The sequence below is a fragment of the Nansenia antarctica genome (assembly GCF_963989245.1).
Source record: "Nansenia antarctica genome assembly, chromosome: 6".
Taxonomy (NCBI): Eukaryota; Metazoa; Chordata; class Actinopteri; order Argentiniformes; family Microstomatidae; genus Nansenia; species Nansenia antarctica.
The window spans coordinates 43,774,388-43,846,476 of record NC_137676.1 but is presented as its reverse complement, the minus strand read 5'-3'; the positions used below and the strand labels follow the sequence as shown (position 1 = coordinate 43,846,476).

Here is a 72,089-nt window from a genome sequence, read left to right as displayed (position 1 = left end):
AGCATTGAGATGATACGTTCAAAGGCCTCTGCCCCCTTGTCTGGGCGAGTATCCTGCTTTTCAGGTGAACACATATCAGTGCCTGACATCTCAACTCTGTTCACTAGCACACCCTCACTGGGCCTTTTACTCACGGCTGCGGCAACACCGTTCGAGCACACCTGAGTGTGGAACTCGTCAAGTACATCTTGGACCTCTACAGCAGTCCACTTATCGATCGTCTTTGATCTGAAAGTCATGGCAAGCTCTTTGGATGGACAGTTCCTGATGAACATACGTGTCACCTCCAGGAGAGGGCACTCAAGTGTTTTACCTTGTTCTTTGAGGCGATCAGTGGCAACATCTGCAGCTTGATTGAGGCGTAGCCAGTAGTTATACGCTTCCTCACCACTCTTCGGCAGCGTGGTGTAGAAATCGGCTAGGGGGATAGGTGAACAGGGAACAGCAGCAAAATGCTTACGTAGAAGACCATAGATGGCCTCTGGGTTTTCAGCGACATTAATGCCACTGCTCCTCGTCCCATACTTCACTACATCCTTAGCCCTGCCCCTGAGATGGGTGAATATTTCTTCCGCCTGCTGATCTGCTCTGATGTTCGCCTTTTTCACATAACTCCTCATTATGTCTTCCCACTCACGCACATTCACTGCGTCCTTATCATCCCCTCTGAACGTTGGAGGCTCCTTCACCCTCCTGTGAGGTACCAACTGGACTTGGGACAGGTCTAGACTCTGGGTGGATGTATCAGTGGGCGTGGTCTGTACATGCGCAGTGCTAAGAGGAGGTAGCGTTGAGTCAAGGCGTGCAAGTATGCTATCTGCCAGCTGTAGACCAACATCTCTAATTATGTCACTCATCTGGCTCACTACATTAGGTAACTGGAAAGCAGAGATTGGGGATGGGGCATCACTGACCCGTGTGCTCGGTGCATGATCAATGTCGTGGCTCTGAGAAGGAACTGTGTCCCCACTAACTGAAAGGGCCCCAGCAGCATCCTGACTACCCACAACATGAACATCACCCCCCTGAACAGGACTATCATAACTCAACACTGGAATCCCCCTACCTCCACTGAGGAGGATCGCTCTACCCCTCCCAATGCTACTGCTTAGTGGCGTACTGAAACACCCTGGTCTGTGGCTCATGTTGAATTACAATTCAAGAAAACAGTACTATACAGACTAATCAGATAAAAGACCAGTAAAGAAAAATGTCACCAAAACAGCAATAAAACTAAAATAAATCACAGATCACATTCATTAATTCAACAATCCATTTGTGCATAACATCACCGAATGAACTGAGTGAAACCATACGCCGCCCACCAGACAGCACGCAGGAGCGGTCCAGCAGAGTGATCCAGCAGAGTGGTCCCGGGTCAAGGTGAAGAGTTGACTTCAGGTCCACAGGTCACGGCACCAATGTGACGGGGTGTATCTTTTCATGAATCACTCTCAGCTGGATGGCTCACGTTCATTTATTCTGTGGAAAACAGTGCATCAATTTCTGGACACGGGACTTGCAGGGTCATCGAGCTACATTCGCATCAGTGGTTAAGAATGAACTGAGGGAGATCACGTTACGTCCCGTGCAATTGCACTGTCCAGCTATATTTACACAGCATCCGGGTCACGGACACAGCATCCGGGTCACGGACACAGCATCCGGGTCACGGACACAGCATCCGGGTCACGGACACACCCCGGATATACCACATCATTAAACCCCTAGAGGGCGCAGTTTATACCTATTTTAGCTATAATTGAACTTGACCTTTCTACTCCGTTACATACAGGTAATATTATTATTGTTGTGCTATTGTATGTCTGTTGTTCTGCCAAAGTTAGTAGACCGTATTGTATGAGGTTGGGTTTTCCACCTCAAGTTTGCACCACGCTCGCAGCTAACCTAGCAGTCAGGTTGCAGCCATGTGTTGCACGTGGTGTGCATGCGTGTATTCCAGTTGCGCTGTTTTTCTATGCATTGTATTGTTATTGTTAATATATATATATATAATTGATTGTTTGACTGTTCAAATACCACTATACGATCACACAAGTGAGGATTTATGTAGTCTACACATTTTGTATTTTTGTGTAGTATGAGTGACTACTGTATGTATGGTCAGTTCATCTGAAAACACTGACTGGAATCTAGCCTGATGACCCTGCAACCGTGTCCACAAATTGATGCACTGTATGTTTTCTACAGAATAAATGAACGTGTGCCATCCAGCTGAGTGATTCATGAAAAGATACACCCCGTCACACAGGCACGGGCAGGATGATTAAATAGGCGGCTGAGGTAAGACCTCAGCTTGGACCGGTGTCAGACCTGTGTCCGTGGGTGGTGGCTGGTTATTTTCATCATCCAAATTAGTATGTCTTACTTCTTTTTCTGGGCTTAGGTTCATTTTGCGCTGAGAAATATGATGAAATGCTTTGTTGCCGCCGTTTCACCTTAATGTTCCAGCCTGACGTTAACGCTATAGGAAATGCATTCAGTCGTATGCCACCGACGTTACAAATGAATGATCCGGGGGGAGGAGGGGGGGAGTCGCACAGTATGACAAGAAAAAAGTCACATTACGCAGGGTACTGTATATGCCTACATTATATTCCTACAGCTCTGGAAAAAGTTAAGAGACCACTGCAAAATTCAGTTTTACTATTTATAGATTAGGACTCATCAGAGAAGATGACCTTACTCCAGTCCTCTATGGTCCAATCCTTATGGTGTTTTGCAAACTATGTGGACGATGGTGCTTTTCTTTTTTTAAACACAGGCTCTTATTTTGAAAACAGCCCTCCTAGTGGTCACTGGAATATATCATTGTGTCAAATGCACTTGCACAGCTGTGTGATGCTAGCCGGCTAACTAGATACATTTGATTTCGAAGTAACGACACGACGAATGAATGACATGAATGAATGACATGAATGAATGACACGACACGATGAAGTAACGACACGACGCTTTCACTCAGGTACATTTGTTTAGCATGTTGGCTCTTTAAGAATATACAAAGCAAGGTAGCGTAGCCCTTTCTCATACAACCTCAACTGTGTATCGTTGACGATAGTGCTAAACATGTGAAGCGTCGATCTTAACCCAGGTGTTGTGCCGTTTTCCGACGACTCCCCTTTGTATATTACTTGTAACATATTATATATGTATGTGCTCTCGTAGTTCACTGTCGTGGATGTTATAGATGACATGAGGGGACCCCTATCAACAGTGACATGTGCGTGAACGCGCATTCGGTTCCTGTCTTATTTTCATTGAGTTTGATGCCATCGTATATTTGAGGTTTTTAAGACGAACACATCGCAATGCGAGCCTCAGAATGGCACTAGTGACAGGCGACCCATAATGTACACTGTCTGTAACCATATCCACGATAATGAACTACGATTGTACTTTAGGAATAGTTAACAAGTCATACGAATGGGAGTCGGATTCTGCTGGGAGGTTGAAACCGGCACTACAGAGATCTACCACTAGCCCAGTAACTACTGTACACTACAGAGATCTACCACTAGCCCAGTAACTACTGTACACAACAGAGATCTACCACTAGCCCAGTAACTACTGTACACAACAGAGATCTACCACTAGCCCAGTAACTACTGTACACAACAGAGATCTACCACTAGCCCAGTAACTACTGGACACAACAGAGATCTACCACTAGCCCAGTAACTACTGGACACAACAGAGATCTACCACTAGCCCAGTAACTACTGCACACTACAGAGATCTACCACTAGCCCAGTAACTACTGTACACAACAGAGATCTACCACTAGCCCAGTAACTACTGTACACAACAGAGCGGACGTCTCCTTACGAGGCTACGAGCAGCAGTCTATATTTACAGGCCGTTTCTAACCAAGTTGACAGAATTATGCAGCAGCGGGTTTGTGGAGTGTGTAACGCATCATAACCCAACAGCAACATCAAGAAATAATACGGCAATGTGTGTGTGGTGGCATATGGAACACTGATATATGCCATCACACAACTTGCTGTATTATTTCTTATAGGTCCCCCTGTCTGGATCCGTTTTGCCCTGCCTAAAACGTTTTTGGCTTGTATAGAACTCAATAGAACATTTTGGTAATGGCAACCCTGGATGCTAAATCAATGGGCCTCTGTACCCCACCTAGGAATAGTGCAGGGTTGGCTAATTTCTGTTCTAAGGCCTAGGTCCAATTGTTTGATCAGATATGTTTGTGCTGGGCTAGAGGACTGAGCTTTGAGAATTCAATCCAGTCATTTTCAGGAATTATAATTGTCCTATTTAACCTAGGCTATGTATGACATGTGAATGTTACAAGTAAACAACATTTTTTTTTGCTACAGCACACAGATACTTTTGGATGCACGTGAGGAAATATGCAGGGCATACTAACCATGGACATCTTTGAAATCTACATCCCCAAAGAGGCAGAGGTGAAAATCATCCCCCTTCGGACACTGCCAATCTCCATCTTGAGACGGATAGATGTGCCCCACTCTAAGTGCAACAGTACCAAGAGTGGGTCCTCCCCATTGGTTACATGGATTTCTCCGGTGGTCATCCGACTGAGAGGCTGTTCCCCAGCCTACCACACAACAGACACAATCAAGATGAACCTGACCTCAATGGTAACTAAAGAGCAAAAGGATTCCCAGGGTCCGTTTCTCATGTCCTTTGTAACATCTAGTCCTAAAGCCTTTGGGGTCCTAGAAGAGTTCCTGCCCTCCACAAGGAACATCCAACTGTGCCCTACCCAGATTTCCCCACTCCTCCAGGGCACTACCCTTTGCCTTCAACAGGATGCCATCATAATCAACAATGGGAGGATCTACCTGACAATCAAGAAAGTCAAGCCAGTCAGAGAGGGAGAAAGGCACAGTCCTCATCAGAACACGTCTGCCCAAGTCTCTCCTCAGACCACACAGGGAAAATGTATGATTCTGTCACCTGCTAAAAAGAACCTGGGGAAGGTAAGGACTGCCTATTCATACTTTCCCCACTGATGACCCCCCTGGAAGATGAATACAAATTTCTCTGCTAATTGCATATGTCTAAATGTTAAGCGTCGATAACGTGTTGCTTTTCAATATTGACCTACTTTTCTTGAATAATTCTTAACCAAAGTCTTCCTTGTGAGGAACTATTATTCCAGAGGTAATAGCAGAGTTTCTGTATTCTGCACCTCTTCCTTGTCTTCATGTTTGCATGTTTTCATTCATGTCCTGCATCTTAAGCCTACTACTGATGAGCCCGAGGAGACAGTATTGCTGCGGGGATTTGGCCTGACCCACCAAGTCCAGGTGACATTGCCTAGAGTCTCCCCAGCTGACTTGGAACATCAGTCTGCCACCAAGCATGGTCAGTCAGGGCCAGTGGCCCAGAACACAGAACAAGTGGGTAAACATTTATCATACGAGCACAATATTTCGATGATAAACATGAAGGCTACAGCTTTAAATGAAAACCCAAACTATCCTAAGTATGTTAGTATAGTAGTGACGAAAGGCCCTGAAATTCCCTATTCAAAAATAACTTGCAAATTGTTAGTTAGGAATCAAAATCCTGTCTGTAATTTGTGTTTCATGCCTTAACTCCCTAGGACCAAGACAAACAGGAGCTATTGAGTGGTATTTGGTCAAAGGAGACACCAGAAAGATGTTTTGAACAAGACGTGAAGAAAGTGACTCGGGAGGAAGACGAGGCTATGAACGTGGAGTCTGAAGATTCTACATCAAAGTCCGCCCATCTTGGCCCTCTTCAAAGTGGCCAGAGTTGGATGGTGGAGCTTCCAATGGTGCCGATTCTCATCCCCACCCCTGGACAGTACTTTGACTTTGATCAGTCGGCCCGCAAGGAGAGGATTGACCGTATCCGAGCTAAGCTGAGAGAGAGAGAGGCTGCCCTCAACAACCTGCGCACCACCTAGCCGACTGTAAATACGAGAGTCAGTGCCCTTAGCACAGCCTTGGAACCAGAATAGTGGCTGGCATCCCGAAAGTCAAATATCAAAGTTGAATCCTCACACTTGGTCTATAGGATAAACAACTGTGCAATGTTGTAGTTAATTAAGGACCTGTTCCATAAAGTCCTGTTCCATAAACTTTCCTTTGTCAGTTCTATATGTTCTATTCCCAAGTACTGTGTGAAGCACCATCTTTTGGATTGGTAAGACGTACGTTTAGGTCGATCGCATTTGTGCATCTTTCTAAATCTTTGGATCAAATTTGCCTGTGTGTCAAAGGAGAACATATTGTTTGAAGGTGCATCAAGATTTATTTACAGAAACAGCAGTTATTTTGAAAATCTTGTTTTTTTCCTAATTCATAGTCAGTAGGCATAATACGCAGGTCTGCTGGTCAATGAGATTGAAGACAGCGCAATAGTTTTGTTTAATCTCATAATAGTCGACCTTGTGCAATAAAGCAACCAATGTTTGTACGAAGACATCAATTTGTTCCTGTTTTTGTTTTTCATATCACTTACAAGCCGTCCGTTTCCTCACTAGTGACATATCTCCCAAAAACTCATGCTATCTGCTCACTCTTCCTGCCAATGCTTTTGTGACGGAGGTATGGTGTCATCAGTGTCGGGCATGGATAAACAGAAGCAGTCAACTGTATTCAGCAGCTTAAAAAGCTGTTGTTGCAGTGATTATTTGTAGAATGTATTTATTTGCAGTAATAAAATGTACTCCTTGATTTTTATTTACATGACTCCTAAATACCAATATCAGAGTAGAACAACCCAAAAGTATATGGACCTATTACTGTATTGTTTTTTTATTTTATTTTACTATAGCTTGAAATCATGCAGTAATGCTGTCTTACAACAGATTCCTTGAGAACAGTGCATCTTTTCTATAAACCTAAATGTAGCCCTTGAGGCCAATAGCTTCGGATGTGGTTTTAATCATTGACGGCTACAGATCTATCACTTGGGTAACACTTTATTTGTATAATAGTATCCTAACATGGTTTACACAATGCCTGGAAAAAGTATTTACTACCATGCACAATTTTCGAAGTGAAAGAAAAATCATTAAAATCTCAATTGAGCACACACTTCTGAAAACAAGTCATGACATCAGACAGGCATTGTAAACAATGAGTAGAACAAGTTATTTCCTAGAGGTTAGTTCTTAGTCCTTATATCAGATATGGACATGAGATGAAGAAGGTTGTGGCCTAATTTTCTCTTTGGCCTGAGTGGATGGCTAGAATGGAGGGAGGGAGCTGTCATGCCCCCCCTCCCTGTGGGTGCGTATAAGACCGCAGCTCCAAGGCCTTACAGCTGCTACTCCTGTGGAGGAAGGGACTCAGCCACGGACAGAAAGACAGACGGGATGCACTCCTCAAAACCCTCACAACGCTGGCTGTCTGGGAGAAGATGTGCATGGAAGGTATGATCACCAAGACGGACTGTCTGTTAACTGATTCAGGACCAGTTTGTATTTATGTTTGCCATACTGTGTTCTGACAGTTATGATCAGGTAGTTGCTTTCTACATCTGGTGTCATGCGAGACTTAATTTTTTAGGGGGTGTACAATGAATTGCATTGCTGGTCCTTGCAGGAGTCATTTTGAGATTAACTGAAAGGTACATCAAACAACTGGTCTCAAGATGTTTTTTTATTTATTTTTACAGATATTGAGAGCTGAGTTTATTAATTGGATTACAAATATCAACACTGCCGTATATTGCATGTAGTACTGCAGTATGTAGCTGCAGAAATGGCAATGTGGTATTCTTGCTGCATACCACTTAAATGTCCACCTACATTGTGGCCAGTTTAGTGATGCCATTCAGGAGGTTCATGAGTCTGACTGTGTGGGAGGAGGAAGAGGCAAAAAGTCACCCAGTACTTTTGAGGAAAAACCTGCATTTGTCAAATATTATGAGATACTAGGGACATCTTGTTGATGTGCATTGGTCTCCCTCAACTCTGTTTCCTTTCATCATGTGCCATTTAAAGGTAACCTAAAGTAATGCACTTCCTAGTTATGCCATTAATCCACCTGATGATGTAGGTCTACTCTTTATGAGCTGTGCGTACATGATGACGCTATGCACACTTGTTACTTTTTCTACAACAGTAATGTTATCAAAGTTACATTAGTTAGTTATACAGTTATCAACAACTTATCAAAGAATTAGGTTGTTCTACCCCCAGGTCCGTTACACTGATGACATAGACTCAAGTTTTACCATCAGTGTCATCAATGAATTCATTAGGTTATGCATCCATATTTCTGTGCACACTTGCTGCTTTCTTATGCAAAGAAATTATTATGCAATGTATATGGTATGCTAAAGTATAGAAGACTCAATAAATAATGTTTTTGTGTCACTTAGATGTGCATATGAGTGTTCCCCCCCCCCAAAACCACTTTGAATTAGGGTTTGACAGCTTACTGTAGAGGTGTCCTTTTGATCACAGTCGTCCCCATTCTTTCAACATGTCTAGAGTGCAGAATAGTCGGGCCTGGGTGAGAGTGACAGACAGTGTGCGTGTGGGAGGTTATTGTATCCCAAGGCTGCTATCATACATAATTTTGACCTAGCTAAATTATGAATCTTTATTTTGTAACTTGCTGTACTAAAACAAGCATCAAGGTTGATGGGCCCTGTGTAACCTCTTATGCTCTTGGCTTGATAAGGAATTCTGCTGTTAGTTTGTAATTTCCCCAGAAGAAGTCGCTGTTTTAATGGCTGATTCTGAATAATTCATAATGGAAATAATTCCACTTTTGTTCAATTATGACTTGAATATTTATAAACACTATCCACATAAAACAATTGTCCTCTGGCTTATCAACTCAATAGTTAGCTATATCAGCCCACAAAGTGATAATATCTTTCTCACAGTAGTATTAACAACAAAAAAGATAGGTTATAAACAATTCAACATAGATAGACAACTGTTCGAATATACTTGGTCATGATGTGTTCTCAGAGACTTGGCTTATATGTCTATTTTCCTTTTTAGGTTTTATGTTGGAGGAGCATATGTGTGCTGTACTCTATGCTGTGCTTGGCAGCTCTACCCAGACCTGCAGAGTCAGTCAGAGCTCGTTGCGGACGGGAACTTGTGGCAGACCTAGTCTTTGTCTGTGGAGACCGTGGACTTTACTTTGGTAAGTTTACTTTCTTGTCATCGTATCAGCTCCATCATTATGTGATATATGTCCCATAGTGGTACCACTTTGCTTTGTCTATAGCATTACACTTGACAGCGATTGAGCAGGTAAACATGCCATTATTTTCACAATTTTAATTGTAGGTGTTTGTTTTAACCCTATCTGATGATAAGATTACATACTACCAGTGAGCCCTCTCACCTAATCACCTTTTCCCTTGTTCCACCAAGGACACTTTCACAGCCTGGTATCATGTTTTTTTTTCTCATCCAACAAGCTTCCAGAGTGCTTACAAGAACATTTAGCTACTATAAGAGTGATAGCCATTGTTATAACAATCCTTATCACTGATACCGTTTTCAGAATTTGAAATAATAAAATAGATTATGTAAAGGGCAAGGTGAGAGTTTATTTCACTGGATAATATGCAGGCATAATATAATATGCATAGACAATAAAGTTGAATCTAATCTAAATAGAGTAGTATTACATAAAATGGGTTCCAGGTTTGGTGCTTATTAAGAGTTGATGATGCAATGCAACTTTCTCATCTGAGGCCTTCATTACTACAGCTCTGACCGAGCATGCTCCATTTACTGATATAGATTTAGAGTTATAATGGGTCAATCAATAATCATATATACTGTAATCTTTCCCCCCTAGGGAAGGCACGGAATGGGCCCCCAGCCGGAAAGGGGATCGTGGACCTATGCTGCCGTAAGGGCTGTGACCTGCAGCATCTGGAGGTCTACTGTGCCAAGCCAAAAAGGAGCCGACGATATGCTCCATCCACACCACAGCAAGTTATGGTGAGAGACCACACTTTCAGTCGCAGTATGGGCATCAATCACATCGGTCAATTATGGTGCCAGTGCATCCACAAGATTGTATGTGGCCACTATTTATGCTCTTTGATCTTCAGATAAACCACTTTCTTAATAATGTCTTGGCATGAACCACATGCAAGCACCCTGTAACCACTTGTTATGTCTTTGGTTATTTGTAGGAGGAGCAATTCCAAGCTGTTTTTCAGAGGCAGATAATGAAACACTTTGACCAGGAGGCAAGTCAAGGTGAAGAAAGGCAAACCTACAGAGACAAAGTGCATCATCAACACAAAAGAGAACTAGAAGGGTCTTTGCTGAGGGAGCTATACACAGAACACCACACAAGCAGGGCTTCTTCGGACCCAAGGAATCCCCTCAAAGCAACACAGCCATCATGAACTTTGACCTTTTTGGAGGTGACTATTTAAAGTATCTAGCTGCATTTGAACTGGGCATGCAAGACACTCCAATCCTTTTACTTCTGACATGAGATGAGACTGTGGACAAGGTGGATCAATATCGTGTGCACTTTAAGATGCTTGAAAAAGAAGCAAAATAGATGTTCTTGATGTATTGTATAACTGAAGTTTTCTAACAGTATGTATGTACGTTATACATAAAAGGTACAGGGCTTGCCAGACATTGTTCTGTAACCGTACCTGATGTGCTCAAGCAGCCTGTAAATAATGTACATTCGGTTTGTAGTTTTTCAGTTTTTTAGTATTTGTCTTGCTCTTTGACAATAGCACAATTAAAGGTTTTAGAAAAGTGCTAAGTCCAATCTATTGTTATTATTATGTTCAAATACACACAAAAAAGTGTGTAACTTGTAGATGGTTTTCATACATTTACATTCCAGCAGTGGAAGAAAATAATGAGTAATTATTGTTGTTGTTTATTTTACAGATATATGATGTAGCCTAATTAATTATGTTAACTTCAGCTCTTTACTGTAAATAAAAATGCTAATACAGTAGCAACACTCTAGGCCACATTATGAACAGAATCTAAACACTGATTGATGCCCCTAAAGGTGTTCTGTAAAAAGTATGAGTATGAAATAAGAATACTAAATTCACCTGCATTTTGTATCACTGTGCCTTTTAAAATGTATGTGCTCCATAACTACTGTTGACAGGCCTATGGCCAAGGTAAATGTTTACGAGTGGAAAAGTGTAAGTAAGTGTCAGCAGTTTTCTAAATGATTTATTGCAAGATATCTACTCCAAAGTGTTCACTGGGTGAATATACATGTTGAGGGATTTAAGTGAGCTGCTATGTATGTTTAGCTGATTTTTACTGTATGTTCAAAGTATGAAAAGTGTAATTTCCCATTTGTTCAGCACTTAAGTAGCTTCTCATAAAGTGTTCCATTGAATATTTTGGAAATGTTCATAATATTTTTATGTAATATAATATACAGTATACACCTGACTTCATGAAAGTCTTGTCTCTTTTCAATTCTCTTGACAAAGCACAATCAAACATACGTTATTAATTTAACTCCATGATCATACTACTTTTCTATAACAAAAAGTTCTAAAGAATGCCCAACCTCCCACCTACAGCAATTCACATCTCTACAGAAAAAACTCCAACCTTAACAACTGATCAACTGTGGATATCCCTTGTACCGTACTCAAAAACATCCACTCCAGTGTTGTTTGTATAATAACGTTTTTAGCAAGGAACACCAGTTGTTGTGTGGGATGTTAGGTATGCACAGTTTAGAGACAAGGAGTGTTCGTTTCTCTTCCAAACATGCCATTGAAAAGCCCATGTGGCCTATAAGCTTGATATGTGAAACAGTGGGGGTTTGTTCTGATAATTCCTTAGTAGAAAAAAACATTATTCTATCTGAAGTTCTGCAGGTGATGAGACAAAGCACTGGTTCCTTTTCTTTTCCCTCTCCCTCTTTCTCCAGACAAGTGAGACATTGCTAGCTCCCTGAAGAAGAGGGACAGAGCCAGAGGAAGAGGATGCAGAGCGGAACAACACAAATGTGTTTTTCAGTGCCCATTCTGTGTCACAAATCATTATTCTCTAGGCCTATTGTTACAAATCATTATCCTCTAGGCCTATTGTTACAAATCATTATTCTCTAAGCCTATTGTTACAAATCATTATTCTCTAGTCTAGGCCTATTGTAACAAATCATTATTTTCTAGGCCTATTGTTACAAATCATTATTCTCTAGGTCTGTGGTTCTATGTTTATTGCACTTCACTGTGTCAAAGCTGACCTGGCAATTTCCACTTCTGATACGATACCCTATGCAGCTATGTTTGTTCATTTGAATATAATCACACGCCAGCAAGTGGGACCTGTAATATTGATGAAGTTCAAGTTAAGATGGTGTCCCTGATATCACAAGAATAAATTGGTAATTGGTCAAACTTGAAGCATACAGTTATAATGCATTCATAGCACATCATAAGACTTGTTATAAGCATGTATTACAGGATTGACATAAATGTCTTAGAATCTTACTGCAAGTTTGCATAGTAAAGCATATAGTCTCCATGAAATGACATCAATGTGAATTAAGAGCAATTTGCTTCATGGCAGTGTAGACAACCTGAAGCCCTAAAAGACCTAAACTTAAGGATGTTGTCAATTGGCATCTTTTGTGAGTTGATGTGTGTGGTGAAATTACACTTAAAATATATTTTTGTAATAAATAAATAAACGTTTGCTTTGAAGATAGCATTTGGTATGAAGATTGCGTCAGTCTGATGGGAACAGTTGATTTTGATTCTAAAGAACTGAAGGTTGTTACAGATGTTACTGTTGTTGTTTCGTTGTTGGCTCTGAGTTAGAAGTGAAAATCTTACATTGGACTTCATTGTCTAAAGGGCACAATAAAGCTAATCTACCATGAGCTCACAGTCCTTCCAAGAGATGCGCCCAGTGAGTTGAATGGATTTTCTTCAGGATATTGGTAGGATTTTATGGAATATTGTCTAGGCTGGAGGGCAACATGACATAGCTGATCATACTCTGCATACCTTAAAAAGCTGAAAGTAATGGCTGTAATAGAGTCTTCAAAATACTTGACTTAGATCTGAACTGCAGGTGCAGAGTATGTGTAGAGCATTGGTAAATACATTCCATTGTTCATATTGTTGAGAAATATATTAAGTGTGTCTCAAAAAGTGTTTTACTCCTTGATTGTTAGATAGATAGATGGATAGAGAGATAGATAGATAGATACATAGATAGATAGATAGATAGATAGGTACTTTATTGATCAATAAACCAATAGACATTTGCGACCTTATATACAGTAAGGTAAGATTTAACATCCTCCAGCCTGACTCCGCCAGTCGGAGGAGGAGTTGTACAGTGTTATTGCGGCAGGCAGAAAAGTGTGACAGTTTACACAAAAAGTGCAGAATGTTACAGTTCACATCCCTACATAGGCATACACAATCTGAAATCTCAGATACTATTCACTAAATCCTCCTCTAGCCACACCTACACACCAACAGAAGTGAGCCAGTTGAAACCAGACATCTGAGCTCTCAGAAGGCCTTTGAAAAGTGGATTTTCCAATCTAAAAAAATAGGGAACTGGCCCCTTTAATTTAGCAACACTGCAACAGCTGCTAGGGCCACTTGATAACCACCTAAGTAGAGAGCCTGTTTTCCTGTGCCTGCCTGCGTCACAACTCTAGATAGGGCCGTTCCTTCCCCTGGATCCCTGATAACACCCGCAGTTATATTTGATCCTCATGGCCGGGGATGAACTCCATTCCCAGGGCAGGATTAAGATGAAACAGTGGCGGACTGCTACATTGTAGATCCGCTCCGTAACCTTTTGGAAGAAGAAAACACAGCAAGGTCGACTAAAACATGTGAATATGTGCAGTACAACAGAAAACCAGTAGAACAGTAGAACAGTAGAACAGTAAAACAGTAGAATCACAATCAGAATTATTTTTATTGCCTAGTACATTCACACATACAGGAAATTGACTCGGTGTGGTTGGTGAATAAAAGATAAGATAAAAACAACAATATCATAAAACAACAATGTAATAAAACAACAATATATTAGCAAAAAATTGTTTAAACAGACAATGACAAAAGGGGCAGTAGAACAATAATTATGTAGGCTGTAAATTAGAATAATATACAAATAATATAGATTACATTGTCAGTTGGCAGGGGTGGCAGTGGAAGTCCCAGAGGCAATGAGTGGCAGGGGGCTTGTTTGTGAAGGTCACTACCATCTCTACAGTTTTTAGAGCATTGAGCTCCAAGTTCTTCTGGCTGTACCAGAAGGCCAGGCTACCAACTTCCCTTCTGTAGGCAGACTCATTCCTGTTGGAGATTAATCCAATGAGGGTTGTGTCATCCGCAAACTTCAGGGGTTAGGTAAATAAAGGTAAAACTATTACACCATTAATATTATACCCTTCAATTACTTTGCTGACAGAGCACAGCTATGCATTGTTTACTAGTACTAAATCCATGTCATGCCAGCCTTAAAAGTGATACAGTTGAAGATGCAGTATTTGCAGTGCGATCACATACTGTAACTGCCCTTTACTTCTAATCAACTCCAAATCAATATTGAATCAATATTTCTCTAAATTGTCTCATATCTTGTACAGATATCAGAAATGGATTTGGACACAGTCATTGGTACCGCCAGCTATGTAGTGATCTGCTCTATAGTAGCCTGAAGTCCCATCTATCTATCCATCCATCCATTCATGTATCCATCCACCATCCATCAATCCATCCAATATCTCTCAAGGCTGTTGGAGGCTCTCACCACTCTCTCAAGGCTGTTGGAGGCTCTCACCACTCTCTCTTTCCTGCTATAATCTCAGCCTTACCTCTGTTATCAACCTGCTTACACCAGCTGCACCCCACACATGCCCAGTGGCCATGGGCCCTGCCAGCACGCCTTCAACACATGTTCCACCAGTTATTGTCAAAAATGTGCACTGTTTACCATGCTTCTGATTTTTGTGATCTAGGCACAATGCATGATTTCTCTCATTTGCCCCAAGTTATATTTGCTGTCAGCCAATAGTAGTGCATGCTTATAACAAGTTGCTATTAGTAAAGTCTTACATTGAAAAAAGCTATGTGTTTCGAAAAACACATAAATAACAATTTCACAAACATATATTAAAGATATTCTTCCCATCTATACTGGCATCCGGCATATCCCACTCATGAGTTATACAGTGAAATAACAAACAAGAATTCAGCTGGTGAACCTCTGAAGATGAACAACGTGAGTGTGAACACAGCCAGCTAAAACCCACCTGTTTCTGATACACGTTGTGTGCTTCACACTGGGACTGGAGTGTGCCCTACCTAGCTCTCTCATGTCTTGTCTGGTCTGTCACGCAGCTGTGCCTGTTGTTGTAAAGGAGTTCTTGTCAACAACATTCTAATTGAGCCAGGCAGTGGGAAACGATGGCCATCCCAAAACACAGACACTAGGGTGAGTCCCAAAGCTCCCTACCTTTGTCCAATGATAAATTAATCCACCCTGACCAGCAAAAACTGTTCAAAGGATGGCCACTACTCTGCTCTTAGCTCTTTGACATCAGAGAGACTTAAAGACCAAGATTTGTAGAATGTTTGAATTTGAAATAGAAAAAGGTGAAACCACAAAATGATCATTCAAAGTGTCGAGGAGTGACAGGGCCAAACCTCAATGTCCTTCGTGGAACATACAGCAGGAATCCCTTTGGGGACATCAGTAAATAATGTACCAGTAAATACAAACCCAATCATCCTTCCTTAAACATTAGATTTTTAGTTGTTTGTTTTTCTGTCTGTCAGTCTGATTGTCTATTTGTTTGTTTTGCGAGAGCTCAAAATGTCTTGGTTTGTATTTCAGAAGAGACATGACGAAATGCAGCACATACTGGTTAAGGACCATTTGATTAGATGGCGGTTAAGTTTCAAGTCATAAACATTTCTTTTTCAAAGTGACCAGACTTAGTGGCACTTGGGGAACATACAGTGACTGACATGGTAAGCTCTTTTCAGTGGGTAATATCTCTATTATCTCAAAGTCTGAAGGAAGGACAGTGTGAGTGACAGTGAGGTGTTGCATTAATGAGTGTGAGATATGTGAATCACATGAAGATCAAGGACAGGGATAGTTGATCCTAGAACTGTGTTTTACCAGACACCTTTTGCAATAGCAGCTTGACTTTGGGCTTTTTGTGCTACAGATTTTGGAGGGACATTGTATTGTTTGAGGAGAAATCTCTCCTTGAGCAAGGAGACAGAATAAATATGTCTGAGGAACTGTGTGTGTGTGTGTGTGTGTGTGTGTGTGTGTGTGTGTGTGTGTGTGTGTGTGTGTGTGTGTGTGCATGCGTGCGTCCTTGTGTGCATGTGTGTGTTTACACTATTATATCAGTGGGTGATGCTGTATCAGAGTGAGTTGTTGATGTCACTATATATTCAATCCTATCCTGTGATTGTTTTTGATGGATTCCTATAGTACACACATTATGTTTCAGTTAAAAACAAAACAAATTCTATTTTTTTATTGAAGGTCAACCACATGTGAATGCTAAGAATGTAAAGACAGGTTGACTACAGTAAGATTTAGTCAAAGCAATGTCACAGAAAGATGAACTGGTATGAATGGAATGGGCACATTTTTTCAATATCAAACTATCTGTACCATGTGACCTTTCCCTTAGAAGAAAGTGCCATAAGTGTCCACCAGATGGGAGTCCTTAGCCACTAACTCCTGTTGATACCATGGTCTCTCAGACTTGTACTGACTATCATCCTTATTCTTTTATTACTGTATCAATGCTGCCATCTATCACCTGTGCTCTATACAAATAATATGTTTGCGTGTGTGTGTGTATGTGTGTGTATGTGTGTGTGTGTGTGTGTGTGTGTGTGTGTCTGTGTGTGTCTGTGTGTGTGTGTGTGTGTGTGTGTGTGCGTGTGTGTGTGTGTGTGTGTGTGTGTGTGCGCGCGCGTGCATGCATGTGTGTTTACACTATGATATCAGTGGGTGATGCTGTATCAGAGTGAGTTGTTGATGTCACTATATATTCAATCCTAGCCTGTGATTGTTTTTGATGGATTCCTATAGTACACAGTACAGTATGTTTCAGTTAAAACTTTTTTTTAAAAATGTTTTTATTGAAGTTCAACCACATGTGAATGTTAAGAATGTAAAGACAGGTTGACTACAGTAAGATTTAGTCAAAGCAATGTCACAGAAAGATGAACTGGTATGAATGGAATGGGCAGTTATTTTCAATATCAAACTATCTGTACCATGTGACCTTGGCCTCGGCGGACCTAACTCTCTCACACAAACGTAGGCCTAAACTCTGATCACAAACCTACCACAACAAATTGAGGCCACAGCGGACCAAACCCAACCGGAGCAGCTACAGTACAAAAAAGCAACAACAACAAAAAAATAGCACAATTTAAATTGCCATAGCCTGTCGTGGTCCAGACTGTGTGTTCAATAGAAAAAAGGAGACATGGCCAACCTTTGGGCAGCCAGCTAGCCATGTATGTTTTTCGTAAGTGCTAGCTTGAAAGTGACGAAACTCTTCGTTGTTTTTGTGATGGCAAGTTCAGGAGTTGGATGTTCTCTTGAAATAATGTTATTTTTTCCCCTCAAATGTCCTCCGAGAAAACGGCATCGAACGCAATGATTCTATTTAATTAATATCGCTCATATTGACAGTGTGGCGATGGCGATGAGGTCAAGTGTCAAGTGCTGCTAAAAAATCAAATGCTTGTTGTGTTGCGCATGCGTGTCTATGGATAAGCTGGTTCACAGCCAGCTTTTTTGCCTATCAAAATTATGGAAGCGTACCTATGTTCCCCGGGTCCTATGTTCCCCGGGTCCTATGTTCCCCGGTTCCCCGCTTCCGAAAAAGGGTCCTATGTTCCCCGCTTCCGAAAAAGGGTCCTATGTTCCCCGGGTCCTATGTTCCCCGCTTCCGAAAAAGGGTCCTATGTTCCCCGGGTCCTATGTTCCCCGCTCCAGAAAAAGGGTCCTATGTTCCCCGGGTCCTATGTTCCCCGCTCCAGAAAAAGGTTCCTATGTTCCCCGGGTCCTATGTTCCCCGCTCCCTCCGTGGAGCCTAACCCTAACCCTAACCCTAACCCTAACCCTAACCCTAACCTTAACCCTAACCTTACCTAACCTTAACCCTAACCTTAACCCTAACCCTAACCCTAACCCTAACCCTAACCCTAACCCTAACCCTAACCCTAACCCTAACCCTAACCCTAACCCTAAGGAAACATAACGTCAACCATGTGTTTCCTTGTTGGAAATTATGTATCGTGAATCGTGATTGCTTCTGCACTCTGCAGCAATCGGATTTTGATTGACAGGCAGCTGCATCTCTTCCCCCAACGGCGTTCCGGCACAGAAAGTCTTGCCGGAACGCAGCACCGGACCGTTCCGGCCCACTTTCACCTATGGAGGTAGACAATCCCAACATCCAAGTTCGGGAGGTCTACAAACATGCCCCCGATACACAAAGGGTGAACAATGCACAATTTCGCCAAGTGGTTACTGGAGAGGTGGTGAGGAAACCCACCGTACCCATCAAACGCATTTACAACGCTGAGCGCGTAGGTCTACAGCGGGGCCGTCCGATCCAGGGTGGAGGTCGGGGGCGACCTCAAAGATTTCTGTCAGTTAGGTTTGTTATGGCCAGAGCCAGAGCTGCTGTAATCCCTCCCATCCCAGCTACCGTTGATGTAAGGATCGACGGTCCATGGGCTGAGAGATGGGGCAGAGACCACTTCCTCCTGCACCAAGACAGTGAGTGGGGCATAGCAGTGTTTTCCACAGAGGACAACCTGAGACAGCTGCAACACTGCAGGACATTGTACATGGATGCTACATTCAAGTCGTGCCCACGCCCATACAACCAAGTCTTTACTATACTCGGGGACATTCATGGCTTCGTTGTCCCCCTTGTACATGTCCTCGTGGAGCAACGTACAATTGGACACTACCACAAGTGTTCCAGTGTGTCAAAACGTCAGTCAGAAGAATCACCCACCACCGTTGGCGTCCGCGTAAAGTCATCTGTGACTTTGAGCTAGCGCTGAAAACTGCTCTTGAAACGGAGTTGCCACAAGCCAGAATCGGAGGATGCTACTTCCATTTCAACCAAGCCTTGTGGAAGAGGGTACAGGGACTTGGATTGGCTGGTCCATTCCGAAATGACCATCGATGGCAGCAGTCATCCGCAAGGTGATGGCCTTAGGACACCTGCCTCTGCCTCTGGTCCAGATCAATTTTGATCTTCTCCTCAACCACAGAGACACCAGGCGTGCCCTGAGGAACCACCCTGAGTTACAAGACTTCCTCACATATGTTCATAACACATATGTCCAGCCTGGAGCGGCCTTCCCACCAGCAATGTGGAATGTGTTCGAAAGAAACATGGAGCAAAGGACCAATAACCATGTTGAATGTAAGTGTAACAATGACAGATCTGAACAAAACAATTATAATTTCATCTAATAACTAAATCTGAAGTATTATGTTAATTATTTTATATTGTTAATATAATATTGTCTGCTAATTATGGGTTAATTCATTCTTATCCTATCACCTCTGGGCCTGTGCGTATATCGAGTATAGGTTTAACTATGAGCCGAAACAAAAATTAACGAAACATCAAACACAGCAGAGGACAGGAGGGCTCTTTAAACAGGAGGGCTCTTTAAACAGGTGGACGAGTTGCCAATTGGTCCGGTACAGGCGCGCTAATGATGATGGACGTAACATCAGTCCAATCATGGGCGGGCACCGTGATTGAGAAAGGATTAAGAAAGGATTTAAAATTGTGAAAGGAGGAGACACAGAGGGGAAAATGTTCAATGTCAAAATGTTCATGCCAAACTAATAACATTTAGGGCCTGATTTACTAAGATCCCAAATAACGAATACTAATTGAAGTTCACACACAGGGGAAGTTGTGAGATATACTTGTTATAGGCTATACTTCAAATAAGGCCCGCTATCTTCTACATTGGAAAGATCAACAATCCTCACTGCACACCGTTAGTAGATCAGCTTGCAGATGTAGAACCAGTTTGCACATTAATAGGCCATTAATAGGCTAATAAGTTATAATTCTGTATTTTTGTTCTAGCTTATCATCGTACTCTAAATTATGCTGTCCAAGTGCGCCATCCTTCACTTTGGTTATTCCTTCGTCACCTGAAGGATCAGCAAACGCTTGCAGAGGATAAACTGGGGATGGCAGACAGAGGCCACGCTCCCCCAACAAGGAGACGGAAGTGGAGGCAGTTGGAGGCCCGTCTACTGAGGCTGAAAGAACAATATATTCAGGGCCTCAGACATCTGGCTTCGTACTGGAGGGCTGTCAGCCGTAGCGTCCTTATGGGCTAGATCTTTTTGATTTTTGCATTTTTGCACCTTTATTTGGATAGCCCTTTGGCCTATGTTGTTGTTATTATTATTATTATTATTGGCCTAATTTAATTATTATTGTTATTGTTATTATTGTTATTATTTATGCACAAACATAGTTTAATTAGTTGGTTGCAATAAAAGCCTATATTTTGGATTGATATCTCTACTGTATTTATTTGATTTCGTTTGACAAAAATATAGAAAAAATATTTAATAATGTGTATATATATACACTGTTACTGGTGTTCTTTTAGGAATATAAGATTTTCAATTCCATCTCGAAAATGATCTATCTAGGGAGTTACACTCACCAACACGGAGCATTATGACGTCACGTTAACTCGCTGGAGCGGGGAACATAGGACCCTTTTGCGGGAGCGGGGAACATAGGACCCGGGGAACATATATAGGACCCTTTTTCGGAAGCGGGGAACATAGGACCCGGGAAACATAGGACCCTTTTTCGGAAGCGGGGAACATAGGACCCGGGGAACATAGGACCCTTTTTCGGAAGCGGGGAACATAGGACCCTTTTTCGGAAGCGGGGAACATAGAACCCTTTTTCGGAAGCGGAGCTAAGAAATCGGGGAACATAAATTATCACGTTCAGTAAGGCCCAGGGACGCGGGAAGGGGGGTGCTGAGGGTGCTGCAGCACCCCCTAGCGGCAGGCAGAAGGAGCTCCTCCTGCCTGAATTTAAAAAATAAAAATATTATTCAAACAATAATTTAAAACAATATAATAACTATTGTTGCTTTTGGGAATACAAATAAATGTGTTTTTTGTAATAAATGTAAAAATGTGTTTGTTCGTTTTAATGTTAGTGATCACATGGTCATATCTTGCTAGGGAATCTCTGAGTTCTTTAGCAAAAATGCTAAATCAGCCAGAACAATTGAAGTGGAGTTGGAAGAAGATGCTGAGCTTAACAACACTCCCATTAATGCTCTACTGTCGGACGTTGTTGAGAAAGAGCAACAGACGGCCAGAAACGTATTAGAACTGATATTCAGATCCATCCGATTCTTCGGCAGCGAAGGGCTTCCGTTAAGAGGCAATAACAATCGACATGGAGTGCTGTCTGTAATAATGGTCAACAGCATGTTTGTGGACATTGTGGGACACTGTGAGCTGAGTGGAAATTACTGTAAATTCCAACACATTGTTGGTAAAATATTTAACGTTACGTCTTTGTAGTGTGCGGGTGCGTGCGTGCTTAACTATTATTGCCCGTGCATTGGGGCCCGTCGTTATGCCACTGTGTGCGTGTGAGCGAACGAGCAATCAGCGAGAGGGAGGGAGGGAGGGAGAGAAATCGTTATACTTTTTCCCCTGGCAATTTTTTTCCCTGTAGCGTATATAGACAGCACCTCAGCACCCCCAGTCAAAATACCTTCCCGCGTGCCTGGTAAGGCCTACTGCACGTACTGTGTACTCGGAATCATAGAGCTCATGCGGGAGGTAAGCTGTCTGCTTGACAGCTTTGCCATGAGCAGAATGGGATAGAGATGTACAGCAGGGCAGAGGTTTGTTTTTGATGGATTCCTATAGTACACAATACACTACACATTATGTTTCAGTAAAAAAAATAAAGTAATGTTTTTACTAGTTCAACCACATCTGAATGTTAAGAATGTAAAGACAGGTTGACTACAGTAAGATTTAGTCAAAGCAATGTCACAGAAAGATGAACTGGAATGGAATGGGCAGTTATTTTAAATATCAAACTATCTGTACCATGTGACCTTTCCCTTGGAAGATATATGCCATAAGTGTCCACCAGATGGGAGTCCTTAGCCACTAACTCCTGTTGTATCTGTAGCCACTAACTCCATAGTATCTCAGACCGTGTGTGCGTGTGTGTGTGTGTGTGTGTGTGTGTGTGTGTGTGTGTGTGTGTGTGTGTGTGTGTGTGTGTGTGCACGCGTGTGTGCACGCGTGTGTGTGTATGTCTGTGTCCTATTTCCTGAACCATTACCACTCGTGAAGACAGTCATGTGGCAGTGCCCATTTCACAGTGCACACAGGAAATCCTGATGAAAGCAATGTTGTCATGTTGATTTTCTAGTGTTTTTACTAAAGTTTATTTTGCATAAACCTGAAAGTCCTAAACATGCAATATGATAAGACTTTTTTTATTGCTGGTCCAACAAACACCTGTCACAGAAACCTGTCTAATGAGAGATAGTCCACTGAGCATGGGTTAAAGAGCGAAGTCCGCTTCTGCTCTCATTGATGTGCGCAATGCACACTATAATGTACACACTTCCTCATACCAGTGTCTTCCTCATTGGTGCATAGAAGTATAGAGAGAGAAAGAGAAAGGGAATTAAGATAGCTTTAAGATAGAGGGTAAGGGATTGAGAGGCTAGGAAAGACTGAATAGAGAGAGTGAGCTAGAGGTGAGATGGAGGCTTCAACTTGACAGAGTGGTCCAAGGAGTGCTACCTAGGCATTTACTCTAGCAGTGGTGTACGCTTGGACAGAAGTGAACTCTATGACTGAACCTACAGAGATTGGATTATCTCAAACAGGTTTTTGTTGTCAAGAGCAGATATACAGTACCTACTGTACAGCTTTAGCAGGCTCTGGTTGGTCAAGAGATCGAACATAGGTGAGTCTGTTAGCTGGTCTGACCAATTTAAACTACTTGTGTTTATGTGTTGTGTTCAATGTTGAACTATGAATGAGCCTCATGTTTTGGTGGATGTGTTAAATAGACAGGGAATGGAAATGTCAAACATTGGAGAGGATCAAATGAGAACAGAGTAAGAGAACTGAAAAATTAGAACAGTGTATGTCTAAACTGTGTTATTATGCATAACTGTGTGCTTGCGTATTCATGGAAACCATTGTCCTTTTTTGTCTATGCATTGCAATATTTCCCCAGAATCATATCAATCAAAGGAAATGAAACAAATTGAGAGGTTATGAAAGACTGTCAAATTCTCTGACATCTCACAATTTCCTGTCAATAAACATCACATGACAGGAAGAGACATTTGGGATCCACTTGACAGGCTCCTATCAACTAACAGTCAGTGTAACTTTTACTTCCTGTGGCAGTAACAACACAACCACTACACTTACTTTTCTTTCTGTCATGAAATTAGAATGCATCCGACTTTGTCTAAATATCAGCTACTAGTATATTTTGGAGTTGTGAACCATTTATATGGTATATAATAAGTTTTCCAATAGTATATTAGTAGTTGTTTTACATATTGTTGTGTTTGGAGGTAGTGCTTGTGTTTCAGGTCTCTGTTAGTCAATGCTGATTGGCCTGCACAAAGCAACAAAAAGGACATGTAGTCAATGTATTTGTTCAATTAAGATCCAGGCCTCAATAATAATAATTAAAAAAGACCTATTCAGTCATAATTAAATAGAAAATGTATCAATATAGAATGGATTAACAATTTAATAAATTCAGAGAAGCTTGACATTCTTCTATATTTAGGTAATGTTCAGTGTTTTTTCTTGTGCTATTAGCAACAGCTAACAGCTGTAACAGCATTACAGAAATTGCTAAATGTATCAGGGCTGCTCAGATAAACTTTCAAACATAATCTTTGACCAGATTATCAGCAGTCAGGAGATAAGATAAAAGAGAGAGGTAGAAAATTATAAAGTCCTCAGCTATTTTCTTTGTGCTATTACACTCTTGTGGCTGAAACAGTTGTGTTTATTGCACCTAATAACCTGTAATTGTAGGTGAGAGAGACATCAGTGCTGGGAGCAAGTGGAGGCTTGTCAGTCAGCTAGCTCTGGCTAACTCTGGTTCTCTATGCTGGAATTACACCAAGCAAACTGTAGGACGCGACTTTAGAGGATGAATCAGAGCCAGAATCAGAGCCAGACCAAAATGCAAAAGTACAATTACCCTCATGTATATACCCTCATATATATACCCTGAATATCAATTGAAATAATAATTAATTTGGATAAGAATTTACCAACTTCTTTCTGGGCAGGCATATCATTGGGAGATCACACACACACATCCAGCCGAGTTCCCAGAGGCTTAAAATACCCCCTGTGTGTTTGCTCTGCAGAGAAGGGGTGGGTCTAGTCATACACACACTCACATTTCACAGGACTGGAGATCCCCAGAGGACAACATGACCCCAATATAAACTGGACGGTTATGAGCATTCCTTATATGCTCAGAGGAACACCAATATAGATTATATGTAGCTACTGTTTTGGTTGTATGTGTTTCGGAAATGGGCTTGCATGTCAGATAAATCATTGAAGATGGTTCAAATTGTTTTATGGGTTGGCATTCAATATAAAGCCCCAATGCTCCAATTTACAATTCAGTTTTGTTATATTCATTTCCAAATATTACAAAAAGACCAAGATCAGACAATTTAGACTCTGTCTTCTTAATCATGATAATAGTACATACTGAGCTATGAAGGCCTTTGCTACTGTCACAGGGTATGCTAATTAACACAACTCCTCACAAATCATAAGTCTTTAACTGCAGTAGATCCTCAACATGGAACATTGTCATCATGTTTCCACAACCATGCAGTAAGCTAAATGTTAACAACTCCTCCTGACACTCTGGGTTTGTATTGCTGGGGAGATTTCCCTCGGGGCATCCCCATGTCCTGTCATTTTGGTCAGCTATAAATAGTTCTGATGTCTTCCCATCTGGACCCATGATGTGCGGATACATACTGCCATGTGCCTCTCGGACAGTAGAAACACAAACAGACGGATGTGAATGTGTGTGGAGAGTGAAGTAGAGCTTTTAACATGATGCACTATTATCACTATGAGACAGAGTGATGAGCACTATGAGACATAACTATGAGCACTATCAGACAGAACTATGATTAGTATGAGACAGAACTATGATTAGTATGAGACAACACTATGAACACTAGACGAGATACACGAGATAGAGCTATGAGCACTATGAGACAGGGCTATGAGCAGTATGAGACAGAGCTATGACACAGTGTTATGAGCACTATGAGACAACATGGGACAGGTATAACACAGGTATCAGCCACATGTACATATAACATAGTGTGTATTCACTTTCCACACACAATCACAGTAAATCAATCCTCTAACAATACTGTTATCCTGAGCTAAACCCATTTAAAGCCAGTTGTCACAACAGAGATATAAACAGAACTGCAACAAACATTTAAAAACGCCTCCTATCATGTCCCGTAAATTACACAGTGAAGGCAGGATACATGCTTTTGACTTTGTTCAGTTTCTGATGACTCATGACCTCAAGCATCATTGTTAAACGAATGTAGTGTGCCCGCAGTTTAAATCAAAGTCTACAATTTAGCAAACAATAACTGATAGAGCCATGGAAAGCTCTCAATATAATGAGAGAGTATATGAGCTATTCTGCTGAATGGTGTATTGGGAGACGACTACACCTCCAAATAGATAGAGAAATTCCTCACCTGATAAAAGAAAAACTGAATACTAATCTTACTACTAATCTTACTACTAATATTTAAAATGTGGCCACTGCAAAACACAATTGTAAAGAGCAGACAGTTTGGAAATGTCATTTTGAGTGATTTGCTTCGAATCATAAAGTTCTCTAAACCAATTTACTTTTCCATCCGCCTGTTGCAGACGAAGACGCCAAGGATGGCGGGACAGCAGCCTATGGACAAGTCACAGAGAAGAAGCTTTAGCTTCTCCTCTCCACGTAAATGTGAACACCTTTGCTATACTCCTCTTGCTGGCTAATATACATACTGTATACACTACTGTAGAGATACTGTACAGACACATGGTTATTATCATGACAAAGACTGCTGAGGAGGTGTCATTTGGAATCGTTGGTCCTGACAACAACAAAAAAAGTATTCTCTTCAATTCTGCTAATTTGTATATTTTCTATCAATTTTCTTAATCTCTGATTAAACATTCACATTCATCTCATAAGCAGTTCCCTCTTTCTAATTCTTCCTGATATTGTTTCAGTTGTTCTGTGAGTATCTTCATCGGCCATTTGGCCATGAGGACATCTCTCTCTCTCTGCTTCTCTCCTTTCTCTCTCTGCCTCTCTCCTCTCTCTCTCCCCCTCTCTCTCTCTAAATGAAGTGAAATGAAGTCAGATTATTAAGATTGAAATATGGTTTGTTGTAATACACATAGCCACATTGTTGTTGTTTTTTATCCCTGTCCATCCTTAATGGATAAATGATCTAAATCTGATAGCAACTGCCAACATAAAAGGGTCTACAATAGTGTATTTATTCCTGAAAAGAGAAATATCTTGCCTACATGTTTTTTTTATCAAGGTAAATCAAAAACAGATGATGGAGAGACTGGATTTCGACGGAGGGGTTTGAAATCCTTCTCATCAGTCCGCGAGCACAAAAGAAACGGTGAGTCTGCCCCTCAAAAACAATCTCTCTCTCCCTCTCCCTCTCCCTCTCCCTCTCTCTAAAAATGTTGCTTACTGTACATAATTAGTACTGTAGTTTAGAGAGAATCTCATTCATAGGTTGTCAACCTAAGAAGTTTACAGAAGACATTCAACTTGTCCTTTTTAAGGATAATCAATGGGACTGATTTATTAGAGAACTCTTCTCCCCCAATTTCTTCATCTTCCTCTCCCTCTCCCAGAGAGCATCCCACAGGAGAGGGAGGAGGTTAATACCACTGTGATGGGCGCCTCAGGAGGACACAACCGTCTGGTTCAACTGAGGCCTGTGGCAAAATCAAAGGGTAAACCACTGAATTCTCACCCTAATGTATTGTATACTATGGTGGACCATTATCAATGATTTGTGAAGTCAAATCATTGATCTGCCAAATGTAAAGAGATGGAGTCAAATCATGTCAGGTCAAAGTTGATTGATCATGTGCACATGATCCAGTATGTCAATTGTACAATGAAATGCTTCCTTTGCAAGCTTCCTCTCAACAGTGCAAATATCATATCATATATCAATAAAAGTACTATAACAACTCAATAAGCAATAAGTGTAATGGGCAAATGTGAATAAGGCAATACATTACAGAATAGGGCATTCCTCAGATACCGCCTAGTGTAGACTGAGCTGTCTTCCCCACTGTCTGCTGAGCCTTGCAGCCGAGGGCTGTAAAGCTGCCATACCAGGCAGTGATGCAGCCAGACAGAATGCTCTTGATGGTGCAGAAGTTGGTGAGGATCTGAGGGGCCATGCCAAATTTATTTATAACGTGGATCGTTAATGTGGATGCGGGCGTGTCCCCCTCCCCTTCTTCTTCCTAAGTCCATGATTATCTCCTTAGTTTTGCTGATGTTGAGGGAGATGTTGTTGTCCTGGCACAATTCTGCCAGCGTCCTTGGGTTTTTGAAAGGCGCTATATAAATTAAAGTTATTATTATTATTATTATTAGGGCTCTTACCTCCTCCCTGTAGGTTGTCTCATCACTGTTGCTAATCAGTTGCTGTTGGTCATACAGCTGGTATTGGAGTCATGTATGGCCACACAGTCGTGGGTGAACAGACAGTAGAGGAGGAGACTAAGCACAAAGCTCTGGGGAGCCCCCGTGTTGAGAGTCTACCCATCAGGAAGTCTAGGATGGAGTTGCAGAGGGAGGTGTTCAGACCCAGGGCTCTGGGTTTGGTGACGAGCTTGGAGGGAACAATGGTGTTGAATGCTGAACTGTAGTCGATGAATAACATTCTCATAAAGGTCTTTGTATCGTCCAGGTGGGATATGGCATTGTGCAGTGAAATGGTGATTGCATCATCCATGGATCTATTTGGTTTGTATATCAAATTGGAATGAGTCCAGGTTATCTAGTAGGGTGGAGTTGATGTGGACCTTGAACAGCCTCTCATTGACGGCAGATGTGAGTGCAACACGTTGATAGTTATTTAGGTAGGTTTGGTTTTTTGGGGCACAGAAAGGGCAGGTAGAATGGATGTGTAGAGTGGCTTGTGCAGGATCTAAAAGGAGATGGAGGGAGGACATTTTAGAGCCTTTACACACTGGCGTGACCCATGCTATGCTGGCTCAGATATTTTCTTTTCACATTTTCCTTTCCAACACTCATAGGGGTTTATGGTAACTATGGTGATGAGTAACCAGACTAGCCCAGTAAAGCTCAGCTTGGTTCAGCTGGGGTCTGTAGTGTGAATTAGGTCTGCAAGCTATTAGGCTACAATTATGGTCAGTGGCAATTGATGAAGTCAGTGGCAATGTTGAAAATGTACATTGGGTGATAGCTGAGTGAGGTTGCCTGATCCTAGTTTATCAGTATCCTTTCCATGCAATTTAAATATGATATCTCTCTAAGTGTTTCATAACGAATGTTCAGTGGTAGTTTTGGATACCTTAAGCAAGATGGGTGTTATCACTCAGCTTTAATCATAACCTAATCCAGTCCGTCTATGGAATGGCTATACACCATTTATAAAGATTAGTAAACACTTAAGAGGAAAATGAGGGAGGAGATGAAAATTATGCTTAATTTGCATCTCAAATCAATCAATGAATTGTTGGCTCAGTAGGAGGCGCTATTCATTATACTGAAAGACAGCATCATCGTCAAGAAGGCTGCATGTTTGTACAAGTCTATCACTTGCAAGGACGCAATTACAATAGGCATAGAGCCTCACCAGATAAACTGCGAATTTCCAATGGACCCTGGCATATAGGCTGTATCAGACAAGGACTTTTAAATGTATCTCCTAAGTTGATGAATGTTGCTTATTTTGTCCGATTAAGCATACTTTTCGGTCAAGGGGTAACCGTAAAATAGTCCGAAAAATACTCCGAACTAAGCAGCATATCATAGCGCGCATGTACGGTGCACTCATCTCTCCAACGCTCAGGGAAGGAACACGTCTGGGATAGTAGGCGACGGTGGGAGTCGCGAGTCACAGCATGCGGTGTGTGAGCGTCTCCTTCGCACTACCAACGAGAGGAATGGAGTGGACATACTATACATTGTGTTGAGAGAAACTACAAACAGTTGTTAGAGCAAGAAGACAACTGATTGCTCGTGAAGTGTGTGAGCTATGAGTGGAGAGGTGACAAAGAGGATTCGAGATAGACATGGACTAACTCACAAGCACAGATGGAGTGAGTATTGATGTATTTTAATGACGTCGCTAGTAATATAACTCCTATGGCGTAAGGACTAATTGCTCTGGTGACAATAGGTCTGGAATTGTAGTAACCTTTGGCATGTCAACTTGTAAAAGCTTGTTGAATCATGCCACCATTGGCAAACAGAGCCCGACAGATAATAAGTTAAGTAAGCACACCAACATTGTAGCGGTTTCGTTTCCGGGGCCTATAAACGTTTGTAAAAAGTGTTTATTTTTTTTGCCGTGGGAAAATGATTTTCAATGACAGCACTCCGTAATGCTCTTGTTGAACTATATGGACATTTCGTTTTCTCTTTTATCGACCCGTTTGCTGCAAGTGTCAGGTACCCCCAATAGAGCTGACAATAATCAATCATATTTAAACTTAAAGTAAGAAGTGTTGAGATGTTGCAACTGTAGTGCATCACGCATCTTATTTGGACCTTTTCTGACCCAATATTCGGGTCAGTTTATGTTCATGGATCGTGCCCCGAGAACACGTAGCATAACAGGTTCACTGCTGGCCTATTCTCTCTCTTTACACTGTTTTTTTCTTCTTTTTCTTAAAAGACCCCACTATAAGGTATGCCAGCCCAGCCCAAATGCTAGTGTTTAAGTTGCCATTGAAATACAAAACATACATTTGACCCCCAGTACTATATGAGGTGGGTTTATGGTCCAAAATACCCAACCCCCCCCCCCCCCCCCCCATTAAAACGTTGTTGTGGTGTCATTGCCTTGACAGAAGACATTACTCATTGGTTATTCCCCTTATTTAATAATATACATATACATAGAGTAGGATTTTTATGTCTTGAATTTAGGTGTCCACTAGCATATTTTGCCTTAATTTAGTATGCAGTGCGACAGATGATTCCTTCCTTTAAAAGGTCATTGCACCTTTTAAATAAATTGCAGCTGGTTGGCTCTGTTATGGTGTTATGAGAGACCTGTGTGAGTCCTTTAACAGCTCAGTGCACATATTAGGGACTGGAATGTGGCTGTTGACACAAAAAGAATTAGGAACTACTGACACTGTGCTGGTGTACATTTTTCTCTTCTCTGCGCAACAGCACCAAAACCATTGAATACTGACTTAACAGAGCTATCATTCTCATATCACAAATACAATGTAACACTGAAGATTCAGGTAAACGTTTAGAGAAGTAGCAAGAACATTTGGAGGGGTTTGAGAGTGAGAGAAAGAGAAGCAATGGGAGAATTCACTATCCCTCTTTGAATGGAGTTTCATAGCCTTGCTGGCTGCCGGAGATGTTGTTGTAACATGTTATATTGCCTGAAGGGCATATAGCACACCCATGATGGAGCATGGCTGCCATTAGCACCTACGCTGCAACAGCCAGCAAGAAATGGGACTCGGATCAGATTCTCATGATCATTTTTATGTAGGAAGCCAGTGTGTTTGGTCTGAAACCTGACTAGAAAACCACATTCTTAAGAGTTTCCTGTGTTGAGGATTTACATAGTAAACAAACAAGCATCTAGAAGTTGGTCAGAAAGTTAATTTGTAGCCTAGTTAAACAAAGTGTCAGTTTCATGATGAACATTATGGTGTCTTCGTGTCATGGAAGTGTTATGGGTAGCAGTGGTAGGGTTAGGACTAGTACAGTTGATGTGTCTTACCATTGTCAATGGTTATTTTTCAGCTCACAATAGGTAGTAAAATGTTCTAGTCTAAACCTTTCTAGGCTGAAATCTGTACAAAAAAATACTTGCTGACTTGTGCCAATAGATATTTAACTGAAGCTCTTAACAAACGTATTAACTCAAGGCCAGCCATGCACACATTTTTGACCTTGTGCTTTGGCAAACTCTAGTCGTTGAACCATGAAGGTCTGCAGCATGGAAGTGAAACTTGGCACATGTTCAATTGGTTGACTAGAATTCGGCAGTTCTTCTGTTGTGTATCCATTCAAGGTTAAACCAGGGATTCTTCTTAATTTTCATCAGTACGCAAATCAAATATGGAAATGATAGTGTTCAACAAAATAATGACCTCCAAATTCTCCACCTTTTCCCCTGAAGTGTGCACTATGATGCTAATGAGATACAAGAATTCTGTGAAGTGTAAATGGATAATGGAATGACAAAATGATTCCATGCAGAAATGTCAACTTGCCAAATCCTCTGGTCATGTTATGTGAGCACTGAGCAGTATGAAAAGACAAGCCTTGTACTCCTCCTTGTATTGTGTTCTGACCTTAGCATCCGGTCTCCTGTTTAGGTGAGCAACCTCAAGGGGCTGCCCCCTGTGATGTCAATGGCAAAGAGAGCGCTGCCCTGCCATGTGACCAAAGTGAGTAGATCCATTGGGAATTGTTTCCTGTTTCAATGAGGCTTGCAATGTAAGGTCTTGCAGTCAGTTGCGTTATCTTAATTGTATGTCTATGTTAACAAAAACAAAAAAACTGCCCAACCAAATAGATCATATCACTGTCGTAATCATAATAGTACTAATCTTTGCCTAACATGCAGGGATAGGGTTAGGTAAAACAGAACATGCTATCAAAAGTGTAAAAGGAAAACATAGCTGATCTAAATGATGTGTAACAAAATGATGATAGTTTTGGACAAAGGCCTATAATGTGAGATTGTTTGCAAGTTAAGATGCTTTGGTTTGTTAGTTAGTGGTGAGCTGTTGGTCAGGTGTCAAAACATGTTGCACAGATTTTATTTTCTTCTTTTTTTTTCTTTTAATGTTCTGTTGTGTGAGTTAATAATTCAATTTAAAACAAGGATGCTCTCCTGTTTATAATTTTCCTCACCAGGCACCATCCATCCTAGTGAGGATGACGAGGGTGAGAGAGGTCCCCTCAAGAGGATCAGTGCCATGTGGTCATCGTTCCGCCGAAGGAAACTCACCAGAGACTGTGAGTATTGCCTCAGTTGCCTCCACTTAAACTTCTTGTTACATTAGAATCACTTCCTGTTTTCTAAGAAGTACTTCCGGCTTCACACATGATACTTCCATATTATTCATTATTTACAAGAAGTAGGTTTGCCTGAGACAAAGGAGATCTGTGTGTGGCTTGCAGGTGTTATGCCTCACAGGGGAGTAGGTTATTTGGTAGTTATTTGGTGGAAGACAATATTAGATTTGTTTGTCTGTGGACCATTCTGTCACTACATTACTAACATCTTTGTTCGACAGCTCTTAAGACTTTTTAGATAAATGTGAAGTGTAATGGGTTAGTTTGGTATTACACAGTGACTGTTGCCATGGTAAATTCAGTTGGGGCTAAAGTCTCACCGGTATGTGTGTGTGTGTGTGTGTGTGTGTGTGTGTGTGTGTGTGTGTGTGTGTGTGTGTGTGTGTGTGTGTGTGTGTGTGTGTGCGTGTGCGTGTGCGTGTGCGTGTGCGTGTGCGTGTGCGTGTGTGTGTGTGTGTGTGTGTGTGTACATGGTAATACAACATAGAGAGCATGTCTGGACAGCCTCCTACTATTATTTCAAAGAAACAATGAAAGAAAGTGGACCCATTTCATTTTCACAAAGCAAAGCCCTAAGGACAGAGCATGGCTTCCCTCAACAAAAGATTGGCCAGTGTTTGTCTTTGGTGTTGTTTGCAATTCAGCAGGTCCTCTGTCAAACTGCCGCAGGTGTTACTCAACTGTTTTTTTTATTTATTTAACCTTTATTTATACAGGTAAAAAACACATTGAGCCCCAAGGGCTCATTTTCAAGTGTGACCTGTTCACATGCATACAACATCCACCACAAACAAATACAATACAAAACCTGGCCTACATAGTCTAAAAAACTAAACTAAAACTAAAACTAGTCTAAGGCCCTGTTTAAAAGTAGGGCTTTGGGGAGGGCCAGGAAGATCATGGCTGACCCCGCACACCCAGGACACGGTCTCTTCGCCCCGCTCCCCTCAGGCAGGAGGGTGCGGTCCCTAAAAACTGTGAAGGCCCGACATGCACACAGCTTTTTCCCCACAGCCATCCGGCTCCTAAATGCCGCTGGGCCCCCCCCCCTGACCTGACCCCTATCTATCTACCCTCCCTCCACCCCCACCCAGAGAGCTTTGGACTGTCTGGATATGAACACTTGAACACTTGATCTCTGCACTTTATATTTATATTAATTATGACTCTTGCACTATGATGTTGGTTTGCACTGTCTTGTCCTGTCTTGCACCTGTCCTGCAGTAAACCGTGCTCCACTGTCCCAAACCAAATTCCTAACATGTTTACATGTCATGGCAATAAAGTCTTCTGATTCTGATTCTGAAATAGTCTAAGATAATCTAAACTTTCCGTCAATATAGACTAAAACTAAACTAAAACTACATAGTCTAAAACTAAAACTAGTCTAAAACAGTCTAAGATAATCTAAAACTAAACTAAAACTACAAAAACCTCAAACTAGACAGCTAAAGATCTAGGGACAGGGAGGGGTCAGTAATGGGCAAAAGGGAGGGTCAACTTAATAGCAAGAACAAATCATGGACTCGCACTGTATGTCTCTCAGCAAGAGCTTGAAACTGGAAAGAGGGATCAGCTGAGACAGTTTCAGACTCTGCTGTAATGAATTCCTGCTGAAGGCAGCTTTTTAATGATTACATCAGGAATTGCTGAGCTCGTTTGAAAATACTCTCCTTAATTCTACTCCTGTAATGGCATCTCTTACCCACGTACATGATGTACTTGTATGACATAAAAAACATTTTAGGACTATAATCTCACTTAATGGTGCAATGGCTGTGGAATTTGTGTTTAACAATGTTTTGGGGTATATTATTTAGGATATTGTATTTTGTATGTCAGACACAGCACCAGATCTGATTTCTGTTCAATATTAAGTTTGAAAAGTAACAATACAAACTGGATAGCACTCTCCTATTGGACACATTGCTGGGATTTGCCCCCAGGGGAGATATAATTGTTTTCCATTGTAACTGATATCTGTTGGTGCTGCTTATGAAGCACAAATACAGGCTGTCATTTGTGCATCTACTGTATACTGTAACTATTGCTTACATGCTGCATTGACTCACTGAAGTCTGTAACTAGTTACTGTATTAATAAGTTGACAACAGTTAAACAGTTATGCTTTGTATTCTTTTTGCTGTGTATAGCTGTAGTATGTCATCTGTGACATGACATTTATATTGAATTTAGCCAATGCTCTTATCCAAAAATGTATCAGACTACACATTTTGGGATATCATTTTTAAAAAATGTTTGCTCAGTATTTCTCAATGTTGTCTCAATGTTCTCCCTGCAGTGAAGGAGCTAGCCCCTCCAGAGCCTCTGGGCCCAGCTCCCGTGGACACCACAGCCAGGGAGCAGCGCTATGCCAGTGGCCAGTACTTCTTTGAATACCTGGTGGTGGTCAGCCTCAAGAAATCCAAAGAAGGGACCTACGAGCCCCAGATCACCTACCAGTTCCCCAAGGTGAGAGCTAGTCTAGCATAAACCAGTTTGACATAACCACTACATAAACCAGTTTGACATAACCACTTACATAAACCAGTTTGACAAGTGCACACAGTACAATGTAAGTCACAAAGAATTGCTGGAAGAGTAGATTGATAACCTGGTCTTTCTTTCTCTCAGAAGGATGGGATGGTGAGATTTCAAAGAGAGGAGGAGGAGAAGACCCTCAAGGCTATCCCTATGTTTTGTTTCCCTGAGGGTATCAACTGGGAACCCCTAACAGAGTACCACAGGTGACATGGCCCCTACTGTATATGATATGCAGATTAACATTATTTTACATACTAGAAAGATGGAGATGTTACCTATCATTCCATTGTAGAAGTGACTTGACAGGACAGATGGAGGTAATGCAGATAAATCTAACCATTCTCTCTTTTCTCTCTCTCCCTCCCTCTCTTGCTCTCTCTCTCTCTCACACCCAATGTAGTGAGACATTTTCATTTGTCTTGACTGAGATAGATGGAAGCAGGCGGAATGGATATTGTCGAAGGCTACTAGTGAGTTACACTTTGGTTTTTCACTTCAGGTTTGTGTAATCAAGATTCTTTATTACTCAGTTGTACTCATTGTACTCATTGTAATCTATCTGTCCTCTTCATCTCTCTTCCTCTCGCTTTTAGCCCCATGGTAATGGAGCACGCCCACCCGAGGCCTACTGCATCATCAGCAGGCTGGCTTGTTTTGGACTCTTCTCCAAGGTAACGCGTGTCTAAGGTCATCATCTTTAGGTCACTCACAATTTGGATTGGCTGGAGATGACAGCTCTTTTCAACCTGGCAGAGTTCCAATTGGGCGGACCCAGTGTGTCTGATACATACCTCCCTGGGATTTTCAGATATGAATCATGCTGACATAATAGATGGTGCACGTGGTGCAATAGGGATTAAGCTAGTGTTCCGTCACTCTACAGTTACTCGGGTTTCACCATTGTTAAGCCATCCCAGGAAGGAGGTACTCATTAAGTCCTTTTCACATTCTCTGAAAATCCCTTTGAAATGTTAATAACACCTCGGTTGAGGTAGAAATAAAAGTGACAGACAGACCTTAAGTACATCTTACAACTGATCATCAAACATGTAATCAGTAATGCATAAATTGGATTGAATTTGTCTTTTTGATTGTGTTTATTTTACAATCAACAGTGGAAATTACAGGTTTACCGGGTTTACAATTACATGTATTGATTATACTGATCTGTCTGTGGTGCAGATCTTTGATGAGGTGGAGAAACGGCGGCAGATCTCCATGGCGATGATCTACCCATTCATGCAGAGCCTGAGGGAGGCGCCCTTCCCTGCCCCGGGCAACACCGTCAAGATCAAGAGCTTCATCCCTGACTCTGGCACTGAGGTTAGACACTCACCCCCCAAAAACATATTCTCCCTGGCCTGGGTGACCACTTTTATCCACTAACTTTAGGCTTTAACCTCTAATCCAAATCAAATCCTAGGCCTTATGCACTTGTGGAAATCTGAGGAGGATTTGACAAGCAAGAAAGTATGTGAACCCTTTGGAATGACTTGTTTTTCTGCATCAAGTTCCCAAGATGGCCGCGCGCTTAGACGCTGAGGCTCGGGGGGCGACCACACTGGTGTTTCTTTGTGTTTTTAATTACCTTTATATGTTCACTCTTTTTTTAGTACTTATAGGGAACAGTTATGTATATAGTACCTACAGCAGGCTCGACTTATTAGAAGTCGGCACGCAAAACGACAGGATAGTTAGGGCGGATTTCCTGGAGCACTACAACATTGACACGGACATCGCAAGGCTACCGGGAGAGCCCTGGTTCACAGTCCCCTCCCTGAGGCGGAGACGCCGGCGGCGGGATCGTAGGAAAAAGCGAGGCCGGAGGGGAGGCCTGCTAGAAAGGCTAAGGAGAAGCCCAAACAAGCCAGCTATTCCAAGCATTTTCCTCTCAAATGTCAGATCCCTGACAAATAAGATGGATGAACTGAGACTACAGGTGGCAAAAAACAGCATCGTAGGGGATAGCTGTGTGATTATTCTGACCGAAACCTGGCTAAACGACAACATTGTGGACGCTAACGTTAGTTTAGAGGGCCGAACGCTTCATCGCGCTGACCGCACGGAGCTTAGCGGTAAGTCAAGAGGAGGTGGGATCATAATATCGACGAAGGATAGCTGGTGCTTAAACACGAAAACTGTAAGTAGCCACTGCTCACCAGACCTAGAATACTTGACTGTTAAATGCCGACCCACATACCTGCCTAGGGAGTTTAACGCGGTGCTAATTACATGTGTGTATATTGCACCTAGCTCAGACAGCAAAGTAGCATTGGCGCGACTATACGACGTCATTAGTAGCCAACAAAGTACTGATCCACAGGCTATCCACATCATAGCGGGGGACTTTAATCATGTCGACCTGAAGGCAGTACTACCCAAGTTCTACCAGCATGTAAAATGTGCAACGAGAGGAGAAAAAACACTGGATAAGGTATACACCAACATCAAACGTGCTTACAAGGCTAGTCCGCTAGCTCATCTAGGCATGTCTGACCATGTGTCAATCCTCCTGATTCCTGCATACACCACAATGGGGAAAAGTGCTCCCACCACCACTAAGACTGTCAGAACCTGGCCAGAAGGGTCCGCTCCACTGCAGATCTGCCTAAATGACACCCTATGGCAGGAATATGAGCATGAGGACCTGGAACAGTACACGTCGTCGGTTCTGAACCACATAGTGAACTGCACCAACTCAGTCACCGTGGACAAACGGGTCCGGGTCTACCCCAACACGAAGCCATGGATGACTGGGAAGGTCCAAAAACTGTTAAATGAGAGGGACAACGCCTTCTTCGCAGGGAAGCGCACACCGCTGTACAGCTCCACCAGGGCCAACCTAAAGCGCGGCATCAAAGCGGCCAAGGCAGAGCACAGAGAGAAGATTGAGGAATGCCTCCTGAGCAACGACTCCAGGCGGATGTGGCAGGGGGTTCAGCAGATGACAAACTTCAGAGCCAAGAGGACGACCCCCTGCTGGCGGGAAAGCTGAACACCTTCTACGCCCGGTTCGACGAGGGGCGAACGGAGGTAACCACAACACAGACACCACTCTCTCCAGCTCTCAGCAGCCTCACCCTCACAGAGCACGAGGTGAGACGCGTACTGAAGGCGGTGGACCCCAGGAAAGCCTCGGGGCCGGATGGCGTCCTGGGACGGGTGCTGAGAGACTGCGCCGACCAGCTGGCCGGGGTTTTCACCAACATCTTTAACCAGTCCCTGTCCCAGGCCACCGTCCCACCCTGCCTGAAAACCTCAACTATCATCCCAGTCCCGAAGAAAAGCACGGTGAGCTGCCTAAACGACTACCGCCCGGTGGCACTCACACCAATCATCATGAAGTGCTTCGAGAAACTAGTCCGGGCCCACATACTCACACGCCTCCCGCCCAACCTGGATCCATACCAGTTCGCCTACAGAGCCCACAGGTCCACAGAGGACGCCATAGCGACGACTCTCCACGCCACTCTATCCCACCTGGAGAGGGGAAACAGCTACGCGAGACTGCTCTTCGTGGACTTCAGCTCCGCCTTTAACACCATCCTTCCAGACAGGCTAGTGACCAAACTACTAGACCTGGGTCTATCACACTCTATATGTGCGTGGATCAAGGACTTCCTGACCGACCGCCCCCAGAGGGTGCGGGTGGGCCCCCACACCTCCACAGCCCTCAGCCTCAGCACTGGGTCACCCCAGGGCTGCGTGCTAAGCCCCATCCTCTACAACCTCTACACCCACGACTTCACCCCCATCCACCCCAGCAACTACATCGTAAAGTTTGCAGACGACACCACCGTGGTGGGATGTATCTCGGGGGGGGACGAGGCGGCGTACAGGGATGAGGTAGAGCAATTGAGCAAGCTGTGCAAGGTAAACAACCTGCTGCTAAACAAGTCAAAGACCCAGGAACTCATCGTAGACTACAGGAGGAAAAAGTCCGAGATCCTGCCCCTGCTCATCGACGGAGAGAGCGTAGAGATGGTCTCAAACCTCCGTTTCCTGGGACACATCATACGGGATGACCTGGCCTGGAAGGACAACACTAAAGGCACCATCAAGAGGGCACAACAGCGGCTATACACCCTGAGATGCCTCAAGAAACAACACAGCAAGCAGGAGATGCTGGTGGCCTTCTACCACGGCGCAGTGGAGAGCATCCTCACCTTCGGCATCTCCAACTGGTACCACAGCTGCACGGCAGCGGAGAGAAACGATCTACAGAGAGTCGTGAGAACAGCACAGGGGATCACCGGCGCCACCCTCCCCTCTCTGGAGGAGCTGTACGAAACACGCTGTCTCAGGAGGGCCTCCAAGATCTCCAAGGACCCGACCCACCCTGGGCACGAACACTTTGTCAAGCTGCCCTCGAACAGGAGGTACAGGACCCCGGCCGCTAGGACAAACAGACTGAAGGACAGCTTCTACCACAGGGCCGTCAAGGCCCTGAACACAGAAAAGGCCTAAGTTCTGGGCCCAGGACAAGTCCGGACGGATTGTAATGGCAGCTAGTGCTGAGGCACAAACATGTACATTTTCAAGCCTGCAAACTGTGACACTTTAAAAAAAAAATGTGTGAAAATACTTTCTTGTGCAATATGACAACCCTAGTTGACTATCTGTGCAGTATAGTACAGTGGATTGTGTACATAGCCTCTATTGATGTAAACCAGCTCCTTATCTTCTTGTGTTTTTATGCATCTATGCTTTTTCCAAAATGTGTTTCTTTTTCCTTTCTTAAACACCAGGGGAGCCTCCCCTCCTAAATTTCGTTGTTTGGTACCTGTACTGTAACAATGACAAATAAAGTCTATCTATCTATCTATCTATCTATTAATTGGTCATAAAATGTCATCTGATCTTCATCTAAGTCACAAGTATAGACACACACAATGTGCTATTTAAGGTAATAAACAACTATAATGTTTCATGTTTTTATTGAACACACACTTTCATAGTGCTAGTGGGAAAAGTAAGTGACTGGTTATTAACTGGTTGAACCTTCTTTGGCAGCAATAACTTCAAGCAAGCGCTTCTGGTAGCTGCGGATCAGACACAATGTTTAGGAGGAATTATGGACCATTCTTCCTGACAGAACTGCTTCAGCTCAACCATATTCTTAGGATGTCTGGTGTAAAAGTGACACCTAGGGCCTGTTGTAGGCCTAAGGTCATTCCACAGCATCTCTATTGGGTTATGGTCTGGGCTCTGACTGGGCCACTCCAAAAGGCGGATTCTTTTCTTTTTTTGAAGCCATTCTGTAGTAAATGTATTCAATGTTTAGGGTCATTGTCCTGCTGCATCACCCAACTTCTACTGAGCTTCAGCTGTCCGGACAGCCACCCTTACGTTATTCTATACAGGATACCTTGATAATCTTGGAAATTCATTTTCCCCTCGATGATGGCAAGCTGTCCAGGTCCCGAGGCAACAAAGCATCCCCAAATCATGATGCTCCCTCCACTGGACTTCACTGTTGGGATAATGTTTTCATGTTGGTATGCAGTGCCCTTTTTATACCATACGTAATGCTGCGTGTTCTTCCCGAACAATTAAACTTTAGTTTCATCAGTCCTCAAAACATTCTCCCAGTAGTGTTGTGGAGTGTCACGGTGCTCTTTGGCAAACTTCTGGTGCACAGCAATATTTTTGGGGAAGAGCAGCGGCTTCCTCTGTGGTGTCCTGCCATGGACACCATGCCTGTTCAATGTCTTACGTATGGTAAACTCATGCATAGAAATGTTAGCCAGTTCCAATGATTCCTTCAAACCTTTAGCTGTTACTCTAGTGTTCTTTTTTTTTTTACCTCATTGAGCATTCTGCGTTGTGCCTTTGGAGTCATCTTGGCTGTGCGCACACTTCTAAAAAAAATAAAATTTACTTACTTACTTACTTACTTCTAGGGAGAGTAGCCACAGTACTAAATCGTCTTCATTTATAGACAATTTGTCTAACTGTGGACTGATGAATATCTAAACTCTTTGAGATTACTTTATAACCCTTTCCAGCTTCATGCAAACAACAATGCTCTTTTTTGCGAGCCAGGGCTCTTTTTGTGTTTCTTATCATTATTATTAGGTCAAAATATCTCTAACCCACACCTCCAATCTCGTTTCATTGATTGGACTCCAGGTTTTCTAACTCTACCTCCAATTAGCTTTTGTAGAAGTCATTAACCTAGGGGTTCACATACTTTTTCCAACCTACACTGTGAATGTTTGAATGATGGACAAGAAAAATACAATACATACTTACTTTGTCTTGCCACTATATAATGAAGAATAGCTTGTCCTATGTCATTTTGATAGGCTAGGCAGAAATTTCCCCATAATGCTTATACCTTTCTGTTCTTGAGTTCTCCACAATTGCATAGCATCAATGGGTTAATTCTGGATGGGGCAATATTGTACAGCCTAATAGTCTTTATGTACCTATATTAGTCCCTTCACCGATCAGTGGTCATCCAGGCCAGGAGAATAAGGAAGGACCATTTGGGATGTTGGGACAGAGTTAAGCTACAGGAAGTAAAGATGAGCACACAACTAGAGAAGAGAGGAGGCTGTGGAGGGAAATAAAAGAGACTCACAAAGATGGCAGCTTGACAATATGTACAAAGCTTTCTCAACACAAAGAAAGCAAGAGCAAGCTACACACAGCAAGAGACACAATACTAACAGGTGGATATGAATGAGTTGTATCTTGTGGTCCAGTGGTCTAGCACCGCGGTCTACAGTGCACTTTGTTCGTCTGCGCTCAGGCAGGCGGTTCAGGACCATGTTCGCACGGACAAATAGACTGAAGCTCAGCTTCTACCCTAGGGCCATTCAGGCCCTGAACACAGCAAAGACCTAGGTTCTAGGCCCTGGACAATCTAGACAACTTGATGGCAGCTACTAGATTGTGTAAATATTGAAATACAACTGTGAACATTTCAAACCTGCTAACTGCGACACTTTAAATGAATGTGCAACAATACTATGTGCAATATGACAACCCTTGTGTACATAAGGTTCAGATATAGGAAAAGTTAGGATATTTATAGCATAGCATAGAGTACAGCACAGTGTTTTATCGTATAGTATAGTAGTATAGTATAGTAGATAGTGTACATAGCCTTTATTTATGTAAACCAGCTCTTTTCCCTTTTTTATTTTACCCTTGGCCCTCTTGTTTTTAGTCTTTTTCCAAGCACCAGGGGAGCCCCCCCTCCTAAATTTCGTTGTATGGTACCTGTACTGTATTAATGACAATAAAGACCATTCATTCATTCATCATTCATGTGCCCATGTCGGCATGGGTTCGAATCCGACTCATGCCCTGCTGACATGCCCTCTCTCCCTTCTTCTCTTTACTTTCCTGTCTGTCTTCACTGTATCTGTCCAATAAAATGAAAATATGAAAAAAAAATACTGTAATGAAAAAAGTAATGCATTTTACCAGAAATAAAAGACCCATGCAAGGATGGTAAGAAAAGAGGCTACCTACTATCCAGTATGAAATACACACACTATGACACTGAGCTTGTATAACAAAAGCCTCTCCATTCCCAGATGTTAGATTTACCCCAAAGAAAACTGTAGTTGTATGACTGGTTAAACAAAGCTTTACACACACACACACACACACACACACACACAGAAAGACAATACTGAAACAGGAAAGGCAACAGGCCCTAGGTGTCAGCTCTGTGAGGTGGGATGTTCCATGCAGGTGTGTATAGTGTCGTGTTTGAACTTGCCTTCTCTTACCCAATGTTTTCCTGGTAGTTACAATCCCACTAATAACAATCCTATCTTGCACACTCAAACCACACACACTACCAGCTATGATGTGCTTGCTTTCTCTTATTTACGTTACAATTACTGTTTTAATAGCCCTCACGTCTAGGGGATGAGCAACATGCTCCCTCCAACTATGGTTTAAGCAAAGATATGCTGTCCAATGGAAAATAGGAATGATTTTTAACCCTATGTCTACACTATCCACAGTTGCAAATTGGCTGGCCCACCACTGTTTACAACATAAAAAGTGTAGTGTAGGCATGGAAAAGTAACTGAGACAGTTTTGCTAAGCGACTGTCCTTAAACAGCTCAGAGATAAAATCATATTACGGTTTAAAGTTACAGCAGCACAGACAATCTGCACCGCTTGTTGTTGACATACATCTCAGACTATGAAGCAGCAAGGAAGATGCATAGAGCTCTCAGGTAACCTCATAAGCTGCTTTCTCCCCCCCAAAAGATCTTTAAACTGAAACTTTTTAGGGTTGTTGTGTTTATAAACTGAGTCTTCCCAGTTACTTTACTAAGCTTAATGCCATGTTTTCCACATTGTTTACCTGGAATTGAGGGCCAGCTAATTCGGAGCTGCGGATAGGGTAATACAGATACTCAGTGGTATGCCATAGTCAATGTAAGTGGCACAGTTGATATCGGTGATGGTTAGGACGTAGGTCGTTTAGTGTAGTGATCTTCTTCTTTCGTGTAACGTCAGAGGTCCAACTCGGTGTCGTGTAGCCATGCCCGCTTCTCTGGTTCTAAGTCGAAGAGGCTGGCTCTTAAACTTAAAAAGTGTAGTGATACTCATCCCCATCTGTGTGCTGGAAGGCGGTGACATGTTGGTGATAGGAATGAGGAATATGTAGGTGAGATGTGGGTGATGTCAACATTCAATCATGCAGATGTAAAGCGTGTGTGTGAGAGTATTTATTTTCAATAAGTTGATCTGCAGGGCTTGTATTCCCAGCACAACAAACAGAGACAGCATGGTGGTGTGTGTGTGTTTATTGCAATTTGAACAATGTTGACTCCCCCTGCAGATCATCAGTTTGACACGACCAGTGGACGCGTGGGCCGAGCATGTGGACTTCCACACGCTCTTCCGCTGCCTGACTGATGAAGAGGTGCTGGAAGTGTTTTCTGCCACCATCTTGGAGCGCCGCATCATCTTCATTGCAGATGAGCTCAGGTATGACACACACACACATATACACACACCACACATTCACACAATTATTCACACTGTCATTGTACACAAACTCATTCATACTTTGGCGTTAACAATGCCTGTTAACTAAATGAAGGCCTTAATTCAGCAAGAGCACTGTGATGACTAATGGGTGGGTAGACGGATTTGATAGCACCAGCCATGTGATTTAAATGTGTTTACTTAAATGTGGCAGATGTAAAGACAGTGATCATTGATCTTCCATTGTGAATGGTGATCAATGCCCTGCTCTTTCAGCCCAGTTGAATGAGCATGCCTGGTGGACGTCCTGAAGATATCGTGCTTTCACTGTTATCAATTCCTTTGCTATTGTAATGTATATAGTATAGGCCAACAGACCTCTCCCACCTATGTTTTATTGTTTGGAGAATATTTAAGGAAAATACAGACCATTCGTTATTTGAGTTTCTGAGATGAAGCCTATGTGCACCGGTCTCCTGTGTTGTCCTTGACACGCATATTTTTAGACGTATGATTACACTTCCATTAATATACTACAGTTTGTTTATTTTATATTTTCCTTTGAAACTATTAAATTGGTTAATTTGTTGATACTCTATTCTCATTCTTCCTATGTGCATTAATGTGATGTTGTGCGCTAGATAACGGTTCTGTTAGAACTGCACAACATAATCGTGACCAGGTTATCGCAATGCTCACCATTAATATCTAATGTTCACATGCATAATTAACAACAGCTACGAGTCGTCGACTTCAGGTATAGCCAAGCGTCAGTGTAACTTAAAAGCATGGTAATAGCATATTGGGTACTCTTGATGGAATCTAGGATCCGATACGATAAAGTGTCTGTCACACAGGGATGAGCACATTTTCAGATATAATGTATAACTTATGTAAGTTAGTTGGTCATGTGACCACTTGTGACCATTTTATCATGTCCATAACTGTCTGAATTTTTACTAGGGAATGAATGTATTCTTAACTAATCCAGTCCTTTCTCTATCCTTCAGTGTTTTTATCCCAATTCTTCAGGTGTGTCATTTGAACCTGGGCAGTGTTGCCCAGACACATGGAACCAAGTTTGGTTGCTTTGGTAGTATTCCATCAGGCACTGCTTATAGGATGCTGGTCATACAAAAGTGCTTAGGTCTCCCAAGCACTGCCAAAAACATCAACTTATAGGGACTGATGATGACGATGATGATGATGGTGTTGTTAATTCTATTCAGATCCTCAACCTCGCCATGGGTTCTAAGAGACGGACCTTTGATCTTTAAACCTCCCTCTCTCTCTTCAGCACGTTGTCCCAGGTGATCAATGCAGTGGCTGCTCTGCTCTACCCCTTCACTTGGCAACACACCTTCATCTCCATCGTCCCAGAGATCCTCATCGACGTGGTCATGGCGCCCACTCCCTACCTGCTGGGTGTCCAGAAACGCCTCCTGGAGTTGGCCATTGACGACCAGACTGATGTGAGTGACCGCAAACAACATTCCAGCAACTTTGACACATCAGAAATGTAAAGGCCTAGTTTGTGCCTAGTTTGATTAATGAGTAACAGCACTGGGAAGGAATCTTGAGTCTTGGGTAATATGGTGATGGTATTCATTTGATTTGTTTTCTTTTAAATGCAGCTACTTGTGGTGGACTTGTCAGAGAATAAAGAGGACACTTTCATTGCTCAAGTAAGTGACAGAAATGTCTATCACGTGTTGTCTTCTATCAGTATAAAAAAGAATCACCTGCTTTGAAAAGTTGTCTAATATTTCATTGTTTTGCTCCAAATTCTGTATATGTGACAGGGTCTGGTGAAAAAGATTATGAAAGTGATTTCTATAGAATATTTGAAGAAGATATGCTCATTTGAAGGTTGGTACACCTCAAATCAAATACCGGAGAAACACCCTCTGAATCAAAACAGATGTGTTTGCTACCATTGTGTAGGTAGCTAGCTAGCAGCAATGAAGGAACATTGCTATGAACATCTAACTGCATGTTTAGCACATCACAACATGCTAAAAACACATAACTACACATAATTAGATGATCACACAGTCCTTGCTTTTGAACACGTCCTATAACTTACTTAAACTTAAAGTTTGTTTACAAGACGACATGTATCACTAACCCAGTGAAGCAGGGTGGGATGCGATACAGTGAATCCAATTCACAAATTAAGTATTAGTGATCCTAAAACTGTTGTTTGTTATATTGATTGGGCTCTTCAACACTTAAACTTTCGTAATAGGAAAAAATAACACTTTTTGGTCATTTGCGCAACTTGATAATTGCTGACATGCAGACTTTTCACCAGACCGTGTCACATATTTTGAAGCTATCAAAGTTTTGTCATTTCTTGTAAGCAACATTGCTCCTCTGTTGCTCCTCTCATACTGTAGATTGGGGATGAGAAGACTATTCTGCCCCCTAAGCTTAAAGAGGAGATACTGCAGGCGCTAAGAGATAGGAAAGAAAAAACTAGTGAGTATATCAGTCTTGCAAAACATGACTCAATACGTCACATCATAAACATCTCTATTATATTTAGACAAAAGTGGATGTTTGTTTGGCTGCCTTCAGAATTTAAAAGGATATGTTATTTCAGATGTTGTACTAATCTGTATTGCCCATAGATATTGTGAAGTGTTTTATATTCATTGTAAGGCCTATAAATTGGCGTATATATTGAAACACGGTATGGTCGTTTACTCAAAATACCATTTGGTTCATATCATATCATCATGCCAAAAAGCACTGAAATGACACCCCAAATATGTGTTAACACAAGTATTTATATGTACCATCTATCCCAGCTGTCGAGGAGTTGAACCGGGTTGTCTCTGGCGCGTTCCTGCCCTTCTTTGTGAAAACGGTCGGCCATTTTGCCTCCTACGTCACCCGCAGCGGCAGCGACCAGCCAGGGGTATTCCAAAAGAGGAGCTTCTACAAGGCCATCGAGTCCAAGACCACCCGGCACTTTGTCAAGAAGTTTATCCAGACGCAGATGTTTGACCTCTTCATCCAGGAGGTGGAGCAGCAGCAGCAACAGCAAGGTGGGGAGGGTTCTGACAGACGGCTTCTATGGCCCTTCACACATACACACACACACTTCACCCCCGTCATACAAACACTACCCATCAACACAGTCGGTCACAAGCTGTTTTGTTAGTTTGATTAAATGAGTACAGATGTGTGTATGGTGTAGTGTTATATGGTATGTTCATTAGTGTGGAGATATCTTTCTTAATAAAGCCAGCTTTGTTCGCATTTTATTTTTATTTAATTAAAAGCCTAACTCTGGAGGCTAACATTCAGATTAAATGTAATGTCATTGGCAGAGTACAAGTACAAAGGCAACGAAACGCATTCGACATGCCACTGCTCATTGAGTTACTCATTTGTCACTTGTGCTTTTTTTCAGGAATCTTTCACAGAAAGATTGCGGAATACCAGGAAGAGAAAAAAAGGGAGAAGAAGAAGAAAAAGAAACACTAGCCAACTGTCTTGTAAATACACTGTAAAAGAGGCCACAATATTGTATATAAGGGTTTTAGATGTTGTGATAATCATTATGTAGATGTAAATATTGTAAGAGTGAGCGAATAATAGTTTGTATAGTTTGTGTAATATAGTTTGTATAGTTTATGTCTTTAAAATCAATGTCTGAGAGAGAGATGTGTGTGATTGTATGAAATTGGGTTTAAGTATAGTGGGTATTTTTAATGTTGCTGCTACTGTACTGTGTATGAAAGATAGTGAAGACTGAAGGTAGAAGTCATATATCAGATAACTCTTGGGTTCTCAACCTGTGTTAGACTCAACATGTTGGAGCCATGTTGAAACATATTCAATAAAGACTAGTTTTTAATGTCCACCTTCACTTGCTTCTCTGTTTTCAGACATTTCAAGTAAAACATTGTGTGTGTGTGTGTGTGTGTGTGTGTGTGTGTGTGTGTGTGTGTGTGAGAGAGACCTATACCTGATATGGAGAAATACAGGGTGCTATGACATGTTATGAAAAAAATATTTATTTGTTAACAATAAAAATAAAAAAGTACAGAGGCAAATGTTTAACATCAAAACTGTACAGTACAGGTATAGAAATAAGCAACCTGACAAGGATCAAACGTAATTACCTGATCTATCATGTTCTCATCTATATATTGACCCACTAAAAGTGAACAGTAACTGACACTATCAAGTACAATAGATACTACTCTGAACAGTGGGTGTGATCGTTTCAGTTCTTTTTCTGTAGTATTAGATGGTTTTCCCCTTTTGCTTCCTTCTCTTCAAAATCTGTATGATGGGCCAAAGTACAATTACACCAACCAAGCCAGTCCTTCACCTTAGTATTAGTAATTTTAAAGAAGATGACAGTCATTTAGAGGTGAATTTGAGTCTTTGATCAGCTTGTCTTCCCCATATCCGAACCTAACCATTAGTGAGGGGAGAAAATCAAACTGAAACATACAAATAAGACCAGAGTTTAGGGGAGATCCCGCACTGTGTTATAGAGGTACCGCACTGTGGGGGTACCGCAGAGTTTAGAGGTACCGCACTGTGGCATCTGTGTCACAGGGGGCGTCATACTCATATGCTCCCAGCCAGCAGCGGGGAGTGTTCTCCATGGTGGATGTGCACTCTCACGTCATAGTGACTATAGTCATACAGGTGGTTACTCTGCATGACAGTCTGCACCTTCAAGTTGATTTTCTGGGGAGCAAGGAACATGAGTACACCTGATGAATCTATAACCAGAGACAATTTATCAGAAATGCTTTAATTCAACTACCGGTAAATAGATGATATCTAGTCCTATTAAAAGGCCTGTGACAAGAAGATATTTGAGAAAATGGTGTCCTTGCAATAATGTATCTCAAATGTCTCACCTGAACTCCACATCTACAACTCTACATCTCAGTATAGTTATTATCCTACCTGTCAGCAGAAAGGTCTAGGAGCTCTTACCTGGAAGTCTCGGATATAAGTGAGGAAGAAACAGATGAAGGAGAAGGCGAGAGACCACTCAGCTACAGCACTGACCAGATATGCTGTGTAACCCTGCAAGGGATGATCAGAGTCACTAGAGAAAATCCTAAGTCACTTATGACAACACATACAGTGTACAAGCACAAACAAATAATACAAGTACAATATGTTCCAGAAATGTCCTTTTCCTATTGTGGATATGAGACATCTTTGTTATGGTCCACGCTACAGACAATATTCACTATCATATTCAGGATCATATTCAAGTATTCAATAGGAGTATGTCGTGTTTGCTCACCGTCTCCCCTGGTGTCCAGTGTCGTTTCTTGATCACATCCACCTCTGGTAGGTCATCAAAAAGTATAACTGAAGACACGAACGCTGAGAGATAGACAGAGATGGAGGCTATAATTTCATATAACTACAGGCATCGCATCTGGAAGCATACAAGGTAGGGGCTAGAGTTTGATCTAGGCTCTGTGTGTATGAGGAAGGTGAAGAGGTGCCGTGTAGAGGATGACATAGGACAGGACATGTTATGTTGGCCTGAAGGTAAGAGGCGGAGAGTGGCACAGTGAAAGTTAGAGGTACCGGTGAGGACGCTGGCCAGTACCCAAAGGCCCACGGCAGTACGTGCCCACAGGATGCCCCGCCCATGAAAGCGAGGCTGCATGTAATATGACACCCCCGTCTGGACAAGGATGTAGAGCGACCCTGTGCCAAAGGCCAGCCCAGCCCCCAGCAGGTGCACCGAGATGATGGCACCCTTCTGTGGAAGGGAAGGGAAACAAGCATTTCACCAGGGTGAGAAAGACAGACAGAGGGGATGTGATCAGGCACATGCTCTGATTGAAAACATAATCTTACTGAGATATCAGTTCTGACAAAACTGATCATTATTATGCCTTGCTAAATGTAACAAACTCTGTAAAAAAAAATACAAATTGCAGGGCACCTCATTAGCTGTTGTCTAACAAGTACCCATGCAATAGAATATCTATAAATTGTCTTGTGGTATCTAAAGGCACAATTTATTCAGTTAATCACTGTTTTGACAGTGTATCTTTTCTAGCATTGTAACTGTACATTTCTGAATCTTAATAAGTCACAATGGCAGCATACTAGGAACCGAGTTCCTATCTATGATTTCTTAAGCTTCAAATAGGTTGATTAGATCATAAGTGAGGCTTAGGTCATTCAACATATCAGTCATATTCTGATATTGATAGTCATATTCTAAGTTGCACCATAACTGCTATTTCTCTTTCAAAGCCAAGTAAATGTAACAGTTTGATGAGATTTTCCATACCTGGAAGTTGGCAACAATGCCCATACCCACTGAGCTCAGGATGCCAAGGACCAGTCCGGCAGAGTTGAGCCAGTGCAGTCTGGTCTCGCCCCCTAGTGCCAGAGCCTGGACCTGCTTGTACCGCAAATAAATGGTGGCTACCCCTGCAATCAGTTATGAAGATATTGGAGTGGGATTAAAGGCATACATAGGTGTGTGTGTGTGTGTGTGTGTGTGTGTGTGTGTGTGTGTATGTGTGTGTGTGTGTGTGGAACAATGCTGATTAAAACTCACTTAACTGTAAAGAACAATAACATTGATTGAAATGTTGTACTTTTTACAATAACAAAATTATTACAATTACAACATTACATTGCTGACAGTCCTTACTAGTTTTTTTCAGGGCAAAATATGTGGTACTCATTCATGAATAATATTCATGAGAGGCAGATTTGTATCTGGCAGAGTAATTTGATGGTTTACATTCTAGGGCCTTTACAGAAACTGTCCTCTCAACCATGACTGATATCCCTGGCACTGTAGTTTTAAACCTACAATGTTAAAATAATCAGGTGTGTTTTGAAGGTCACAGGGGAGACAATTGATCCAACAAACTGTCACCTACTTTAACAAACCAGTTATACCATTGCATACTAGTACTGGACGCATTGAGAGCTTCATAATACCTGATATGGAGAAATAAAAGTTGTGTGTGTGTGTATGCAAATTAAGTTTACGTATGTTCAGGCGGGACACTTTAAGTCGAACGACACAGTTTTCTGTCAGGTGATGGACAGATGATTCACACGTATGCCAAACATCATCTCATGTCTCAGAGACAAGGCTTAAAACATCATCTCATGTCTCAGAGACAAGGCTTAAAGGAGCCGAGTATGCAACACTCCACCATGGTTAAACAGTGTAACTCCATTAGCCATGAGAGTTCACCTCCAACCTACACCCGCTCGGTCACTTTATATTTACCTACGTACAGGTAAAAATCTACAGGTTTGTGGCCTGGGGTGGTCCAGTGGTCTAGCACCACGGTCTACAGTGCACACATATGCCCATGTCGGCATGGGTTCGAATCCGGCCCATGCCCTGCTGACAATGAAAAATATGAGTGGGACTGCCCCAAAAAAGATTTTAAAAAAAATATATAAAAATCTACGGGTTTAAACTTTAGGCAAGGAGCTACACAGTGGAACCATTCAATTACACCTAATTTAAATGTAATTAAACATGATAAAATCCTGACTGAACTGTGCTCACATAGATTTTTGTCTTACCTAAAAAGGAAGATATGGTAAGCATAAGCCCAAAGAGACAGCGTTCGGGAACATCAGCGCTGGTGTCACTGCAAACACACATAAAAACAAACCACAACAACCTGTTACAGCACATCAAAGGTCAATTGAGTCACACTACGTAAAGCATGTTGAAATGGAGCGAATGGAATCTTTGGTTCAACGGTTGCTTTTAGCCAATATCCTGTTATGTTCTCACAGTCTACATCTGAATCTGTATCATAGCTAAAGGAAGTTGCTTGAATTGCAATGTTCTTATTTGAAGTAGGTTATCGCATATAACCTACTTCAAGTAGGTCGCATATACTGAATTACCTCCCATTGTAGGTTATGTGGTCAACATTCTGATTCCTGAAAATGTTAAGCCAAAATCTTGTGGCAATACACTGTCATAATTTTGGTAATTCAAATTCATAATACAAACATACTATTAATTACACATTTGGGACATGAGTGAAGTAGAAGTAGATGCAGCTGAATATTGCTATGATTACAGCATAAACTAGACGGCCATGGTACACTTACACACACACACACACATGCACACACATGCATGCATACAGACAAGCAGATGTAGTACCTGATATAGGGCACCAGTGGGTCTACATGGTCCAGTAGAACAGCAATGACATAGTTCAGGATGAAGGTGGATGAGGACCAGACAACCAGGGCCGCAGGGAGGGCACACACTCCCCTCTGGAACCACCACATACTCCCAGGAATGGGTGGGAGGAAAGGCTCCCGTCAGAGGGGTCCCTATTGAAGAATGGACAATTCACAATAGTATGCACACTTAAAACCCCAGAAACGATCTATCATATGCAACCAAAAGCCTAAAATTGTGTCAAAGTCTACAAATAATCACTTTCTCAATGACACTCGTTTCTTGTTGAAAACAAACAATACAAACACTCAATTACACGCACAATAACACAAAAGCCTTCACTACAATATTATCATATAAACCCAGTCACAATCCCATAGCACATGTAGGCCACATACAATAACATTACCCTCAGCTATGAGAGAAGAGACAGAATCTAACACTCTCAATGGTAAGATCACTCACAGTAGTCTGAAGAATAGTCTCAAGCTTCCATTCTGTGCAGAAAGACCAGCATTATTTCAGGTTCAAACCCTGTGAAAAGTGGGGTTTGCAGTGTTGGTTTGGTGCAGAGCCGGAACTCTTCAAGATGAAAACCACTCTGATGGGAGAGGAAGTTGAATGGCACAGACACTGTGTGTGTGTGTCCCCCCCCCTCACACCCCACACACATACACACACATGCCTTTCCCTCTTTCTTAGCTCAGGCCTTGTGACTTTGCACATCCCAAAGTCAGCTGACTCTCTTTCAGCGTGATTTCACTTTCTTTTACAGTTTTTTGTAGTTCTGTTGAACTATTGCACAATGAGACTTTACATATTTGGAGTAGAGATTTACTATAATGGGAGAAACACTCAATAGATTACTGTGTCATATGTAGAGCTGTGTTACCTAGAAAAGAAGGTGCTTAACATTTGCATTTTGTGTGAAAACATAGATAAATGACCAACTGTTTTGTTGCTGTTGTGCTTATGAATTGTATTGTATTGTATTGTGGTGAGCATGTGAACACCAGGGGGGTATTCCTAGAAGGGCGATTAGAGCCAATCCTGGCAAATTTTTCTAATTTGCGATAATTTCAGCTCGAGTTCCGTTCCATGAATGTGGCTCAAATAATTTGCTGCTTGCTTGCTATGCAACCAATCCCTCAGAACAAACCTGGTAGCGACCAGGTTTACGGTCTGGTTTAGTAAGACGTGTGTCAAAAATGTCTCACAGGCGAAAACTAAATCCCGAACGACAGTTCCGTCAAGTGTCTTTTGGGAAATATTAGTTCCCACCTTTTACGAGATAGATAGATAATTTTATATTTTGATAGATAGTTTGATAATGTGCTAGATAGATAGATAGTTTGATAGTGTGCTAGATAGATATAGTTTGATAGTGTGATAGATAGATAGAGATAGATAAATAAAAAGGTGTAAAGAAATAGGTATGTCTATCAACTTGCATTGACGCAGGGGCTAAGGCAGCCAGCTAGAAGTCAGAAGGTTGCCAGTTCGATACTTGATTTAATTTAATGTTTACTTTTTTACATTTAACCGAAGCCTTCATGCAAATCGATTTACAATATATACATCTGATCTGTCTAACTAAGTGAATCATCTATCCATCAGTAATCATAAGCAAAAATTATCCAGGGTCCAGTTAGAAGAACATCATTTACCAGTCAGAAAGGCTTCAAACACCATTGTAATCGTGTCAGTTCTCGTAAATTAGCCTACACCATTTTATACATACATTTTTAGATTAGATTACATTTTATTGTTATAGAGTACAAGCATCAGACAACGAAATGCATTAAAAAGTGTGTCAGAAGAGGGATTTGAACCCCCGTCTTAAAATGACAATTTGATAATATGGCAGCGGTTAATACTACTGCCATCGTAATGACCTGACTGTGTATAGCCTGCTGCTGATATCACCACAGTAGTGAATATTAATTTATTAAAATATGAACATAAAACAATAATGGCGCTTTTCCACTATCGGCCCGGCTCGGCTCGCTTCGGCACGCTTTTGAACAGTTCTGGTTTTCCACTATACACAACAGACCAGGAACGAGTAGGAGGACTAGAAGATAGTCCGCTTTTATGACGGCGGAGTTACGCGTCATAAAAGCGCGCCATGGTGGTGACGTATATTTTCACGAGACACAACACAGCCACAACAACAGCAACATGGAGGAACTTGAAGCTATCGTATACTTTTTCCTCGGCATGTGGTATATTATTAACCGTGGTTTTTTGGAGGGAAAGAGAAAGAGAGAGAGGAAGCTATGTACACATAATAAAGTCATGTTTTTTGAACCCTTAAAACCACTGCCTTCACTTGTCTGCTTTATGAACTGTAGTATCATTGTGTGCCGTGTTATTCACGGACAAACACGGTGCCCGGAGGTACCCTTTGCGGGTTAATAACTGATTTACCGTGGGTTAGGAGAACAATTCAAACGTGTCCGGATATTTGAATGGTGTCGATACTACACTCCTATCACGGTCGACACAGCGCGGAGCGAATTCCCTGGTAAAACGTTTCTCTCGCCCCGCTGTCAACAGGAGTTTCATCCAGCAGCAAGCGGTGCTGCAGGCAGCAGCGGGTGAACTCCCGGTCCATTGAGTTTACGGTTAAAAGCATAACTTCTCGGGGTGTCAGCGCGGTGGTTAAGGGCTCAAAATGACCGTATACCGATGGTGAAGTTAGCAAAGGAGTATTGTGTTTGTACCACCTTCACAGCCGGTGTTATTCACGGGCAAAGACGGTGCATAATAGCGATTTTTGTGTTATGCTTGTTGTAAATAAAAGTTCTATGATGCATTGAAATGACATTAAACTAAGATAATACGATGGTCAGCATAATTTTTCGAATCTTTATTAATAAGCTATTACAGAAACTGTAGTGACATTTTCCAAGAGCGAATGTGGTATTTAAAGATGGCGGTTAGCGAAGAAATCTATGAACATGGGATGACGATTTCCATTGACCAATCAACGGTGTGCAGCGTCACACGTCACACGCAGCCTGGCAAAAAGGTTCCGGGTCTCAAAAAAGGTTCCTGCCCTCGATGGGTAGCTAAAGAAGCGACCCGACCCGACCCAGGCCGACAAATGGAAAAGCGCCAAAGAAGCAGGCCAGCCCGGGCTGACCCGGGTCAGCCCTCTAGTGGAAAAGCCCCATAAGTAGGGGCTAGTATGACCAACGCATTTAATCGGTCAGCAATTTCTTGCCAAACCATTTCCCTCGCTTTGTTAATTGTGGCAGTATTGCACTATTTTACATCTTATTTTTCATCTTCATAAAGATCAATAAGTAGGACCGCTGCGCAGTCACTTTCCAGTCTAATATCTTCTTTTCGACAATCGGCTCTTCTGGGCTCCTTCTGCCTGCAAGCACACGCCCAAATCAAGAACTTCCAATTCGGGCTTGTGTGAACATTGATGACACAAGCCTGATTCTCATTCGAGGAATCACTTGAGGCTTGAATCGCAATCAGGAGTTGCCTGAACGAGACTTTCCTTTTAATCGTGAATATACTAATAATCAACGTACGTGGAATACCCCCCGGGTAAAAACCTGATAAAATAGCTGGCGGGCAGCCCGCTAGGTGGGCGTTCCTATAATAATTTGACATCACGTGAAAACTATGTTTTTCTTTGGTAGATCTTCGGTGCTCTTCTCACAGACCGCTTTAAGGTCCAACACAGTCGCATTGTCCCATACATTTAGAATAATAAAATATTGTGTTGTGTCCTGTTTATACCGCCAGTGGGCGCTAGTATGCAAGTGATGTATGCAGTTACGGAAGTGATGTATGCACTTCCGGATGTTAAGAGAAGGAGTTGAATAAAGTGCGAAGTGAAGAGCAGCACCGTGTCTCCCGGTCTCATTCTTTTACTAACTACTTCTTACTACAGAATACCAAATTTTTGGCGACGAGGATGGCTATTTCCATACCCTTACCTACACCGTTCATGCCTGTGCCAGGCGAACCTGCTATTTCTTTTCCTACTTGGTTGAGAATGTTTGAAAATTACATGCTCGTAATTGATGCTACCGGAGAAAAATGGCCGGAGGAAAGAAAGCGCGCGATTCTTCTCCATGCACTTGGGACCGAAGGACAAAGACTGTTCTACACTCTAAGGGATACGGGTGTTACCTACACTTCTGCCGTGGATGGACTGGAAAAGTACTTTGTTCCTAAGGTGAATGTGATTGCTGAACGTCACAAATTTCGACAGAGAGCTCAGGGTCCTGACGAGACGGTTAATCAGTTCCTTGCTTCATTACGCGAGCTAGCTGCAGCTTGTGAATTTGGTGCCATGGAGGAACAAATGATTCGTGATCAACTGATTGAGCGTGTTGCTAATACACGCATACGAGACAGACTTTTGCTTGAATCGGACTTGTCTCTGGACAAAGCTACTTCAATGGCCTTACAAATCGAGGCTGGACTACGGAACTCCAACGTTCTCTCTGGAGCTACAGCTTCGGTGAGAGCCATCGAGAAACAGCCGACGAGGAGGAGGTTCGACAAGGGCAAGAAGAAAGCTCCGACGACGACTGCACCTGCCACGGTCTACAGCCAGCCAGCTACAACTGGGAATCAGCGCGCCTGCTTCCGATGCGGATCCACAGGACACTTAGCTAACAAGCCTACATGCCCGGCGGTTAAGGTGACTTGCAATACATGCGGAAAAGTTTGACATTTTTCCAAGGTGTGTAGATCGGCTCAAAAAGAGGTGCGTGAGGTAGTGGTGAATGACGTTACTGTGCTTTACATGCAGGGGGCCGTCGTGAATGATAAAATTATGTGTACTGTACGAGTTGATGCAAATTATCATTCCCATGATGTTGAGCTGATAGTGGATACAGGCTCATCTGTTTCTATTATTCCAGAGAGTACTTACCAGACACTTTTCCATACATGTGTCCTTGCTGAGCCTACAGTGAATCTGCTTACTTACTCCAGAGAGAAAATTCCTGTTAAAGGTTGCATGCATGCTACAGTTGTTCATAATGGACATTCAGTTACAGGTTCATTGATAGTGGTTGAATCAGGAAATGCATTGCTGGGACTAGATTTATTTGTAGCATTGCAGATGTGCATTGAGGGTAACAAAATTATTACTGTTAGCTCTGCTAGCTCTCCTACTGTGCTCCGAGCACCTACTGTACAGAGTACCACTCCACATACCGAACCAGAGGTTCTAGTACAGGAGTTAGGGTGTGCAAAAGGTTTTATGCACAAAATACAGGTTAAACCAGATGCTGTGCCAGTACAGCAGAAACTGAGGAGGCTTCCGTTCTCAGTGAGGCAGGCTGTGACCGATGAGCTCGCAGATCTACAGGAAAAAGGCGTTATAGAACGTATAGACGCATCTCCATGGGTTTCCCCTATAGTTGTGACCCAGAGAAAGGGGGGAGGAAAGCCTCGCCTGTGTGTTGACCTCAGAGAACCTAATAAGGCAATCATCAGTGACTGTCATCCCTTACCGCACATGGATGAACTGTTCGCTGAGCTCCGTGGAGCCACAGTCTTTTCTACTATAGACTTAGCCTCTGCTTATCACCAGTTGCCATTGCATCCAGATAGCCGTGATTTAACTGCGTTTATCACGCATGAGGGTCTCTTTCGTTTCTGCCGAGTGCCATTTGGCCTCGTTTCTGCTCCTTCAGCTTTTCAGAAAATGATGTCGACTGTACTGACAGGCCTGCCAGGCGTACAGGCCTACCTGGATGATGTGATTTGCTACGGCATCACACAGCAGGATCACGATGTCAGCCTACGGAGAGTGCTACATGCTCCAAATGAAGTGGGACTTAAACTGAACATGCACAAGTGTAAGTTCAACCAGAAAGCTCTGCGCTTCCTGGGCCACACTGTGTCCAAAGATGGTCTTCATCCTGACCAAGACGGGGTCAGTGCTGTGGCGAACGCGCCTGCCCCGCACGACACATCCTCCCTGCGGTCCTTCCTAGGACTTGCATCGTGGTATAGTAAATTCATACCTGACTTCTCTACTGTGGTGGAGCCGCTACGTGCTACACTCAGGGAATCTACTGACACTAAGTTTGAATGGACAGCGGATGCAGAGTCCAGTTTTACTGAGGTTAAGAGACTGATTACTGAGAGTCCTACCTTAGCATTATATGATCCTGAGTTACCTACTTATGTCACTACCGATGCTTCTAACTATGGATTGGGGGCTGTAATGAGCCAGATTCACCCAGACAATACAGAGAGAACCATAGCTTTTGCGTCCAGGACACTTTCTCCTGCAGAGAGAAAGTACTCTACCGTCGAGCGTGAGGCGCTGGCATGCGTTTGGGCGGTGGAAAGGTGGAGAACCTACCTGTAGGGACATCGTTTTGTCCTACGCACAGACCACCAAGCGTTGACAACCCTACTCACTTCCAGGGGTACGGGTCGCGCAGGTCTGAGAATAGCGAGATGGTCTGCACGTCTACTATGCTTTACTTATGATGTCACTTACCATCCAGGGAAACGTAATGTGACTGCTGACTGCTTGTCCAGACTCCCTCTGCCTTCGACAGGAGAGGTGGAGGAGGAGCCAGACATGGTGGCTACTGTGTTCACAGGTTCCTCACATGCCATATCTGTGACCGAGTTCACTGCTGCCTGTGAGGCCTGTCCTGAACTGACTCAACTGAGACAGCAGATACAGAAAGGTTGGCCAAAATGCAGTAAGAATGTGACAAAGGAACTTGCTCCATATTTTAGAGTGAGAGATGAACTGGCTGTGGATGAACTACTTGTCATGAGAGGCCCCGACCGTGTGGTGGTTCCTACTACACTACGGTCTAAAGTTGTAAATTTAGCTCATGAAGCGCATCAGGGAATAGTGCGTACTAAACAGAGACTACGAGAGCTATATTGGTGGCCGCAAATGGACAGATGTGTCCAGACATTAGTAGGCTCATGTGTACCCTGTCAATACAATGACAAAACAGCCAAAACTGCGCCTGCACCACTTACCCCAGTGGAACTGCCAGGTGGACCATGGGAGAAGGTGGCCATTGACATTGTTGGTCCCTTTGACTGTGCGACATGGGACTGCCGTTATGCTATTACACTCACAGACTATTACAGTAAGTGGCCAGAGGTGGCGTTTGTCTCTACTGTAACTACAGAGGCGGTTATTAGCTTCTTGACTACAGTGTTTAGTCGTGAAGGTAACCCTTCCTTCCTGGTCTCTGACAACGGATGTCAGTTTACTTCACATGCTTTTGCAAGCTTTCTGGGAGAGAGAGAGAGATAAAGCACCTGCGTTCCAGTGTTTATTATCCAAGAGCCAACAGGGCTATTGAGAGATTTAATCGAGTTCTCAAAGAGTGTATTCAGACGGCTGAGAGAATGCACAAGCCATGGAAACATGCAGTAACAGAGTTCTTACTGAACTATCGCGCTACGCCGCATGCTACTACAGGAGCTACTCCCTTTGAGTTGCTGAGGAACAGAAAGATGCGTACAAAACTAAATGTCCTCCCTGTCTCACAACAAATTAAGTCACATGAGAAAGTGCAGGAGACAGTGAGACGCAAGCAACAGGAGAGTAAGGAGTATACAGACAGAATGAGGGGAGCGAAAGTGCCCATGTTCCAAGTGAATGACACCGTACGTGTCCGCAGACCGGAGCATGTAAAAAAGGGATCATCAAGATTCACAGAACCGCTGACAGTAGTTAGTAAAGCAGGACAGAATACATACCTGCTCAGTGATGGTCGAAAATGGAATGCATCCAAGCTTACACGCTTCCCCAAGGATGCTCTGTCTGGCACCAGTGGTGAAAAGGAGATTGAGCTAGAGGAGTTCATGGTGCCCGAGACAGAGAATGTGTTTAATGAACCAGGTCCAAGAAGGAACCTTAGAGTCAGAAACCCACCTAGGTGGCTGGTAGACTTTGTGCCGTAGAGAACGTACAAAAAGGGTAGGATAGAACACGGTTCTAACTTAGTACAAAAAGGTCCTACAATGCAATGACAAAAGTGAATGTTCATTTCATGTTTCACTGTCATAAACTGTTTATTGTTGTTATTCATTCTGCTGATTCATTCATTTTCATTTCCTTAGTTTTCATTTTATTTCAATTGTACTGACACCAGTCTACAGAATATTGCATTCTTTGAGTACTGTAATTCCTTTAAGAAAGGGGGAAATGTTGTGTCCTGTTTATACCGCCAGTGGGCGCTAGTATGCAAGTGATGTATGCAGTTACGGAAGTGATGTATGCACTTCCGGATGTTAAGAGAAGGAGTTGAATAAAGTGCGAAGTGAAGAGCAGCACCGTGTCTCCCGGTCTCATTCTTTTACTAACTACTTCTTACTACAGAATACCACATATTGTCATAACTTTGTCGCTATCCCATAAACGGGCATGGAAGCCCCACTACTTTGACTGTTCTTCTCTCATCAGCAGACAGTCTTTTAGACTAGTGCTTGAAATGAGGAGTCAAGCTATGTGTGCACACACTTAACAAAAATATAAACGCAACACTTTTGCTCCCATTTTTCACGACTTTCAAGACCGAAGACTTTTATACTTTTATGTACACAAAGACCTATTTCTCTCAAATTGTGTTCACAAAAAAAAAAGGCCACTCTAAAATGTGCAGTTTGATCACACAGCTCAATGTCCCAGTTTTGAGGGAGCATGCAATTGCACGTTGTCGTATTCCCTTCTCCATGTTACAGGGGTATAACCTTTTACGGGCTCGTCACCCGTGGCGTGAATAGTTATCCATTTGCTGCAGGCTCTCCATCGGCCAATATGGATGTCCCGCGGATCTTTTACAAGACAGTCTTTGTAAATGTTTTCTGTGAGTCGTGGAATTTACATCTTCCAAGCATAGGTGAAGATTCGCTTAACGTGAACTGTCTCGCCTGCTTTTAACCTGCATCAATCGACTTCAATCACTCATGCACGCACGTGACCGTCGCACTTTCTCGAGGCAGGTGGTCGTGAAAGACGGACGCACGGACGGCGGGAGAAGTTATGCAGACAGCGGAACGGGGAACTTCAATTTCTATTCTTGCACAAAATTGAATAAATTCAAGCACTTTTAATGACCCATGTCTATTTCCCCAAAGTGTAATCCCACTATGGTAATACTTGTGGATACAAATTATTTGTATAGTATAGTATACTGGATAGTGTACATAGCCTTTATTTATGTAAACCAGCTCTTTTTCCCTTCTTGTTTTTAGTATTTTTTTTCCTAGCACCAGGGGAGCCCCCCCTCCCAAATTTCGTTGTATGGTACCTGTACTATATCAATGACAATAAAGACCATTCATTCATTCATACTTTAACAGACCAGAATTCACTGAATAAAGGAAAAACAAACTGAAATGCAGCTGCCAATGTAGGACATGATATCAGTATTTCTATAGGACAGCTTGTGGTGTCTGTGGAGGGCATGGGTTCACTATATCTATCCATGTATGTATTAGCTATAACTATAACTAAGGATCTATCTACAGACATATTTAATACAAACCTTTTCCAGTCTAGGACTATAAATAACATCCCTACTAATGCAAACACATAGCATTTAAGGCAACTGTTACATAACAACTGTACTGTATTGCATTTTTCCATACTGTATACACAATTCCTTCCTGTTACGAGGTTACATTGGTGGCAGTCTGTCCTAATTCAACAACACTACAATTAAAGCTAAATTAAATGCCACAAAGCTTTACAAATGAACACAAAGCAAAAATGCTCACATGAGACACGGTGGAACGTTGTAGGAGTGTAACTGAGGACATGTTATTTTTTTGCTATAACAAAAATATCCCTTATTCTTTTCTTTTATCTATCAGACCTGTCAATTGACAATGTCAAGCAAAAATCCAAAACTGTACATACAATTCAGTGGCAAATTTGTGGAGGACAGAACACAGAAAAAGTCTTAGCTGTTGCTAAAATATCATAATGGTAAGCCAAATTCCTCACAGATAAGAGTCCATAGCCTTGTAACAGTTAACTTGCAATCATCATTTTCATCATATACTATATGGCACAACTTGACTAGAAGCGTACAAGAAGGACCTGTTTTGCATATACAGATGCATTTGTGTAGCGTCACATAACAAACAAAAGTAAATAGCTATATAACCTAAACATGATGAGCCATCGCTTTCCTTGTTCATTGGGGTTACCAAGAAAAATACAGTAGTTCATTGCCATAAATGTGTGCCTTCGTCATGTATGTGAGACAAGAGTGACATTGCATCACAACTAACACAAGGCGACCTACGACAAAGCTACGTTCACAACAAATGTATTCTTCCACTGAACGCAACCTGCAATCTATGACATCTTTGAAATCATTCCAACTGAAGATAACAAAACTACTGTGAGCTACGACACCATAAAAAAAAACGTTTTCCTGGAGTGTAACAGGAGGGTATTGTACATAGATGAGCTGACGTACCAATACTGAGAGAAATAACAGACACTTAAGTCATCCATATGGCTCTGACAAAATACTTGAATATACTGTTTGTGTTTTCCTGTAGCTATAGAATATTATTTGGTTAGGTAAAACCTCCTTCCGATGGACACATTTCAAGTTCAGTGCATTTCAGTCCAAAATGTAGATAATATAGTGGCATGGTTATAGTATACAACATCAACCCCTACCCATAACCTTCAGTTAGGCCACTTGTTATTGTAAATAGTCTCTTACCAAACAAGGGGTTATCTTGACTGGGAAAAACAACACCAACAGAAAACGGATGCCCTGCTCTACTCTCCGGCTATGAACCTTATGCCAAACAAGACAACATTGTAAAAAGGAGTATTATTGCACACCACAGAGATTGAAATAAATTACTTTCCAATTAGATTTTTTCCCTTTCCCCCCTCCCTCTCAATGTACCCATCATTTCATTGGCTAATACATTCGTTGAGAGACAGCCTCTCTTGGAGGACCTGTGGAGACAGGTATAGGTGGGTGAGGTACTCCACACCAGGGCCAGTGTCACCAATGTCTGCAGTGTCACCAGACTAGTAGACACCAGTGTCACCAACGTCTGCAGTGTCACTAGACCAGTAGACACCGGTGTCACCAGACCAGTAGACACTAGTGTCACCAGACCAGTAGACACTAGTGTCACCAGACCAGTAGACACCAGTGTCACCAGATCAGTAGACACCAGTGTCACCAGACCAGTAGACACTAGTGTCACCAGACCAGTAGACACTAGTGTCACCAGACCAGTAGACACTAGTGTCACCAGACCAGTAGACACCAGTGTCACCAGACCAGTAGACACTAGTGTCACCAGACCAGTAGACACCAGTGTCACCAGACCAGTAGACACCAGTGTCACCAGACCAGTAGACACTAGTGTCACCAGACCAGTAGACACTAGTGTCACCAGACCAGTAGACACTAGTGTCACCAGACCAGTAGACACTAGTGTACCAGACCAGTAGACACTAGTGTCACCAGACCAGTAGACACTAGTGTCACCAGACCAGTAGACACCGGTGTCACCAGACCAGTAGACACCAGTGTCACCAGACCAGTAGACACCAGTGTCACCAGACCAGTAGACACCAGTGTCACCAGACCAGTAGACACTAGTGTCACCAGACCAGTAGACACTAGTGTCACCAGACCAGTAGACACTAGTGTCACCAGAGGTCTTTGCCAGACTGGGGGGCAGGCCGCAGGTTCTGAGGTTTGATTTTGAAGACGAAGATGTGCAGGTGAGATGCGATCTGGTTGCAGACACTGATGCAGTAGCGCACCAGGTCCAAGATGGACAGGATCTGGAAAAACACGAGCAAGAGAGAGGAATGGAAATCAATGCTCATGTAACCAATACAGTTTTTCCATACTGTACATGACTTAACGAGGCTAAGTACTTGAACATGGAGGAATCTAATAGACTTACTAGTGCCACCCAGAGAACCAAGTACTCATCTATAAAGCTGTTGAAATACTGGTCCAAGAAGAGCAACCCTGGCCCCAGGAAAGCCAAGTCATAGAGATACATCTCACTTTTTGTCATATGAGCCACCTGTATAAAAGAAAAGGAAAAAGAGATGAGGCAAAATTGGGTTAAAATTAGGGCTGTCATCGATTAAAATAATTTAACTAATTAATCGCACAATTTGCTGTGTTTAATCGCTTTTTTTGCAAAGATTATTGTTTTGTTAAACATGTGTCAGTTATAGTGTATTATAGATGACAGATGTCAGCTTTCAGTGTTATGTACATTTTATGTATTTTATAATTTCAGTAATATTTCCTGACCACTAGCTTGTTGGTGATCTTGGCAGACACAAATCCAAAGGCCAGGATGTAGAGACATGGGTGTCGCTCAAACAGCTGCACTGAAGATTTCTTGTAGATCATAACAGCCAGAGTTATCACAGTTCCTATGTGGAAGAATGGTGATAGGACACTCGTTCCCTGAGGAAACGGACAAGACATGGATGCTACATTAATATATTTAATTCAGTCATCATTTCATTCATTCATTGGTCTTATTGCTGATTATGTTCCTAAAAATGTAAACGGTCAACAGAGGGGTTAAGTTCTGCATTTAAGTAAAAGGCTTGGTTGGACTCAATGGAAAATCTATTGCAACTGGCAATATCTTATTGAAGTCTAGACAAGTTGTTTGAAAATCAATGTCTATCTTACCAAAAATGCAGTGCAATAAACAAACAAACATTGACCTTTCCCTTATACACCAGGAATTATACATTATATACTGTCATTATGCTTTAGGAGTAATATGAACAGGTCGAGAAACTCGAATTGTGCAAATAGTTCAAAGAAAACAAGAAGACTCTGCTCACTGTCAGATACTCAAGAAATGCTCTTTCAATAGATAGGCTATGACCCCAATTGGGTCCTCATAACGACCACCTACCGCTATGGTGGATCCATTTTTGCCCACGCCTCCTGTGAATATGACACGGAAGTAGTTTGTGCAGGAGAAGATGGCTCCTGCTACCGTGAGGATGGCTGGAACAATCTTAATCTGGATGTTCACCACAGGAAGCTGTGGGGTAAAACCCGGCGTGAGAGCATGGTCCTCCGCTCACAATCATCAAGGATATTAGTCAACACTTCACCTGACATGCCTAAAGCCTTGCATTGCATTCAAGCTAGGAAAGTCTCAGAATTCTTGAGGCTACAGTAAATAAATGTTTGTATTATAACAGGATTTAAGAGGGGTTCACTACTAACAAAAAGATCAGCAACGTATCTAAGTATCTAGCATGTGTGCAATTTATTTCAAGCAGTATGAACAGGCAATATTTAGTGAATCAAATGCATTAAAAGGATTACCAAGAACTGCCAAAAAGCTGATCCTCCAATGGCAGCCAGCAAATACATGATTATAATGAAGATTTGCACTTCAGTCACATCAATGCTGAATGGGCAAGAGAAAGCAGAAGAATCATGAGCAACAAGTAGAGGGTCAGTGATTCATAAGCAACAATTAGAGGGTCAGTGATTCACAGCACTCGTAAATACAAGACCATGCACACAGCACCCCCTAGCAAGTCCTGCACAAACTGCACCCATTACTCATAGTTGATGTGGGGGAGATCTGAAGCACATTTCCCTCTGGAAGTTTAGCAGAAGCTGGCTGGATAGGGTTGCTATGTTTTCTGGCTAACAATCCATTTAGCTCTAAAAACTCTCTTAGGGGTTTACATAGTATTGTTGTTATGGGAATTCTTCTAAATGTAAATGTATCAAGTGCATGACAGACCCATCAGTCAAAAACATAATTAGAAAAGGTATTTTAATTTTAAGGTAGAAATAATTATTGTCATACAGCATGTTAATATTATACACATATTACAGGTGGTGGGCTTAATTGTTTTGTTCACGTTCACGCATTTGTAGCCAAATCCAAATCAGTGATCAACAGAGATCAATGTAATCTGGAAAGGCTCATCTCCAATTTAATTCAGCCATCCTTATCAAATACTATTCCACATCTGTGTCAGAATGCATGAAACATGAAAATGCCAACAGCTTCTCCTTTTGGGCAGTCTGTGCAGGAAATGGGCCCAGATTGGCTAAAGGCACACACTGGTTAGCTTTTATGTGGAGTCACGGACTATGCTTCGTTTTACCGTCAGGTTCCAGAACCCAGGGCCAAAAGTTGCTGTGCACGTCTGTAACAGTGCTAGAGAGATCAGTAACTCTGTGACATCAAATCTGCCAGTCAGAGAAGAGACAAGATAGCTCGGTGAAGGGTCTAGATAGATCTGAAACTTACTGACATTGAACCTCTCAGCGGGCAAAGGAAAAATCATAAAAGAGAAAACTGATCCCAATTCTATCTGATAAAGAAAGAATGATAAGGAAAGAACAGGACTCTTCTGGTTTTAGCACACTCAATGTTGTAAATAATGACTTCTTATCAGTGCAGTCACATAGATTCACTAGATTACTCATTCACCTCATTCACAGGACTTTCTCATTCACCTTATTTGTTATTGACATAGTTAAATGGAAATCCCAGACTGTGTCCCCCCCCACTCACATGCCAAAGCGTAGGGTGCCCGATACGTAGGTCTGCCAGTGGGCACAGTAGAACATGAACATGCCCGCAAAGCAGCAGAAGAACATCCAGTCGGGGTTAGTGCCAAGCTGGACAGCGATACAGGTGCCCAGGACCACAAACACTGAGGGAGAGAGGAAGAGAGTGAGGAGAGAGAGAGAGAGAGAGAAAGAGTCAAAGAGGCAAATACACCTACCCCTTCCCCACCACTCTGCTCAGCACCATTTCCTCAAGCAAATTGGGGCCCTGTGTCTGTGATATGTCTGTATTTGAATGTGGTGTGTCTATGCCATTGAGTGTGCTTTTGGTAGTTGAGTGTATTGTGTATGTTTGTAAATGCAAACGTATAGGCCTACTCTCGCACCTGTTGAAAGGGAGTCACAGCCATGGTCAAAGAGCTCTCCCAGTGGAGTGCTGCTATTGGTGCGCCTTGCTTGCTTCCCATCGATGGCATCCAGGGATTGGTAGATGAAGAGGCCCACTGCACATGACAGGTATGCCCACAGAGGTGCCTGACAAGAACATTTACAAATATGTGACATACTAACATCCACATGATGCTGCTGCTGTTTTAACATCCAACAAAACGTCCAATGTAACAGCAGCGCTCCTAGTATTTGAGCAAAGGTGACATGATGTCATATCCACAACATCAAACAGATCAATCAAAACTCATTCATCAAATGGGTTGCAACTAAAATATGCACAGGTCAGTTTGTGTCTTAGATTATCCCTATAGGCTACTTAAAGTAAAAAGAAATAGCGCACACATGCTTTACCTCTGCAAAAAAATTATGCTGACATTTTAAGTCTTGATTAAAGATCTCAATTTCTTTTTGAAATGTTGAGATAAAGGGTAGGCCTATGTACTGGAGCTTTTATTTTAATTTTAATTTTTTACTATAAATCGATCTATGGAGTTTGTATTACGGTACTTGCACCACAAACAGAGACAGCATGGTGGTAAATGTATTTTGTTTAGACCTATTTAGTAAGCTCCCTCCCATTTGTATTACCACACAGTATTAACAAAGCAACCTAGGTTGTTAAGATAAAAAAATAAATACCTTGAGTGGTCTTATTTCAGGCTAACTCATTACCAACATGTGTCATATGCAGCTATGACTCCACCACTTTAAATGAAAACAGCCCTGAAACAATCAGTAATGACTTTGATTGCCCCACTTTGAGTCTTATTCATGTTCTATTTCTGATAGGTGGGTCTCCTGCAAAAATTATATTTGACAGTTGGCACTTTTTAAACTACGGTAATTAAGGACTATGAAGACTTTATAGGACTATGAACACATTTGACGTTGTAGCTTATAACCTTAAGTGATCCCATGACTTAAAATTAGAATTAGGAAGAATATGAATTTTGCCCTGGAGTAAGGTGATGGAAAGGAAAGGCAAATGTAGAGGAGAACGTTTAGAGTGGAACGTAGTATACAGTATCTACGTGTGTGATTGTACGAGTGTGAGTGAGTGGGTGTATGAAGTATTTGCAGTAAGTATGGGTGGATAATGTGGGGGAACTGGGGTGCATAAACAAAGAAGAAAATTATAAAAGCAAAATACATATATAAATATATGTACAAATAAAGTTAAAACATTGTGTGTACAATAATTAGTGATTGTAGGTACAGCAGTATAATCACTGCAATGTTTTAGCATCAACAGACATCAATAGACAAAATCTATTTCCCTGTTGCTCTTTATGCAGCAATATTCCTATAGTAGGTTCCCTGGGGAACAGTGGAATTTAGAACTGAACATAAAGTTGGATAAACCATAAACTCAGCCAACATGTGTTCGGACAGTCCTTTGGGTCAGAACAGGCAGCTATGGGAACTTTGAAAGTGCTCACCTTTGCTTGGATATGAAATCAAACAGATGTATATCAATCTGGCTTGTTAGTTCACTGAAAGGAACATGAGCAGAAGTACCCTGTAATAGATAATCGACTCGCTCCTTGTACTAACTGGCCAGTTGCCTAGGCCTGTATTTGAGGAATCTCAAAAGATTGGTCCCACTCCCATGTTAAACAAGGGGATCTTGGGATCAAACCTAATACAACACAATCTTTGTGGTCAAATCAAAGTAATGTGCCTAATGTTTAGACATGCTTAGCCTCTCTAACTGTAAGTCACTTTGGATAAAAAGCGTCTGCTAAATAATAAAAATATAAATGTAAACAGCCCAACATCATCAAACATCAGCCTAAATTGAATCGAGACAGGGCCTAGAGGGAGAAGGAGTGGGGTTGTTTACGGGGTCTGAAAGGGTTAAAGGAGGCCCTTTCTGTAATCTGAGATGAAGGGCACCTGTCCCCAAAAGCCCTGTAAGGCATCTGTAAGGCATCCCCCATGCATCAAAACAACCATGGGGCTTTCTGTAAGCCTGGTCCGAGTGACCCAGGGACAACCTAAAATGTTCTTAATATCTTTTCATTCAATAAGTAATTTTTCAAGATTATGATGCACACTCAAAGATCATGATGCACACAAATTCTGTTCTGTTTATGTAGCCCTAAATGATGATGTCATGTAGGCTATCCATGGGCCTAAATGTTGCCTAGTTTCTCTTTGGTTCACTCAGACAAATCATTCATGAATCCATGACTGCTGATCATCTACAACTTGATATGTGAATATTTACCATTCATTCAATAATTACAACAAGGTGCCAAAGCCAGCAACGCTTATATTTGACCTCCACATGCCAGAGGGTCATAGATCATAGAGTGCATAGAGACGAATACATCCTCCACTGTGAAATCAAGCCATATGTGTGACATAAAACATTGTGAGAAAAGTCACCGTACACGTTAAATGGTGCTGCCTATGATCATCAGAGCACTTTAAAATAAACTGGCTTAAACCTACCTTGCAGGCCAACGCAACCTAATTGACCAAACAATGTTTTTACCTACCTGCTCAGTGGCAGTGGGGCAGTAGTACACCAGCACCAGGGTGGTGAATATGTTGGTGGCCAGGCCCACTATGGTGATGAGGTTGGGGGCGATCCAGGTGGGCACACGCGCCACAAGCCATTCCCAGTAGTGCTGCATGAAGGGCTCCAATAGGGAGCGCCCAGCACTGCTGTATCTGTGCTCCTCCAACCTCTTCAGCTGGTGACGTGACAGCGGCGGGGCTGGTAGCTGGATCAGCTTACTCAGCACACAGGATCCTCCTCCACCACCACAGACAGTGGGTCCCAGTGGGGTAGTTGGTTTGCAGGAAGGGTCCATGCCTGGGTCCTGAGGGAGCCATGTCGTTGTTGCCCCTGAAGCTGCCTTTGCCCCCTTGGTCCGTGGAGCTCTCTGACCAGCGCTACTACTCATGGGGGAAGCGGAAACCTCACTTCACGTGGCGCCCGCTCTGCCGGCGACTGCCTCCACCCCACTCAAGTACAGGGAATCCACAGTGGGGCAACAATAGTTTTACTGGGCTGGACCTTTCAAGTGGAAAAAAGAGAAGAGAATAGAGAGAGTTTTTGGCACTATTTTTGTAAGCATTATGACTGCGGAAACACAACTCTATTGCTGAATTAAAATCTGGGTCAAGATATCCTGCTCGTTTGTAGATTCGAAAAGTTGAATAAAATAAAGTCCAAATATTCACCAGAAATGATGGTTTATAATTGTTTCCCTGTAGCTGTGGTGGTGTACTTAGGAGCCAGCTAATGCTAAGCGCATTCTTTTACCTCAAGTCGCACATCAAAATAAGAGTCTTAAGCGAGGCTGTCTGTCAGTCTTAAAGCAACGCGGGAGGTGGAAGACTCTTATTTTGAAGAGGGGAAAGGGTGAGCAAGACCCGGCACTAGGAAATATACCACCACCGATGTAGAAAAACAGGGGATACTGATAAAACGTCTCTTATTGTGAGTATTTTGACTTCATTTCAACTTCATCACAACAAACAAGTAAGATATTGTAGCAGGTTTTAGGGGCGGTGTGTTCTGTTTCGTCTATGTTTTTTTGTGGGACATGAGCGTGAAGCCCCGGGTTGCAGTTGCAACTACTAACTGTGCACTATCATACACAGGAACAACTCTTCAACCTACTTATTATCACATGTTTCCTGGTAGAATTACCTTGCAAAACAGCACCGAGGCATGTTGTAAATGCAAGGTTTGACTGAATTGAGGGAATCATTCGAGATTCAATGCTGAGCAAATGCAGTGTAGGCCTATCTATCTATCTATGTATGTATGTAATGACAATCGTAACTGTGTATTATGTGTACCGGCTATAAGACCTGAACATTGTTGTAAGGCAGTTCATGTTGTCCTTTAAGCCAGGCTGACAAGTAATAAAATCAAAGTGGTATAATCAATGACAAACAACATCGAGCTGGAGGACAGACATGACATTGCCATACATTAGAACATACAGAAACGTGTCGATTCCGTAAAGAATAGGAATATGAGGAGAAGGGACAACTTGACTGCACTTGTCCTTCGGAAACATCTTACCTTGCCTGCTCGAGTCGACTCTACGGAAGCAGTGCAATGGCCTCGCTCTGTCGCGGTCTGGTTCCACAGTCTACTGTGCGGATCACGTCCTCGGGCCGTTCTGCAAGCTTATATGACAAGTAAACAAGCAGCATTGACCGACCCGGGTCCAGTTCGCCAACTAGCTGCAGGAGCTGTGTTCGTGTGTGTCCTGGAATCAGCTGATGCAGGTGGACCGACACACGACCGCGTTGAGAAAAAGGAGTTGACAGGCGTAGGGTTTTCCCACTTCCGTCGCAGAAGTACAGACCGAGGCTCCGTTCAAAAATGCAATCGTTGGCATCTGTTTGCAATTATGTTAACACTGTTGCATAAGGTTCATAATCGTCGTAACAAACAATAGTTTTAATTTGATTAAGATATGAATACCAAATCAAATGAAAACAAATGATTTATTAGTGGAGCTGCCATCAGTGTGATGTCAAATAAGGGCGACTCTTATTTTGAAAAACATGATCACACAAGCTCAAATTCACCACATATAGATCTCATCTACAATTTAAATATACAAATCCGAATAAAAATAGCCTAATAATAATAATAATAATAATAATAATAATAATAATAATAATAAACGTTTTAGATATCTGTATGGTATTTCAAATTGTACCAGGCAATTATAGTGTAGGGACCCCTACACTACAGTTGTCAGTCACTGCAATACACTACAATGTATAGAATAGTCTGAAATATTACATAACTACTTTAGTTAAAGTATCATCTTCCAATATTGTGTAAGTGTATAGTTGTAGCAGAGAAAAGAGGAGTGGCGAGGATCAAATCGTTGCGCATCGCGCTTTGTTGGGCATCAGACGTCATGAGCTCAAAACGAAAGGGAAACACTGGCT

At 42.3% G+C, this 72,089-nt stretch overlaps 4 protein-coding genes across 4 annotated transcripts; 2 read left to right on the top strand and 2 right to left on the bottom strand.

The window, feature by feature from the left end:
* Positions 1-2,862: 2,862 nt before the first annotated feature.
* On the top strand, positions 2,863-5,947 carry LOC308160578 (uncharacterized protein; the record flags this gene model as incomplete). The annotated part of the gene is made up of 4 exons (XM_080534521.1): positions 2,863-2,986; positions 4,365-4,991; positions 5,256-5,414; positions 5,621-5,947. Exons 2-4 carry the CDS (start codon positions 4,398-4,400, stop codon positions 5,945-5,947), a joined length of 1,080 nt encoding a protein of 359 aa, XP_080390647.1. The 5' UTR covers positions 2,863-2,986; positions 4,365-4,397.
* A 23,331-nt stretch (positions 5,948-29,278) lies between these two features.
* On the top strand, positions 29,279-47,805 carry LOC308159598 (DENN domain-containing protein 2D-like). The gene is made up of 14 exons (XM_080533417.1): positions 29,279-29,491; positions 31,745-31,816; positions 32,289-32,390; positions 34,753-34,922; positions 35,085-35,197; positions 35,395-35,464; positions 35,588-35,665; positions 36,177-36,317; positions 43,813-43,961; positions 45,259-45,433; positions 45,596-45,646; positions 46,361-46,442; positions 46,775-47,014; positions 47,383-47,805. Exons 1-14 carry the CDS (start codon positions 29,428-29,430, stop codon positions 47,454-47,456), a joined length of 1,581 nt encoding a protein of 526 aa, XP_080389543.1. The 5' UTR covers positions 29,279-29,427; the 3' UTR covers positions 47,457-47,805.
* Positions 47,806-48,554: 749 nt separating this feature from the next.
* Positions 48,555-52,259, bottom strand: LOC308161060 (DNA damage-regulated autophagy modulator protein 2-like; the record flags this gene model as incomplete). The annotated part of the gene is made up of 7 exons (XM_080535004.1): positions 48,555-48,677; positions 48,933-49,025; positions 49,252-49,334; positions 49,545-49,722; positions 50,263-50,405; positions 51,531-51,598; positions 52,129-52,259. The coding sequence occupies 7 exons, from the start codon at positions 52,257-52,259 to the stop codon at positions 48,555-48,557; spliced, it is 819 nt and encodes a 272-aa protein (XP_080391130.1).
* An 11,564-nt stretch (positions 52,260-63,823) lies between these two features.
* Positions 63,824-70,115, bottom strand: LOC308159403 (choline/ethanolaminephosphotransferase 1-like; the record flags this gene model as incomplete). The annotated part of the gene is made up of 8 exons (XM_080533184.1): positions 69,659-70,115; positions 67,091-67,238; positions 66,709-66,850; positions 65,496-65,580; positions 65,074-65,205; positions 64,449-64,607; positions 64,087-64,212; positions 63,824-63,961 (listed from the first exon to the last, which is right to left on the bottom strand). The coding sequence occupies exons 1-8, from the start codon at positions 70,067-70,069 to the stop codon at positions 63,824-63,826; spliced, it is 1,341 nt and encodes a 446-aa protein (XP_080389310.1). The 5' UTR covers positions 70,070-70,115.
* Between the last annotated feature and the right edge of the window lie 1,974 nt (positions 70,116-72,089).

Bases quoted from the DNA above. Each gene is read 5' to 3' on its own strand.
- LOC308159598 (XM_080533417.1), top strand. From the start codon at position 29,428: ATGAGTGGAGAGGTGACAAAGAGGATTCGAGATAGACATGGACTAACT. The intron at 45,434-45,595 runs GTGAGTGACCGC...TTTTAAATGCAG, and splicing joins CCATTGACGACCAGACTGAT to CTACTTGTGGTGGACTTGTC. The intron at 46,443-46,774 runs GTGAGTATATCA...CATCTATCCCAG, and splicing joins AGATAGGAAAGAAAAAACTA to CTGTCGAGGAGTTGAACCGG.